The sequence below is a fragment of the Vanacampus margaritifer genome, chromosome 6 (assembly GCF_051991255.1).
Source record: "Vanacampus margaritifer isolate UIUO_Vmar chromosome 6, RoL_Vmar_1.0, whole genome shotgun sequence".
In the NCBI taxonomy this organism is placed as follows: domain Eukaryota; kingdom Metazoa; phylum Chordata; class Actinopteri; order Syngnathiformes; family Syngnathidae; genus Vanacampus; species Vanacampus margaritifer.
Window position 1 is genome coordinate 19,317,286 of NC_135437.1, and position 68,071 is coordinate 19,385,356.

The following is a 68,071-nucleotide window of genomic DNA, read 5'->3' on the forward strand; positions in this document are numbered from 1 at the left end:
ACACTTTGTTTACTGTCTTGTGAGAAATGAGTGCCCAGAGCCAACTTTACAGATTACAGTTAAATTGCTGTCCCGGATAAGCAGAAGAAATGTAGGGATGCATTTCATTGTTACTTTGATTTACAATTCCGAGATGAAGTCAAAATGGCGGTCATTCGGTGAAAGCAGAACCGTATACAGAGTGAGTTTGGCCAACTCGTGCTGTGATTGGTCACGCTGTGATTGGTCAACTGCTGGTCACATGACATACGGACGCCGTCTTGTTACCCTGCTGAAATCGAGTTAGCCAAACTCTCTCTATAAGGCTCTGGGTGAAAGAAATCTCATTGAAAAGGATCGTTGTAATTTCATTTGTTATGATTATTTTGATTTTAAAATATGACGAGATGTCGTTTGACTACTATAACAATCTGTGTGGTTTGTATGCAGTGACAACTGCAAAAGCAACGCATACGCCGTTTGTTTTCACTCTGCATTGGGGATGTATCAGAAATGCCCTGATGTTCAGAATTGCCCATACTACACTATACATACTATACTTCACAATACTTGAACTAAACTCTATGTTATTATATTTTATCAATGTACAAATACTTATTGTTTCGTTTTTAAAGTGAGTTGTTCGAAGAATGCTGCCAGGACAATAAAGCGTCCCTCCAACCCCTCCTTCAGAGTGGGCCTGGAAGCAGAGTGGAAAAATCCACAGCATTTAGGTAAAGCCGCATGTCATAAAGGCAACACTAATGAGCCAGAGGTTTTAAGAGGGGAGGGGGTGCAAATGGTTCACATATGGATTTGAAAGAGCACAGGCATCACAGCTATGTTGTGTATTTAATGAAGCAAAGTCATCCGGCTGCACGTTTTTTCTATTTGAATCTTCCCACAATTCTTGTTTGCTTGTCACAAGAAATTTGGAGGAGACATATATCAATTCTGACAATGAAAATCTGTCAATGCTAAGAGAGCTACAAGCACTACTATTAAGAGTAGTATATATATATATATTATATAATTATATATAAATCTATATTGGGTCTCTTTCTGGCCCTAAATTCTGCCGATCGTGCAAGCATTGGCCACACAATGCATAATAGATATGTGATGCAACAAGCTTGATTGCTTTCTTTTCCTTTCCTGGAGCCACATTAAATCCTCTGCTAAGCCACATTAAACTCCATTTCCTATACATCCTTAAGATGATAAGATGCAAGTCTTAACAAGCGACAGTAGGGTGATAAAACATAAGTGTGTTATGGATCCAACTGCATCATAAAATGTTGAAAACATGCATTGAAATAAATATGATCAAACACAAGACATTGCGTACCTTGTTGGGGGTCGCGTTCTTTCTTTTTGTATTTCTTTGTCGTTCTAGAAAAAAGTGTAATTGCACATCCACTACAGTAGGTGGCAGTGGTGCTCTCATTGTGAGAAAATGAGCAATGAGTATTAGCCCCTCTGCAGAGGTGTACTTACAAGATTTTTATAAACAAATAATACTATTTATTGTCATGGCGGAGAGGTGTGGGGGGGTCACAAAATATTAGTTTTTTTTCCCTGAGGCGGGCGTGGCAAAAATAATGGAGAAGAATTGATTTACAGTGAAACAGGCACAGCTCCAGGATTTATTTACTCCTTTAGGGCTAGAGAGGGGTTTGAAACATAGTGGGAGTGAGAAAATAATTTATGAATATATTTTAAAATATCAAATAAAATGCTGGAGAGGCTTCACTGGGGCTACACAGGTTTCTGATGGGGCTGTAGCCAGTGAAAACCTCTAAAGATGAAAAACACAATCCATTCTGTTATGCTCACTGAATTCCAAATTCTCGTATAGGTAAATAAATAAATAAGAAATCATCTCAATTGAATCACTGTAATTTGTCCCATGCTCGAATTATCATCATTGCAAAACTTTATTTAACTGTAAATGCATATTTGAAGTAAAATTTTACATTCTTAGCTGTTGTAAAAGTATAAAAGAAATCAAATAATATTATATGATGAGCATCCTGCTTATCCTCACAATGGTCACAGGCAGGAAATTACATAATACAAAAATAATGTAAAACAGACAGACACAAAGGAAGATGTTTAGTGTAGCACTTATAACAGTTTAATCTATAAATATACCACAAACAATGATCCCAAAATAAGTTAATATCATCTTAAAATAACTTTTTCAGCTAACCACCCATGCTAAATTTTGACAGGACATTGGCGACATCTCGTGGCATTTTGGGATATTTCAGAAAGTCCAAAAAAAAAGCCAATGGCTACGTTTTTCCATTACTAGGTCGAGACAGGTTCCACAGGTTGAAAAAATGCAAATAGATTGAACCACGATTAGGTGGGAGGATTATTGTAAAGGGGCCGGATGGATGGTTCGCTTACAACACAGTTTGTTTAAATGAACGACTAAGATTTAGCCAAAGTTGCATGTCCTACTTCAGTAAACTGCAAAATCTGACTAAAGAAAACAATTACACTACTGAAATTCCACTTTTTTTTCATAATCGATTTTACGTCATTCTTCAACAAAGGAGCAAAATACATTTAATTTACATGAGGATAAAGTACAAGAAACATACATGTTTACAGTTGCTACAATACAAACACTAATGAGAAGCCATTATCAGGGAACGGCATAAAAAAGAGAAAGGCCAATAAGCGCCTCCAGTGCCTGAAGCTCTCTGAAATAAGCAAGTTTTAATGTTCAAGAGCAAGGCTTAATTATCCATACATGGCTATTCACAAGCATATTGCCAAAGGGCTGCAACTATCACAACCTAATGGAAGCCGGCGTTACAACGTGCATTCAGAATTATTCACTGCATTACCCACCATTCATAGCACGTATTAGCGCAGGCAATTTCATGCATATGGATACAGTGGCTCTTAGCGGGGGAGCTTTCTGATTGCTCAGAAACTAATTTCACAATCATTAGTTTTGGAGGTGGAGTGTGATCGAGCGTGTGCGGCAGATTGCAGAAGATGACAACTTCTCTATGAGTTTTAGTGAAGGGTGTTAAAGAGGTAAAAATGTATTTGGGGAAAGTAGGAGTAGGTATATAGGGATGAAGATACTTAATAAATGCTGTGAACATGCCATTTGTGAACAGTCTTTTGAATGTACAGGCCAAACATGAAGCCATTTAGCCCGAGGGAGGAGTTAATGAATCATGGCCAAGTGCTGCATCCCATCCATATGTGAGATGGGCAGATATTTTTGCAAATCCTTTGATTCAACTTAATTCTGTTATGGACCATTGTACTCAATAAACATGTAAATTGAGTTTATGGAAGAAACTATAAATCTGACGACTTGATTTATTGATGAAATCAAAATGAGTGTTAACCAAAGGCAGAAAGAAGGGGGTAAAAACATGACATTAATTTATTGCACTATATTTTAAAAAAAAACACACGCACACACAAATTGTGACTGCAGAGTGGTCATTGTGACTTAAGTGCCAAAATAGGAGACAACAATGGAAATGTGATGTGAATTAATTCAAACAAGGCATGACAACAGAAAACTGAGAGCGTGTGTGTAAATGCAAATACTATATTTGCAAACACACGATTGCTCACATTTGCTTGTGCTTTTTTTTTTAACATCTATAAGTAAACACAAATAGTAAAACTACACAAAGGCCACTAGATGGCGATAATGCAAAAGAAATGTATGTAGCCTACTACTAGTGTGTATGGGTCGCTAAGTGTGCCCATGTTTGTTTTTTTGTTTGTTTTTACTGCAACAAAAATAAGAGACTAAACTACAGTAAGAAATTTAGGTGCAGGTCTCTCAACCCCCCCCCCCCCCCAACTGTAAAAACAAAAAACAGGCCTACCAATGGAGAAACGTCATGACTGACTGTTATCAGCGACATTCTAATGCACAGCAGGGGTAACAGGGATCAGAGAGACATTGTGATTTTCGAGGAATGTTGTAGATGTGAATATTTGAAAATGTAAACACTTCAAGAAGTAGCTCTGAGTTTCAAAATATTCGATTATACCTGCTGTACAGCAAATAAATGATGCTATGCTAAAATAAAAATGCTTACTTTATTTGCTCAAAAAGTAGCCAGGAGTGCTTCTTTACTCAACTGCGTGTGCCCTGTGTTTATTTAAAGGAGTCATCGACATGCTGATGTCTGCTGAGAATTTACCCTGCAAGCAGTAATCAACCCATGAGGTATATTTGAGGGGCAGTATAAGGATTACACTGATAAAGGTGTGAGCTATACAGTACAATATTTGAGGATACAATATCTGGTGCCAGAAGTTAGCGGGGGACATGACCATGTGAAAGGATTTACAGTATAATAAATACATAATTAAAATGACGCAAATAGCAATTGGTTTCATTGGCTTGACTAAGGAAACACCATTGTTTCCTAACATAACAAACCTCAGGGACATTTAAAGATCACCTGCAGCAGTCGGAGTCAGAGGAAAGAGATTTGGATGGGCTGGAAGTGGGGGAATGTGTCCCAGATTTGCAGGTGCCACCATCTGGAAAGCAAATGATGGCTTTAAGCAACAGATAACACTTTACGTATGAAACTGCTGGGTTGAAAGCATCCAAAATTGGGTGAAATGCCGAACCCAACACTAAGACACAAAGACTATATTTCCTCTGAATTGCTGGTAGATCTTTGACAAAAATATTGTTGTGACAGTGGCCAGGCTGATCACATGCTCCTTGTTTCCCACGTTGCCCTTGAATGCTCCATTACAATGCCATTGTTACACATATGATTGTGTGCTCTCATTACTTATTCACACAGCCGCCTGGCCTTTTGTCCCAAATCATTCCTCACTCGCTCCGTAAGACCTTTCCTGGGCCTGCTGTGGCCCATCTGCCCCCCAATCTCACACAACCCCCCTAAAATCCACTCACAAGGACACACGCAACATCTCTCCACACCAGCTGTCCCCCCTCCCTGTTTTAGCAACAAGGTGCAGGACATGGATTATGGCATCCATTAGAGTACCAGTACCAATATCCTCAATTAATTTGTGCTTGTATGTAACATTTTAACATGTTGTGAATTCCTGATTTTAAATAAACCCAAGGTTAATTGGCAAGGTGGTCACAAGTTCGAGACACAACCAGTGTGTCACGTGAAGTTATCTAATTTCACAGAAATGGTCCAAAAAATATTAAACAAAAAAAAAAAGAAAAAAGTAAAATGTTTAAATTAAAAAAAAGGGAGAATTATTGCTCAATGTATGGGTATACTGTACTGATAATTACATATTAATAAATATTATTTACGTGAAGTTAATGCAGTACACAATCTTTTGGTTTAGTCAAATGTATTATACATTTATTTTTACAATAGTAGCAGTAAAAAAAATAGTTGCTGTAATAGGCAAAGCGGTATTTATTCATCTAACGTATAATTAAAACTGTTATCCGTGTGTTTATGTGTTCGCTGGTGGGTGCAGGTGGAGGGATGAGCAGCTGATGGAGGAGGAGGGGCAGGCAGACAGGCAGGCGTATGTTCTGCTCTTCTCTGCCCGACACTCAGTCAACTTGAGCGGCCAGAGACGCGAGCGTGAGCCCCTCCCCGGCTACCGGCCATCCGTACGCCTGGGAAAGTCCAGTCTAGCGGACGATTTAGCTGACTGGCCCACCGGACGAAAAAGAAGCTGGCAGTGATTCGTTTAACCCTGGATCGAAGACTTGAAATTAAATCCGTGTTTATTAATTTCGCCATTTAAAATGTCCATATTACCGTTTACGCCTCCCATAGTGAAGAGGCTTCTTGGCTGGAAGAAGGGGGAGCAGAACGGCCAAGAGGAGAAATGGTGCGAAAAGGCTGTGAAAAGTCTGGTGAAGAAGTTGAAAAAGACCGGACAGTTGGACGAGTTGGAAAAAGCCATCACGACACAGAACGTCAACACCAAATGCTTAACTATCCCAAGGTAACGAAACCGTGCGCTAGCTTAGCTGAGCTAGCGCTAATGACAGATAGTGCCTGTCCAGTAGCTAGCTTGTTAGCTTTAGCATTGCTAATATCACAACATAGGAAAAATGTTACCAGGTTGAATTTACTCGCGTATATGGACTTGACTGGATGGGGGTGGGGCGGGGGTGATTCGTTTCACCATGGGAAGACGTTTTAGAATTTGAGATTATTTTGACCATAAAAAATGCTCAGATTAACCTACTTAATGTATTTCTCATCGTTGGTCCAATTGGCTGTGCTAATTGGCTGTTTCTTATTTTATAAATGCATGCAAGGTAAATTACTCGAATTGAGTGCTATGTAAGTGTGAATTATAAATGTGTTTGTTGTGCACCAGTAATGAGCATGTAACCCCAAAAGTATGAAGAAACATGAATCCAAGTTTTGATTGGTAACATTGTAAATTGTTGCGTTGTACGAAAGGTGAGCAAAAGTATGGTTCAGGGGATGTTTACAGTGGACTTCAAATGGACAGTGAAAAATGGAACCACACCAATAGTGACGTGTGAGTACTAGATTGAGTGCCTAGTGAGAATAAGTGATATAGATATAGAGATGGATAGTAATGAAAATCTTTCACAATATTTTAGGGTTGTCCAAAAGTCAATTGTTTGACTAATTGTGACAGTTTTTTATGTCTGCTCTTTGATTGATGGACTACAAACTGGGAATCCCCCTCTGTTGTACACCTCCCTCAGAATGTGGGTGGTAGCTGACATTAAAATAGTTTTTTTTTGTGTGGTTGGAATGCTCTCCAGGCTGTGGGAGGGTGTGGGCCACTGTTTGGATTGTGGGTCAGATGCTGCAGGTTTAGAGAATAACAGCTGTCTGCTGCAGACATGACAAACGTTTAGTATTCCTTTCCCTCTAATGTGGACGGAAAAAAAGGGCTTGTCAGCGCATGAAGCAGCTAAAGTGAGGCTTAAGATGCTGTCGCATGTCATGTTTAAGGGTTTTTCATCTTGTTTGTGAAATTCTTAGTTTTCCCAGGTGTGTTGTTTAGTACTAGAACGGTTTATTTCATGTCATGTGGACTGTTGGTTCTTGAATGTCAACTCGTACCATGTACAATGGAACCTCTAATTAACGATGCAAATAAATTACCACTGTCAATCTCATCAATCTGTGGTGATAATTGCTGGACTTGTGTGTGGAAGTGGAGAGGGATCTTTCCTGCTTGGATGGCAAATCACCGTGCATAAAGTCTATAGATTTCACTTTTTGACATTCTCAGCTGAGATTGCACAAGTTAAAAAGCTGCTAAGTGCGTTCAATGATATTGTAATGGATATTATTCAAAAGCTTTTGGGTTATTTTAGTGTTATAAAGAAGCCTTAACCCTGAAACATTGAAGACGCTCGATTAGGGATTCAGTGGGATGATAAGGAAATTCCACAAATGCGACTGAAGCTGATATGGTGAAGTTCAGCCAATAATTCACGCGGAAATCCCAAATATTGAAATGTACCGTAACACTCTTTTTGTTGTTGGCACGTTTCAGATCATTAGACGGTCGACTGCAGGTCTCGCACAAAAAAGGTCTCCCTCACGTGATCTACTGCCGCCTGTGGCGCTGGCCCGACCTGCAGTCGCATCACGAGCTGCGGGCTGTCGACCAGTGTGAATACGCCTTCCACACAAAGAAAGAAGAAGTGTGCGTGAACCCCTATCACTACCAGAGGGTGGAGACGCCAAGTGAGTGCGGTTCAACTAACTATTCATAAAGCAAAAGCGACACCTGATGAAAATACCCGCGTTTCTCCAGTTTTGCCGCCTGTTCTAGTTCCACGACATACAGACATCCCAGCAGAGTTCCCACCACTGGATGACTATAGTCCCTCCGTCCCTGAGAACACAAACTTCCCCGCTGGCATCGAACCACAGAGTAACTACATACCTGGTGAGAAGCAAGTTTATTCATTGTCCACCAGGAATGAAAGCATGTAAGCTTTGAATGTACAGTCTCCTCCAAAATATTGAAATGGCAAGGTCAGATCATAAGATTAATTATGAGACAGAAGTTCAGGATTCCATATTTTGTTTCATCAATTTCCCCTCTTCTTCTTCTTCTTTTTTTTTTTAAATGGTTTAAAGGGTAAGTCAACCTTTCTTGACCATAATGTGTTGTTATATGTGACCTCACTAGTCTAAACTTGACATTCTGATTAATATTACATTTGTGGAATATGAGTTATGCAGCAAAATCCATCAATTTTTATCCTTATCAGGGGGGAGCCATTTTGCCACTTGCTGTCGACTGAAAATGACATCACAGTTGCTCAGGCAACGACCAATCACAGCTCCCCTGTTTTTTGAAGCTGAGCTGTGATTGGTTGTTACCTTAGACCTGTTCAACTGTGATGTCATTTTCCCTCGAGAGCAAGTGGCAAAATGGCTGTCTTCTGATGTTGACAAAACTGCTGGATTTGACTGCTTAACTCATATTCTACTAACACATTATTAACCAGAATGCTGTATTTAGACTAGTGGGACTGCAAAGAACATATTATTGCCAAGAGTCCCGCCCCCCCTTTAACTCATTCACTGCCATTGACGGCTATAGACGTCAAAAATTCATTTGAACTATTTCTATTAGTTTAACATTTTTCCCCACTTTTGTTAACAAGAGTAAGAAAACCTAGGGGGAAAAAATTGGACATTTAGAACAGATATCAAATTTGTGATTAATCGTGAGTTAACTAGTGAAGTAATGCGATTAATTATGATTTTAAAATGTCAGATGCCCCTAATTTTTAGTAAACTTTTCTTTTTTTAAAAAAAAAGAAAAAGAAAATATTATTAAAAACAATTAAAATTACTAGGCAAGTCATGTGATTAATTACGAAAAAAAATTTAATCACCTGACGCCCCTAATCTTTAATAATATATATATTTTTTTTTAAATAAGTAATTTTAATTGTTTTTAATAATATTTTCTTTTTCTTTTTTTTTTTTTTAAAAAAAGAAAAGTTTATTAAAAATTAGGGGCATCTGACATTTTAAAATCATAATTAATCGCATTACTTCACTAGTTAACTCACAATTAATCACAAATTTGATATCTGTTCTAAATGTACAATATTTTTCCCCTTAGGTTTTCATACTCTTGTTAACTAAAGTGGGAAAAATGTTAAACAAATAGAAATAGTTCAAATGAATTTTTGACGTGCATAGCCGTCAATGGCAGTGAATGAGTTAATAAAATGTTTCACCATAAGTAAAATGTGCAAAATGTGTCACGTGAGTGTGAAATATGTCATAATAATACTTATAACTTAACATTTTATTTTTGGGTTACTATTTTCAGAAACCCCCCCACCAGGGTACTTAAGTGAGGATGGCGAGACAAGCGATCACCAACTTAACCACAGCATGGACACAGGTGAGTCCACTGCATACACAACTTCCCGCCCCAAACTTTAAATTCTGCAGTCTGTCTATATATGGACTCAGTTTGTTGTTGTGTATTTTAGGTTCACCCAGCCTATCGCCCAATCCTGTGTCACCCACAAACAATAATCTTGGTAAGCATCCACAAATATCTGCTTTACAACTGGATCACACAAATACCGGTAAATAAATGCTGTCTTTTCTAATTTTCGCTAATGACCTTTACTATGGCCGCATTTCCACCATACAGTACGGTTGAGTTCTCATAGGCATGGTTTGGTTTGGTAGACTACACACTGATTTCTACAGCTTGGGATTGCCAGTGTAAATAGTGTGACATCATAGCAGCAGAACAGTCAATTGAAAGGAGAAGAAACACAAATGTCTCTTAAGTCGCATACAAAGCCAGAGGTCTTGCTGAAAATAACTTTATTCTTTAAACAAGCCAACCCATGAGACTCTCAAACAGATCCTCCATTCAAATAAACACCTGGGATTTGAATAAAGAAACGCCCACGCTCACTATTGAGGAAAGGGTGTTTGACAAGATATCAAAAGAAGGTGTCATCCCAGGGTGAAACATTGTGTACAAAAAAAAATCCATTTTAATGTAACATTTTGAATTGTAATAGTAGAGCTTTGGCAATTTTTGCTATGAAAAGTGTTATTTGTGAGGCTAAGGCAAGCTGTGGTATGAATGGGGTCATTGTCTGCAAGGGAGGTCAGGTACAGACAGCCCCAGGTAATGTAATAATGGTAATTTCCGGTTGCCAGGTTATTCAATCTATGTGCAAAGCCACAAGAAGGTCAACGTAAAAAAAAAAGAGAAGAAAAAGTGACGTCATGTCTCGGCCTTCCCGGCTGGAGTCGTGGGAAAGAACCGAATGAGACAAATCAAAGGCAACCATTATCTCTGGTGTGCATCTTCACAATTAACTCATTCACTGCCATTGACGGCTATAAACGTCAAAAGTTCATTTGAACTATTTCTATTCGTTTTCTATTATTTTTCCCACTTTTGTTAACAAGAGTATGAAAACCTAGATTTATTTTATTGTACAATTAGAACAGATATAAAATGTGTCATGTCATGCGATTAATTACAATTACAAATTTTAATCGCCGATTAATTTTTTAAATCGTAATTAATCGCATGGCTTCAATAGTTAACTCACGATTAATCACAAATTTTATAATCTGTTCTAAATGTACAATAAAACAATTCTAGGTTATCATACTCTTGTTAACAAAAATAGAAAAAAAATGTTAAACTAAAAGAAATAGTTCAAATGATTTTTTGACGTTTATAACCGTCAATGGCAGTGAATGAGTTAAATCTTCATTCGTCTTCCTTTGGTCATGTAGACATCTAACCACTTGGCTTTCATTCACAACAGACCTACAGCCTGTGACGTACTGCGAGTCGGCCTTCTGGTGTTCCATCTCCTACTACGAGCTCAACCAGCGTGTCGGCGAGACCTTCCACGCTTCTCAGCCCTCCCTCACGGTCGACGGCTTCACTGACCCCTCCAACTCCGAGCGCTTCTGTCTGGGCCTGTTGTCCAACGTAAACCGCAATTCCGCTGTAGAGCTCACGCGCAGACATATAGGTAATTGTTTTTGATTGATGTTTGAAGTCGAGTTAACATTGATTAGTTGACCGTGACGGTATTTTCAGCAAGAGATTAAATTAGGGCCCGACCAATATGGGTTTTTCGAGGCCAATTCCAATATTTGGAAGACTAAAATACAATAGTAAATTTAAAAAAAGTTAAAAAATAATATTCACTTTTGAGAGGTATTCATTCACCAAGTTATTTTTTTTGTATTTGTGGTGATATAAACATTCTCTCTATTACCTTTTCAGGACGGGGTGTTAGGTTGTACTACATTGGAGGGGAAGTGTTTGCCGAGTGTCTCAGTGACAGCGCCATCTTTGTCCAGAGCCCAAATTGCAACCAGCGCTACGAATGGCATCCCGCTACTGTCTGCAAGATCCCTCCAGGTGCGCACACACAGGAGGATATAAACAAACGTTCATGATGACATTTCTAACGTAACGGCACGACAAAAATGTCTCAAAAAGGATACAATACCGAAATCATGATTTGTCTCAATTTGTTCGTAAATGTACTTACCTGGCTTGAAATCGTGGCCAGTTACATTTTTATTCTGTTGTACGAATGGCAACAGGCAGATTCTACCTTCTGTCATCTTGTAGAAGAGCATTTAATTGCTCTGCCTGTCAATACATGTCGCTGGCATAGATACTGTTGATGACCAAAGACATTATTTACAGTAAATAAATAATTGTTCAACCAATCAAATGAGATGACTTCTTTTTTTCTGTGGCCCACCTGATCACTGGCTGAGAACGACTGTTCACATAAATCCTCTCTTTGTCAGGTTGCAACTTGAAGATTTTCAACAACCAGGAGTTTGCCGCTCTTCTTGCCCAGTCGGTCAACCAGGGCTTCGAGGCGGTTTACCAACTCACCAGGATGTGCACCATTCGCATGAGTTTTGTCAAAGGATGGGGGGCCGAGTACAGGTAAATTGACAAGTCGTTAAGTTGGCCCTCCTCACATCGTCTTTTAAGGTGGAATCACACTGCACTTGTATGTGGCGGTCTTTGTTGTCCCGGCTTCGTTTTCCTTGGAGTGTGCTTCGTTGCACTTTTGGTCAACTTTCTTGGCTGAGTAAGAAAAAGGTGCCCTGATGTTGCTCTGGGATCATGAGCACACTGAGGAAGGAAGCTGTGCGGGGGGGTGGGGGGGTTCTGCTAAGAGCAAGCATGAGCCGGTTGAGTAACGGTGAAGGAATGTGGCAGGCATGCAGTGGGAGGTGAACGTGTATCGGAGACACTCGCGAGGGGGATTCCCAAAAGGCCAGAGTCCTGCTTGTGTTTCTGGCACCCCGGATGACTTCAGAATAGGGCTGAACAATTTGTTCATCAAATCGTTCACCGCAGCGTAGTAGAATGCAATTTGGAACTAGGCTTTATTTTATGTAATTCGTGTAGTTTGCCCTATAGGCACTGTGATGTCATTTTCATTTGACAGCAAATGGCAAAATGGCCGCCCCTGAGAAGGAGAAAAAACGGGTTGATTTTGTTGCTTAATTCATATTCCACAAATAACAATAAAATAATAATAATAAAAAAATTAAAATACACAGCTTGAAAAGCAACAAAATCGTCATGTAAATTGTCTAACCTCCTTTCTTCTGTTTGTCAGACGTCAGACGGTGACCAGCACCCCCTGCTGGATAGAGCTGCATCTGAACGGTCCTTTGCAGTGGCTGGACAAGGTTCTCATCCAGATGGGTTCTCCCAGCATCCACTGCTCCAGCGTGTCTTAGAGGCAAACCACGAGACTACTCCGGTTTGTCGTTTCTCTCAGTGCAGATGAGGAAAGAGACGGTTTTTCATCGGATCGGCCTCCCTTGCTGTCAACGTTTAACCTCACACACGTGCTGCACTTTGCTTTGCACTGTTTAAGTGAACCCATGTGATGGTCCTTTGTTCTGCGTGTTCCACGTGCGGCCACTGGATATTCTCTGTATTTTTCAGACACGCGCCAGTTTTCATTGAGATATTAAGTAACACGGCACACAACAGTCTTGTGTTCATAGTGATGTCATTGTCATTCCACCAACTAAGGCATGACGGGACTTTCTTTTATGACACTTGGTGGCGGATGGAGGCGATTTACGTTCAGCTTTTGCTTCCATCTTCATTGATTTTTCTCAGGAAATACAACAGAAACCTTAATGCAAAATTAGCCAATTTCTAAATGTCCCCCTCCTCCCTCCCAAATCTCGACTTAACCAGGTTGGCGTGACAACAGAGTTTATCAGAATTTAAAACATTGATTCTATGAATTAATTAAATGAATTACTGGTCATTGTGTTCCAGTACAACTCTTTAAAATGAATTTGATTAATGTAATAAAATTAATGTCACATTTTAAGTACAAGGTACTCCCCCCCCCCCCCACAATAATTCATCATATTAATGAGAATTAGATGATTACTTAATTGGTGTTTTATCTATTTTAAACAAGATCAGCACCATTACTTCTTGATTTAAAAAAAAATATTTTGCTCAGTGAAAAAAACAAAAACACATTTTCTAAGTTATTTTTGCATACTGTCCTGCATGGAAATATATTTTTCATTATTGCCTCAGTATGATTGTACATAACTATTTATAGCTTGTGATTTCTTGTAGTTATGCATCGATAAAAATGGGACTGCACACAACTGACAGTGAGGCACAGGCAGGTGTATACTTAATTGACTCTGCCTGATTTTATGCTGACTTTTCTCAGCTCTGATCAACTTATTAATACATTAAGTTTAGTGCACATAACACTGACCGATTAAACATGGTTTTGCACAATTGTTGAGGCATGTTTGGATTAAAACAAAGGTCTTATCGCATCGTACCAACCAGTGGCCAATATGTTCGATGAGTGACTGATGATGCACTTTTACTGTTGATTGGTGTACCGCTGCAGTTCTAGTGATTCATGATTTATTGTGCGTGTGTGCGTGTCTAAATGTATGTTCAATGCTACATTGTAAGGCATGTGTAATTAGCCTGCTGTCCTTGGTCATAGTCTTTGAAGTTACCATGTCAATGAATATCCATGTTCTTACAGTTCACACAACCTAATCTATTAAATCAGTCATGCAGTATTGGGTAGATGAGAGAGCTTTGTCTGCTATTGTGGTCTTCGTTCTCTCTTGCACATGCATTTTGTTCAGTCACCGAGTGAAATGTGTTCTCATACAACCTTTTAGTTTCTTATGCAAAACGTCTAATAAGAGTAAAATAAAAAACGTAAAGTATTTGCTTCCAATGCCATATAGTGATAGAATACAACATTTTTCAAGATGGCTTTTTTTTTTTTTTACAGCGTGCAGTGGATTGTTTTGTATGGATGTGCTTTTTGTCCCAGGTAAGAATCCCATCCACCTTGCCATGGCATGGATTATTAAAATTATTGATTTATTTGATAACCAAGTAATCATTGCACAGCTGATTGGTCCAAAAATGATTACAAATAATGAATCTTTGTTCACCTATGCAAGAAGAAAAATTTAAATGACCACAAGCAAAAAGAGAGTGCCCATATAAATCGGATGCATTAATATTAATTTTAGCATATTTGCATTCTGTGACTTTTTTTGGGTGGTGCGCCTTGACAGTTTTAAAATGTAAAATAAGTGCCTTGGCTCAATACAGGCTGGGAAACACTGCATTACTGTATTGTATTTACATGTGACAATGAACAGTTACCCACAGCGCGACAGCCAGAAGAAATGAAAAGAGCCATTCACATGCGACAAAGACAAAAAGTCTTTATATTGACATTACAGAACATTCATTATTTTTGTTTGACAGTCCATCCTTTGTGACTTGACGGAATATTCATTATTTGTTTGTATGACAGTTAATCTTAAAACAAGGCACATTATGCCACTTTAGGAACATTTGTGACAATTGTACCCCGAGGATAAACACATGAATGTAATGTTCTGCCTTGATCATTTAATTCACGGAGGAAGACCCTTTTATTGCCTCGCTTGTCCGCTAAATCAGTAAATGCCACTTTGAAGGCGCCAAACCTGCCTACCGTACATCCACGAGCACTTCCATAGCCCATTGGAGGGAGGCGCTGGACCTCGCGCGAGAGCCAGGAAAAGGTAGGAAAGAGCGATGTTGCCGGGGAGTCACAGCTCACTCCCGTTAGCTTTCCTCACCCGACGATAAGCCGTCTATCTCATCATCATCACCGCCAATGGCCATCCAAAAAGCTTTTGCTACCTGGAATGCAGAAATATGCCAGTTTGGATGTATTCTTGTTGCTAATCAGGACTCTTTAAGTGTACTCCAAGCAGTTGTTTACCTTCTCTGCATGAACCTTTCTCTGCTCGTGAGGTAATGATGAAGCTTTGTCTGCGAGTTGGCAGGGGGAAAAACATCTTATTTGACGCATTACATAGATTAGAAAAAAAAGAAAAATAAAGTGTGTTTCGACTCATTTACCTTTCATCTCTTTTAATTTAGTGAAGAGGCGTTCAAAGTTATCCACGTCCGCATCGCCAGCTGTGAGATTTGCAAGCTCCTGAATGTCCAAATTTGTCATTGCATCTGAAATGAGCAACAGTTGATTTTAAAAACACAATAATACAGGACAATTCATTCAAATGTAATTTGCAATACGTCCATTTCCTCACCAACAACTGTGTTCTCTGGTGAGCTGTCTGCCTCCATTTGAGTCACATCATCAGCAAGTGTGGCCTCTGCTGGTAGACTTGCAGACTGCAACAGAATTATAAACCAAATCATTTCAAATTAACATTAAGAATCGTGTATATAAGCTAAGGTGCCACCAACTTGATCTTGACAGCTGCGAGGATTGTTGTGTCTTGCAGCCACCAAACTGCTCATTAGTCCAAAGCTCTGACTGTTCCCTGTTAGGTGACAGAAGAAAAATTAACATAGTATAATGCAATAGAAAACATCTTAGCACAATGAATTGCGTCGGACCATCTTTCATCTCCACGCTGGTCCACACATTTGCATTGAGTGCCTGGACAATTCTCTTCACTCCTGTGGATTCTGGGAAGTCATCTGCACACAAAAAATTGAAAAGTTAGGGATACCTGTATAAATGAATGAGAGTCAATACAGGAGTTTCAACGTTTCATTAGAAAGACAATTAACAGTTTATGGAGAGTCATAAAATATAGTAAGATGGAAATTACTATTAAGAACCTTGAAAAAACGCTATAAAAAAAAGTTATGACAGTATAAATATGTCTACAATGTTACTACATAAGACATGTATAGTAACTTTTTGGCGGCTGTTTTAAATCTCATTTGTATTGGTGTAAATGTAGAAATAACAATATAGTGGTGGGGGGGGGGGGTTTACAGTTCAAAGGTCAGTATTGTACCACATGACTGAATCTTAGCATTCATGGGTACAAGCTAGGCAACACAACTGCGATGAAATGACTAAATAATTTACGGAAAACGTGTTATTTTGAAAGTGTGGATCAAATTGGTAGCCCTTCGCAAGATTCCCTATCCAAGAAGTACTTTTCAGTTTGAAAAGGGTTGGTGACCTCTGGTCTGGACTGTATTTTTGGTTACTGCTATCTTCCTAATTTTTATTTTTATTTTAAGTGTGTTACTTTACAAAAAACAGCAACTTCCAAATGACCACAAACTTTTTAATTGTAGTTAAGAATCACTACACACAAACAAATATAACTTCTTCTTTTTTATGTTATTTCACAGCTAAGGCAAATTATATAGAAATTAGTATGCATGAGTAATTAATCTTTGTAATAGGAATTTTACTTGTAAAATTAACTACAGAAATAAATTGGCTTTTCTACAATATTCTTATTTAGACTCTCCTGTACATACACTATATGGACATTTAGCATATGAATGGGTATGTTTTATTGTGATTTATTTTTTTTTTTTAAATAAAAGCTCTTTACAGCATGTATTTGCATTCATTAAAATGAGGTCGTGCATGAAGAAAATTAATGTCTGAAGTGTCCCTCACCATCTTCATCAGGCAACTCCTGAGGATTGAGCTCCACCAGCTCAAAGCTGTGCGACAAACACCACTGTTGTGCTTCATGTCTGGTAACGCCTTGAAAAACAAATACAGTTTTAGCGAAACATACAAATACCACACAGAATTGTACGAACAACTTCACACTGCAGCCATGTGGAGGAAACATACCATCTTCACAAACTCTGTCACACACTAGAATCAGCACCTCTGGAGCAATGTCCTCCACCACTGATATCCATGGATGAAGCTTTTCCAAACCATCCTTCTGCAAAATGTACATTACAATCAGTTTTAACACATCAATCTGTTCGCATTTGCAATATATTATAATCACAAAGTCTCATACCTTTGTACTATCAAAATAAGCAACGAAAGCCTGCATGGACTGTGCAATCTCTGACGACATTTGAAAAGTGCTGGGGACGACACACAGTCTGACATCTGCTGTATAATACTTGTTGTTGATGGTCCATGGATACCACACTACTGTTTGCTCTCGTTTGCTCGCCTCTGGCAACGTCTTCGAACCGAGAATTTCTGTGACAGAAACACACACACAAATAACTGTCTAATTGGTCACACGTGCAGCAAACTTGAGTGTATTATTTGGCTAAGGAGCTTCCACGTTTGCACGGTTAGCTCCAAAATTGCACCACTTTAACACGTTAACGACCCTATTTATCAGCTCATTTAATTTCGTGCAACGTGTAATATTTTAGCGAATGTCCGAGCAACCGAAGGTAAACATGTTCGCTAGCATTAGCATGTTTGACATCATTCAATTCCTAAATATAACAGTCTCTTTACAACACTTACGTTTTATAATTTCTTCTTCTTTAAAAGTGGCGTCGCTGCTAGTGACAACCACACAGGGAAGAGGCAAAGTAGCGTCCTCCGAGTCTGACATTTTCAGTAAAAATGCTGCAGCGACAGCTAAGCTTCGGTAGCTGCTAGCGTCACGTGACTTTGGGCTGTGAAAAAAAAAAAAAAAAACTTCGATGAACTTTCAACTCAAAGTCTTCCGGTTCAATGTCAGCCTAATGAAAATAGTTTTAGTAACGTTTTAATTTGCTTCGTCTGTGCTTTAGAAACATTGTCAACATATTATTCTACATATTTCCTTTAGTTTTTTTGTTCATAATTTGGTTAGTTAAAAAAATGTTTAAATTATTATTATTGATTCTTTCATGTCACTAAATAATTGGTTGATTGGTTTAGTGTAAACAATACCATTAAAAACATATGTAAAATGAATAATTTTACTGAATATCTAATATTTTCAAATAATTGGTCAATTGAATCTAATTATGTTTTAATTATGTTAACTAAAATATTGACAACTTACAGTGATAATATATGTAAAAGGATGTACAGTATATCAATATTTCTTACCCATTATTGTTATATTATAGCAGCCAGCTCCCATTAATGTATGAATGTGCGCATGAATGGGTGAAATGAGCCTTTGTAAAGTACTGTACTTTGACTACCATGTGGTGTAGATAAAAGCACTATCTACTGTATTTAAATGCACTCCACTCCACTTACTATTTCACGATTACTTTAATTTTTATGTAGGGTTATACGGAAGGGGTAGGAGTAAAGACGTTTTAACGTGAAACTTAGCACACTAAAACATGAAACTATCACGTTAGAATGTCTGTTGTGTTTATCACATGATATTATTTTAGTCCCCCCCCCCCCTTTCTTTTATTGTGACATCAATTCCATACCTGGCCCAGCTGTCCATTTTAATAATCAAATGTGGCCTACACGTTGCCTACCTCCTATTTAAATGTTTGTATTTTTTTAATGCTATCAGTGATTCTTGAAATGTGGTACAAGCTGTGAGTGTTACTGTTTCATTTTCACAGCTCTTTGGGTCAACACAAGTCCATGTTTACAATGTGCTTTCTTTCTAAGTTCATATGCTCAATATGTGTGGATCAGGATCCTTTTAGATGTGTGCAGCAAAAGAGCAAGAGAAGTAAGAACTATAAATGTAGGTTAATGTAAGATGGATGTAGGTTAGTGCATCCATAGAGGCTACGCCCACTATCAGTTCTGTGCATCTTATTATATTAATAGTATACATTAAACAGTGGATGTTGGTATTGTAAATTTAAAATACGACTGAGTAAAACAAAACAAACAAACAAAAAAAAAAATATATATATATAAAAGAAAAATATTGCTATATAATATTGCCAATTGTTCTATACTGTATTTTGTGTCCTTACCACAGTGAAGAACGTGACTTCATTATTTTGATGTTGATGAACGATTGTGCTCTTCTGTTATGAGTCATAATTTCTCATTATTCACTCCTTTTGTTGGGAAACAGACACTAATCAATATGAAAGTATGATCATCTTAGCAGCACATTTGACCACAGTTGAAAGATTCTGGGTTTTAATCTCAGATAGGACTTCCTGTGTGGAGTTTGCATGTTCTGGCGCTTCAGTTTACTCCCACATTCCAGAAACATGCATGCATGCTAGATGAATTAAAGAAATTAAAAATATCCATAGGTGTGAATGATTGTTTGTCTGTATGTGACCTGTATGACCCAAAATTACCTGTGATACGTTCCAGCTCACTTGTGACCCTAATGAGGACAAACAGTATAGAAAAGGATGGATGGTTAATGGAACGTCATATTTTTCAGTTATTCACTTTGAAAAGGTTTACATTGATTCCCTTTGTCCAGAATGTTTTTGATGTTAATTGCACACGAAGCCCATGAACTAAGATGAATTGTCTATCATTGTTCCTTTCGCTCATATTTACTCCTTCAGTCTGCGGGATCGACTCTTCATGCTGGAGTGAAGAGTGATGGTATAGCCCTCTGCATTTTATAGACGCTTAAAGGTCTCACGCACAGAGCAACGGTGACATAAAGGTCACCGGGGCTGAGTGCCGACAGCCTGCCCCTGTCACAACAAACACATCCATCTTGGCAAAGGTCGCTATTCCTTTTAGATATAGTTTACACACTTTCTACAGTTATGTTTTGGCCACTACGGTGCCTGACGTGACGTGACAAGGAAGAGGCCGAGACTGTCACTGTGATATCGTACAGATGGAAGAGTTGGCTGCAGAAAGCAGCAGATTGCAAGCACATCAGCATTCTTCGAAAGAAACAGGCGCTTGATTGCCGCGCTGTGGGCTAGTGCGCTACAGCTGTCTCAGGACAGACGCGCGTACCTGCTCTAGCATGTCAATAAGACAGCCGTAGCTTCCCCAACTGCTAATCACTGGCTATCTGCCGACTCCTCCTTCTGAGAGTCGCACTAGCTTTACAATACGCCGCACCTGAGCCAGGGAGTGGGCTTCTCTGCTTTAGCGACACCAAAAAAAAAAAAAAACTGTGCCACATTTTCACAGCCCGGTAGGAGACAGATGTGTGCCTTTGAGCGCAGCATCTCACAGCACCTGGCCTCTTCCTGTGGTCTGTCAAAGAGCTCAGTGGTCTGCGGAGAACAATGATGGGGGGGACGGGGGGGGGGGGGGGGTTCTGGAGGATCTGCTCAAACTTATGTTTTATGAGTGATGACACATTTGAATCAAGGCAAGAATAACAATTAGAAGGCGCCTGAAGTTTTCAATTGAGTCTTTTCGAGTTACCTATACAGGGTGCACGACATCCAAAACTACTGGGTCAGTTTTTATTTTTATTTATTTATTTTTTTATTCAACTGTTGGTTTGACCCTGGTGGATCAGAGTTTGGTAATAAATAAATAAAGTTCTGAAGTTCTGCTCTATTTTGCAAAAAAATAAGCTTAAAAAAAACCCGAAACATGTTCTGGGGCTGCTTTTCTACATCCAGCACAGGTGTCTTAAACTAGTGTAGGCTACCATGAAATAAATCAAAGCACAGTTGAAGACTGGACGATTTTGAAACTCACAGGGTGTGTGTCATTGTCTAATTCAGGGATAGGCAACTGGTGGCCCGTGGGCCGCATGTGGCCTGCACCCACACTGTGACTGGCCCCTTAATTAATTGAAAAATTAATTAAAAATTACAAAACATTTTTAGTTTTTACTAGCACGGATTTACCCGTTTGCAGATTTTTTTTTTCAATATTTTAAAAAGTTTTTTTGTGTGTGTGCGTGTTTTTTTTTTTCAACCCCCATTTTTTTGGGGGGAGGGGGGGGGCATATTGGAGGTTTATCATGATTTTTGGAAGAATTTTAGGGGTTTACAAAAATATGTTTATTTAAAGTACCACTGTTGTCACACCCACATATGTGGGACGAAATTCTTTCTTCGCATTTGACCCATCTTCTGAGGGAGCGGTGAGCAGCAGCAGGGACCATGCTCAGGAATCATTTGGTGATCTAACCCCCCAATTCCAACCCTTTATGCTGAGTGTCAAGCAGGGTAGCAACGGATCACAATTTTATAGTGTGTGGTATGACCCGGGATTGAACCCACAACCTCCCAGTCTCAGTGCGGACACTCTACCACTAGCTCACTGAGCTGGTCAAACTTATGTTTTATGAGTGATGACATAATAATGACACTCATAAAACACTCGCTCTAGTTATTGCCTAATATGAGAATATTTGCAATTGGCGGGCCAGCACGTATTTTGCCAATATTATAAAATGGCATTTTTGACATACATTTTGCTAGGACTGCCCCCAAGTAGTGCGGATGAAAAATTGTGCCCCCCTCCATTATTTAAATTGCACAGCCCCTTCAAGTCAAATTTGGATAGTAAAGGTTATAGGACTATTCGTGTTTTCTTACTTGGTCCTCTGTCAGCCATCTTAACTCAAAACGATAAACATTCCAGAGGAACTCCGAACCCTTTGAAGAGCACCAGACGTTTTAGATGACCTCAGGAAGTGATCTCTGAGTGGTTTGTTTTACAGGAGGAGCCAAAGTTCACGTTTTATCTCACTTAAAAGGACTGCGTTTGCTTCGTTTGACGTATTGACCGGCATCATAGTCTTCAATTGATGTCTTTTGGGTATCACTTTGACACTTAGTATTCATGCTTATTTTTCGAGCAGTCATTTTTGCTGCTACATTTTTGCGGCTATATTGTCTAAAATCCATACCTTTGAATGTGTGGGCTGTCTGTATACAATTGTGCATAACATAAAAGTGGAACCTTTCATTGTCTCGGAATACAAATCTTTACATCTTTTTTTCACGGCTAAATAATGCAGTTGCATGTTTTCCCTTATCAGCAAAGATCTCAGCGCACTCATCAAGGTCGGACATATTTAAGAGCACTGACACTTCATTAATTAGCACCTCCAAGTTCATTTAGTTTTAGCACCACTCCGCGTGTGTGTATACACGCGCAAAATGTATGTTCGCTCTCTTTAAACATTCAACGCCTGTTAATTAAACCTGCTTATCTTCCACTGGCAGTGGCATCGTGTACCTCACTGATTGGGTTAATTGTGAGAAGATGTTTTTAAAGTAAACGCCTAAATTAATGAAGGTATTTTTTATGCTTGGTTTGCTTCTGTTTTCCCAGAGAGAGATTGCTTTGATGTGTTTGAGCAATGCAGCGATGTGATGATTTGTGCGTGTGATCACTTCCTCTCTCCATCCTCAGCATCTGGCAGCCAACTGGAAACACAGCCAGTCTTCCGAGCCAGCCATTATCCACCTCACTTCATTAGGGAGCGTCCGCTTCTGTTCACACACCTTCAGTCTCCCCACTCCGAGGCCACGGGAGGAACTCATTCAAACGATTCTGTGCAGGAAGATGACTGTCCTCATGCCGGGGAACGGAACAATTTTGTCTCAATTGCCTTTTAATTTGCAGATTAGGCAAATGAAAAGCCATTACGTTAAATATTTGCAATTGGCGCAAAGGTGTTGTTTTCCCGCTGTGATGAAATCTAATAAAGTGAAGACAAAATTGTCTTTGCATCCAAGGCAGCACAAACTATGATCCCGGTTCCGATTGAACCGCCACGCTCACATTTAGACTGTAATCAGGCATGCGCATTGTAAATCATTTTTGCTCGCGTCTAAAATTATTGGGCCTAATTACTAGCAGATGGAATGCTTTATGTGCACTCAGGGCGGCTACAGAGGGTGCTGTGTGAACAAGGATAATTAGAAAGTTGAACCCCATTGTTGTTAATTAGCATGAATCCAATCATTTAATTACCTTGATTCAGTTGAGGATTGTGGCTCAGGCAGAAATCCAGAGTGCACTCCTGGAGGTGTTGCTGAATGGAGCCCAGCGGTGGCCGGACATGATGCAACAGGTCCTCCCTTGCTGAAATATTATCCCAAATTAATCATCAGACTACACCTCTGTATGATTAGACTTAACGACCCCCACCCCCAAGGTCTATTAGCAAACTCAACAGGGGGTACAGTTGAATCGAGATACAGATTTGGAGTAAAGGCAATTAGAGAAGATAGGAAACAGTGGTGTTGACATATTTTGTGGCCTTGTTCAGACAGGATACCCTCGAGAGCCGTGTGGTTGAGCTCCAGGCAATTTGCCGTCCTGCGGAACATCCACATTGGCATTAAAAGAAAAAGGAAGGTAGGGGGGTGTCATAGCCTAATACCTTTGCACAAACCTAATCTTCTTCGTGTCATATTTTTCAATGGGAAATTAGTTCCTTAGCATCCAGAGGACATCTTGTACTATTTATCCAGCCAGGAATTTAATTTTACATTTTTTTCCTCCCCAGCTTTAACTATTTGATTTCTACACCCTCAAACTATTTCCTTATATAATTTGTTTTAATTGCCTGCTAAGAGGAAATGTGATCTGTAGGCCTACTGAGCTGTCCATAGAGCAGTGATACTAAACCACTGTGCAGGCCTAAGGCACATTAGTGTGCCGTGAGAGATCGTCAGGTGTGTCTGTGTGACACAATCCAATTTCATATTTTTCCATTCCATTGTCACAATAATGATTATTTATTTACAACAAATGGTGTTTCTTTTTTCATCATAGTGACGGGCAAAACAATTAAATGCTCTACCACTAGATGGCAGAAGGTACAATTAACCTGTGTACACCTGCCTACATATGTACATATGTTGCAATTCATCAGTGGCAGGGCTCCAGACGAACTTTTGTTAATTTTTATTTTATTTTAATAATAATTATAATAATAATTCTAATAATAATAATAATAAAGAACACTTTTTGTTATACTAGTTAAAATTGTCCGTCTATCTAACAATAGCACATTAAAAAAAAATCTGTGGTTGGGGGGGGGATGGGGGGATAAATCAGCCCTTTCTTGCCACATCTTGTACGTCTAATATGATTACCACCGTGGTAAAAAAACAAACAAAAAAAAACAATTAGAGACAGAGGGCGTGGCTGGGAAGGAGTCAGCGATTTGCCGTTCAATCATGGGCACGCGCCTCCTGCAGACCTGTTATCTTCTGGAACCACAGGCACATTTTTGAAAGTGCTGAAGCACCCCTAAAATAAATCCAAGCACCCTCAAAATTTGAGAGATCTTAAGATTTTATTTACTGTACAGTATGTTCTAATTTTAACAAGATATTGGACAAAAGGAGAAATCATAACTGAACTGATGAACCATTTGGTGTTTGTAGATTTGCATGGCTCGATCTTTAAGAGGTTCTGATAGGATGAACCAGACAGCTGGCCCTTTGCGGTGAATTTGACATTTGATCACTTAAAGAAACAGTCCCATTGCGAATATAGTTTTAGCCAGTGATCTTGATTCTGAAGCTGGTCGACAGATTAGATTGGCATGGCAGCACATTGAAGCTGAACTTTGATTGGACCAAAAAATAATAATAATAATTCCACATCCATGTACTGGAAAGAGTGCAGCTGAAAGAAATAGACAGTTGGAAATCAATCAATATAATTCTATGGAGCGAACATTTGAATTTAGGTTGTAAATAGTTCAGTCCTTCAACAGAAAATAACTGCCACTCGTACAACAAAATAAAAGTGTTCTGTTCAACTAAACAGGCCAAGATTTTGAGTAAATTGTTTGGTGGTGTGCCATGAGATGTTTCTAATGTAAATACGTGCCTTGGCTCAATAACGTTTGGGAAATGCTGCAAGTGTGTGCAGTTTGTAAATTATCCTGTAGGGGGTGGTAGAGGAGATGGCAACCAAATATTGTACTGTTTTCAGTGGAGCCACACTTTTGAAATTGAACATCTGTTTTGTTTTGGGGTAAACACATCAGAGGGATATAGTTTGATTTAATTATTATACGTTTAATAGTTTATATCCCGCTTTCTTTGTTTTGATTAACTCCATTTAACGGCTACATTTTTAGAGTTTGCGCATTGTTGTTTTTTATGGCCTCAATCTGATAAAATTGCTGCATTAGCATTTAACATCCTGTCTGTCTCTGCATTTATTACACCCTTTTGCATTACCGCGGAGTGGTATTCTTCATTTATTTCTATTGATCTTCCCCACTGTTTTGTTGTTACACTGCACCAGGCGTGTTGCTGAGATGAATCACTGCTACCTATGGCTGCCAGCGCATTCTGCCAGTGACAGAAGGGATAATTCCTTGCGGATCAAATAAATACAGATGTGGAGTAATTAGTTGTATTCCCAAGGAGCTCATTGCTAGCACACATTAAAGACGTGAAGGATAGGATGGGCCTCTCATCGGCAGCTTTTATCAATTCAACCTGCTGGAAAACAGGAGAGGTCAAACGCCTGCCGGCTATTACAATAATAGATCTGTTGTGTGTACACAGTGATAAATCAGGTCAAGAACAACCGTTGGAAAGTAACTTTGTAGCAGCAGTAATCTTTCTGCCCTACTCTCCCGCAGACTTGTAATGAGCGTGTGTCTTAGCACAATCCTGAAATACACTCCTCGCACCCTGAGGAGAATCAACACCAAGATTATAAAAATTTGAACGAAATGTAAATCAATGTATTATTATTGTTAAAATAAATATGATTATTATTAAATATCTATGCCTCTCTGGCAGTCTCAATCAAAACTGATCCTAGTTATCTTGTCAAACGGCAAATTTTTTGATAAATCTCTCGTGTTTGATCTCGCACAAACTGCTGCTTTGCCAAATTGCGGCCATGCAGTGTAACTGTATATTGACTCTCATCTGAATGGCTTCATTTCAGATCCATGCAGTTGTGCCTGAATTAATGATTTTAAGTATCACACTTTGTTTTTTATGGCTCCCTCCAAAGAGCATGTTTTAGAAAAGCTGCACAAATTACAGTTTATTGCCATTATATTTTTTTTACCCCCACGCCAATGAATGAGCCACTTAAAGTTAACATCTTAGCAACTAGATAAACAGCAGATGACATTACAGTAACAGCTGGATATTGAAATGAAGATTGTGCCCATTGTTGAGATGAGGCAGTTAAAAAATAGACTGGATTCGCTTCTGCTGGTAAACGCACCAGAAAAGGTCGCGATGAGGTCCGAAGGGCATTGTTATTCTTATGCTTGTGTTCTAAAACAACATTGGGTTTGCCATTGGTAGTTGACAGAATTGACATTCCCAAAGTAAATAATGCGACCAAAAACTTAGTAAGACCGCCCATTTTGATTTGTGACACAAGCTCGCAATTGTCCATAACAACTGATTGACGTCAACAAGCAAAAACAATACAGTTACTGATCCCTGTACATTTACAGTAAACAAATGTCATTTTTTAAACTATAAAAAAAGAGTAAAAATTAGAGCTGTCAAACGATTACATTTTTTAATCAGATTAATCACATTTTAGAATTTTGATTAATCACGATTAATCGCTTAATTAAAAAGGCTTTTTTTTTAATCAACATTTTCATTTGAAGAGCACCTTTTATGTTATGAGGAAGTCTTCAAAAAAAAAATTATCCACTGCACACGCTCATCCTCCTCTTCTTCTAATCAGTTATCTACGTGCATAATTTAAAATTGAAAAAAATTACCCCAATTAGTTTAACATGAAGAAATATTATTAATGTCATACGCAAAAATGTATTAAATGCTTTACTTCAATGCATGTAGTTATGTTTATTGCTCAAACACAAACTGTGCTACCTTTAACGTAACCATCCACTGTCAGCTAAAGGATCATCTGCGGTCAAAATTAATAGTGTGATTAATCTGCGTTAATGCATGATTATTAATGTGTATTTTTGTGATTAATTAGTTAAAGCCTTATTTTTGACAGCACAAGTACATCAATAATCATGCCCAAAGATGTAAATTATAAACCTACATATGTCGCTTTCTCTAGTCTTAAAAAGATTAGAGCAAACACCAATAATTTCTATGAAAAAAATAAAATTGTCTATGCTGAAATATACTTCCAGTAGCGTTCTTCTTCTTTCAAATTGGCACTGTATCAAACTGAATGTGTGCTGCCATCTGTGGTCGAAAGTGGAATTACAACACACCCAATTCTTCATACAGGAAAGTTGGAGCAAAATTAGTTTTTAAAAATCCAAATAGTAGGACCGCAAACCCTGAACTTTCTGCCACTTTTTACAAATAAAACTTCCAAATGAGCACATGGAGAACTAAAACTGTGACACTGTTATGATTCTAAAAAATAGCAGCATTTGTTCTCCAAAGCAGTTCAAACCCAAACCGAGCCCAAACAAATAAAATGTGTTTAATGATTGCTAAACTATTCATTCACTACAGTTGTAATCTGTGCACAAGCCCCTGGCTCTTGTGTCTCACATGCTTACAAATAGCTTTTGATTTTCTGTCATGTGTTAATTACCGCATTTTTGCCATTTAATGGGGAGCTTTGTGTAAACTATTTACAGCCTAATGACTGTGAGCTCGCAGCACAACCATTTTACTTTTTTATTCCTTTTGAAAGGAGGATAATTCACCTCCAACTTCTTCTCTGATTTTGCTCTCATTAGCTCATCCCTTCATTCATGGCGTATGTGCAGAGCCGAGCTGTAATTGTTGTGGCATCGGGGCCGTTAATTACGGTAGAGAGAGGCTGAGCCGCCGCCAAGGTCCATAATGGCGGCCGAGGCAGCACAGAAGCGTAAATGGGGTTTGTTTCACCAGCTGGGGTCCCATGGAGAGGGAAGAGTGCCGAGGCCCCCAAGTGTAGGCCCACAGCCTCGGGGCCTTGGGGGCCATATGGACACAACACTTTAACTGGCCTTTATTCTAAACCTCGCTCTTTTAATCAAAGCAAAGCCCACATCCTGTGTTCCGCATTGCCTGAATCTTTTTTATCATCATGACATTGTTTTGCCATAAAATACATTAAGCGCTTTAATGCTTTACGACGGCCTTCTGCTCTTCTGCCAGTTAATATTCAAGATAGCAATTTGGGATGTGTCGAAAGATTATAAAGGTTCAAACAAACAAGCATGAATATTTGATCCGTTCACAGCAGAAACTGTAGATGGATGTTTTTGCCGTTTATTTTGAGATACAACTCTCATTAGGCGGGCGCTCAGCCGAAATAACACGCAGATTCCAAATAGATTCATTATTTGGGGAGGACAGTTATTAGTTTCTCCTAAAATAATACTGATGAATATTTCATGAAAAACTAATTATTATTGCCAATTAATATTTAAAATCCAAAAACTATGACTTTTTTTCCTCCCCCCCAAAATAATTGTTCACTAAAAAGTGACAATTAAATTCCATATTAAACAAATAAGTTTCTGTGGAAAGCCAAATTTCTTTAGTGCTTAATATAATTTTCATTAGCTAACATAGACACATTTGTTTAATTATGACTTGTTGAGGCTCAGCGTGAGGAAGCTGACTCTTGATAATACAATGTAAGCTTTTAGAATAAACCAACCATCATAATCCCCTCTGGCTGTGTACAACAACGGCGAAAAAAGGAAGAAGAGGAGGATGAAGAGGTACGGCAGGAGGGGGTCCCCCCCCCACAGCCTCGGGCACCATGTTTGAGCCTCCCGAAAAAGCCCCGGGGCCCGTTTGAGCTCTTACACACACAAAGAGGTTAAAGACATGTAGATCTGCAGCCATGCAACGCCTGAAGGGGGCCATACACTCTTAAGCACTCTCACAGCTTGCATATGGATCATTAAGCACAAGAGGGTAAAAATTACACCTAATAGCGTCAACAGATGGAGGCCTTTTTTTTTTTGTGTGTCACAAACAAATCTTGAACAAAACCTTATTTAGGTTAGACTTGTCGTTTAATAAGCAGCCCCACAAAAGAAGTGACAAGGAAGTGCGAACAATTGTAATTATTTACAAGGAAAGTTTGTGTGGCCCTTTCATTTTTGCCACACATCCAAATAATGTGGATATAAAATAGGGTGGATCTAAAAAGTCTACACACCCCTGTTTTGTGGTTTTGAGACCATGCATCCTTGAAACGTCTTGGTTAAAACAAACTCAATATTGGTTCAAATGACATATTTTGAAACCAGTAGTTTTTTTTATTTATTATTTTTTTTCTGGAGAGCTCAGTATTGTTCATTCGGTAATTTTACCGATTTGACATGTCATCATCATTGCTCTTTTTTTTTTGGGGTATGTGGGTGAGTATTTGTATGTGCGTGTGTGCGTGCGTGCAAGTGTGTGTGTGTGTGTATTCATTAGTTCACCTAAAACCTATTAAAAAAAATCCCATACCGTTCACCTAAACCGAACACTTCCAGCCAGAGTCGTGAGGCCGTCAGGAGACCAGAGGAAGGACCAAAGAAAAGAAAGGAAAGTGAACCTAGTAGTTTTAAGGGTGTGGTTGAACATTTTGGTTGGAATTTCTAAAAGGTATATTTGGCACAAGCACACCACTGCTCATCACCAAAAGAACACCGCACCGATAGTGAATAAAACTTTGATGAAGGTCTTTGAACATTTTAAAATCATGTTTTTTTTCCTCCTTTTAATTATCTTGAAAAACCTCTTTACTCTAAATGTTTTTAAAATTTGCCGTGTAATATTCGAACATAGTCAATGTACGTTCTTTTAGTAAATTTTATAATCAACTTTCGTTTGTTGATGCTTATAGAGATTGTCTTTCCTTGTGTAAAGCACATTGAGATGCCTTGTGTATGCAATGTGCTATAAAAATAAAAGATTTATTTTCTTTTTTCCAATTGACCTGCACATGTAAAACGTCCTATTGGCGGCAGAATTAGTTTTGATATAATTTAACATGGTCCTTTTTTTCCCTTAAAAATCACTTTAATAAAATGGTATTCAAACAGGGGTGTGTAGACTTTTCATATCAACTATTTTGTGACTAGCCAGTGAATTAGTCACTTTTGTGAGTTTTTCACTTTTAGTTTATCAGAAAATGAAAGAAAAAACAACTTCAGCACCCCCCCCCCCCCACACACACACACACTTTAAACATTGGTGCATGTTTTGACATTTTTCCCAATTGTAATGAATAATACATGATCCCCAGCTTCTCTTTAGGAGATGTGTAACTATGAAGGTGTACAATTGATATTGATTACATTTATGATTAGAAATTGTGCTCTCTGTAAATCTCTGTCCGCTGTAATGGTGTAGGCCTGCGTCTTTAAAATTTGGGCAGGCAGTTGCAAAAAACATGAGCTTGCACTTGACATTCTTCATGTCACAGGAGAGCGTTACAGTAAATTAACATTTAGACAACAGACCGAACCTCCCAACACTCACGAGACTTGCGCTCGTTCCCCGCCGCTGTTGTTTCACGGTGTGATGATGGAGAAACCAAGTGGCAATCAAGGAGGAAGGGAAACATCTGTTTTATTTATGGGCAGATTGCAGGGCTCTATGTGGATAGCAAGCAAAGTCGGAATCCCATCACAGGCTACTGTACGCAGTTTAAGTCCGTAGAATTTATTGCAAAAGCTTCTCCCTCACTGTCTCCTGTCTTTGTGGCCTGCTGTTTGGGCGAAGTGCATAGGCAAAGTCCCGGGGTGAGCTTGCTCTACCGTAGCAAATGACAACAGTTGCCTTACACTTTTTGCCGCACCATTGTGTGCTTTATGGTTTGTACGGGGGGAATCACTGTGCAGCATTTGACCTCTCCTCTTACAGTACTTGAATATGATGATGGCTCTTACATGACTGGAATATCAACGGCGTAATCTCTAGTGAAGCCACACACAACCCACTCAAAGCACAAATAACACTTCGGGACGATCAATGAAAGAACAAATAGGATGTTCTTTCATTTCGGAATGTGATGTTTCTCATGACGGGTTGAAAAAGGTGCGTGTTTATATTGTGTATGGCCAAATATAGTGACACACCTTCCTGCCGTCTGTTTTTATCTTTTGATTAAATACTCTTTGGAGAGCACTCAAACCTCATCCAAATCAATACAACACAAAAATGATCCTGTAGATGACAATTGTACCTCTTATATAAGATGTCACATTTATGTACTTTCAACCAGGGATGCTCGATATCACTCAACTCCTGAGTAGTCATCGATTCCGATACCAAGTACCGATACCACCAGTACTTTTGATTCATAAAATGTCCCCCCCAAAAAACATTGACAGATAATTTTAAAGAAAGACCTTCATTATATAAGATAATATAATAATATAATAGTTTTTTTATGTCATTATTATTATTAATTTTAATAATAGTTTCTATTTTTTTTTTAAATTCACTTAATTCAATTTTAGAGCAATTTTGTTAGTATTTATTAGTTTTTATTTTTCCGAAAATAATTTGTTTTAATTTAGTTTTTATTATTTTTAGTGTTAGTTTTATTTTTTTTAATGGAGCATTTGTCAAGTGCAAGACACTCGACCTCCCTACTTTCAATTACAACACTTTGAGATTGGTTGCAAGGTTATAGTAGTTTTTATTTCATTATTATTATTTTTAATAATAGTTTTTATTTAGTTTTTTTAAATTCACTTGGTTTTAATTAGATTTTAGAGCAATTTTGTTAGTATTTATTAGTTTTTATTTTTCCGAAAATAATTAGTTTTAATTTAGTTTTTATTATTTTTAGTGTTGGTTTTAGTTTTTTTAATGGAGCATTTGTCAAGTGCAAGACAAAAATAGTTTGCAAATAAAGTATTGTGCACTAAAGTAAACTGTAAATTGCCAAATGACTGACCTTCCATCTTCCATATGGCCGGACAACAAGACAGAAATAAATATATTTAAAATAAAACACAAAGGTTCACGTCAAGTCCATTTTTTCTCTAATCATTGTTCGTTAGTTTTATCAACTTAAACATAGTTTTCATTTTTATTGTACATTGACGATTTACCGTTTCTAATTAACTGAAAATTATGGCTTACCGACAAAGGTTTGGTGGCTAGTTCACACATTGTCAAAGCAAAGCATACACTTGTGCTCTCAAACAGTTTAAGAGACACCTAAAACAAAAGTTAGAAATTGACAGCGTAATTAAGTGGCGAAACCATTATGGCACCTCCTAGTTACAGAAACAAGAGTGCTATCGATCGCAGTCATGGTCCTGATTGATCCCCAGATAGATGGGCTTAGCTTCAGTATTCATCAGCCGCCCAGTGGAGAGAGCGTTTGTTATTGAGGGCAGGTGCTGTCTCTGTGCTTGTGACTTTAAAGCCATTAGACTCCGGAGGCCTTCTGATAATAGGCTGTCACTCACGGATTGACCCCTCCCACTTGGTCCATCAGGCTCCGGCTCAGAAATTGAAGCAGCCACCTCAGGTCTCAAGGATAACAAGAAGTTACTGGAGTCATCCGGATAACTCAAGGGCATTTGCAGCAACACTTGGAGAGCGATGATGAAATGGAACTTAGCTAGGACTTAGCTTAGTTATACAGTTGTCGTGTTACCCATCCCGCTTACAACACTATTTGTCACGCATATCTGATCGGGATTTCAACCCGGATTTCATTGTCCTGGTACCTCACCCATCTCCTGGGATTCTGCTGGGCAAGATGACCTCATTGCTACCTATTCCACTACAGAAAGACCATTTGTTGTAGAGGAAGATTTGAATCTAGATTTGACTTGATGGGTCTATTCAAAATCGAACCTGTGTGCTCTGCCATAGGTTCAATGGCGGTGCAGCTATTTTAACTGGATCTGCTCCTTGAAGACCTTGCCAAAACGTGACATTCCTTTTCTGGCTAACTTGAAAATCATTGAGAATATCTACTGACTTTGTTATTAGTATTCAAAAACAAGTTTAACCCTCTGGCCTAGATTTTTGTAAACTGGTGCCCTTGCGCCTGACATAAAAATGGGCGCATCGACATTTTTGTGCCAGGGCAAATCTAGTCTACCATGTTTAGGGACCACGTTGAACCTCATTGGGCGGGGCAGCCACGTCCCTGGCACATCTGGCAATTTGTGGGGAAAAGGAGACAACATTTGAGACTTGGTAAAACCAGGTCTATCTTGTGGCGCAGGAGGCGTGATAGAATTTTGGTTGATTTGATCAAGGCATAGGCAGACAGATTGTGTGGATGTCATCACATTTCATTTATTAATATGACAACAGAGTTGGACAATCCTTCTGAGTCATTGTAGAAATAAATTTATTGAATGAATTATTATTATTATTATTTTTTAATAATGCCTATTTTCTTGTGCTATTTGGAAATAAGTAAAATTTTAACTCATTTACTGCCATCGATGGCTAAAGATGTCAAAAATTCATTTGAACTATTTCTATTAGTTTCACATTTTTTGCCACTTTTGTTAACAAGAGTATGAAAACCTGGAAAAAAATGTATTGTACATTTGGAACAGATATAAAATTTGTGATTAATCGTGAGTTAACTATTGAAGTCATGTGATTAATTACAATTAAAAAAATATATATCGTCTGACGCCTGTAATTCCTTTTAATAATATTTTCTTTTTTGTTTAATTACTTAATTATTTAAACCCAAGATTAATCTTACATTTTATATCTGTTCTAAATGTACAATACATTTTTTCCAGGTTTTCACACTCTTGTTCACAAAAGTGGAAAAAAATGAAAACTAATAGAAACAACTCAAATGAATTTTTGACGTCGATAGCCGTCAATGGCAGTGAATGAGTTAATTGGATATAATTAAAACTTAAATTGTGTTTGTTTTTCTGTAAATTGCCAAAGACATTAGGCGAAACATTGTAACTATGAACTGAGGAAGTTCACCTTGCCAGCAAGCTGAATTCTCCGGTTCACGTATCCTATGAGAAATACATCTTGTACCGCACCCGCTGATACGTTTGAAACCAACCTTTTTTTTAGGTCAAGCCGTTGTTTAGTGCGGGACGAAACCAAGAAGCGCCGACGGCCCAATTACTCACCGTTTCCTTGTTGACTGTTAAACAACGAGAGGTATTTTTTTCCCCTAAGACGAGACCGAAGATGACATTTCCATCCGTTGCCGTGATTGGTCAAAACAAACGTGCACAAAATGCCGCATCATCCAATCAGCTTGAAGTGTTGTACAGAAAGTCCCTCCTTTCCCGAACGGATCTGCCGAGTGAAGTTCCACATTGATAATGTGAAGAACTCCCTTGCAGTTATCAATCTGGCTTGGGAGGTTATGAGGAAGTAACTTTGTATAACTTTTGTTGTAATCTTTTTGTTTATTAACTTGATGTTACTCAAATGAATGAAAAACAAACAAATATGGCGGTTCTGGGGTACGCACGATCAGTCTCCATTTACCCACGTGTGAAGCTTCAACCGCTCTGATTTTAATAAGAATGAGGGGAGAGACACTTTGATTGGCCAGAAGTTGACTGCATTCCATCCTGCAATGGCGCACAAAACGGCCTATTCTATCTCTACCAGTCAAGCAAAATACCACCAAAAAAAAAAAGCGCTCCACTTGCGCTGGGCACGAAAATAGGGTTCCTCTGTGTTGGATGCCATTGCAGGTGTCCATCCATCATTGTTTTGTTTCATTTACCTGCCTGTGCTTTATCATAGGAGTGGACAAGCATACATAGAAAGGGTCAGAAGGTGAGAGCGTGTTAGGAGGACGCTGTGATGGATGCCGTTTAGAGCGTCGCAACATGTGGTGTCAAATTGCTCCATTTCACTATATTGTGGAAGCAGATCAATGTTTAGGCAAGATCAGGAGGCATTTGAGCAGATAGGGGCCTCTCTTACAGCCCCCCTGGGATGCGGAGAGAGGCAAGTCAAACACTTGGCGCAGGGAGCAAATGTGTCACATGACCCTCTAATAAACTGTCAGGTTTTATTGTGTCGATACACTGATTCCACCATTTAAGGCGTGACCTTTAACCTTACAATGCCGAGACATTCAGAACCCCCCGCCCCATCTTTCAGACTATAGGTCATTCCAAAGTGATCTACTCCAGAATGTCCTGTCATTGGTTAACCCCTGGCTGGTCGACTGAAAATTGTTTTGCCAGAGAAAGCCAATCCCATTTGTCAGGATTAAGTTTCGCTGAAAGCCGCTTGATTTACGACACTGGAAATGTGCTGGTTTATGATGGTTTAACCTCTGCTCCCATCAGCACGTGACTGTACTGACTGTCCGTAGATCTGCAAGCTGTAAAATGAAATGCTTTGTTTTTAGCATCTGACCAGTAAGACTCTAAAGCTCCTTCACAGAAAAGGGCAACAATTTTGGATAGTGTAACATATACTCGTTCAAAAGTAGTTGTTATGTGATAATACATTGTGGCCCAAGAGTCACCATACTTTGTTTTTTTGATATTCAGTTTGAATCCAATCTGTCTTTTGAAGGCATTTCTGTAACTCGAGTGAGTTTTACACCATCACGCTATTACATTTACTTTACAAACAATTGAGTACACATTTTTACAGTAAATTGTTCGAGTTTCTTTTCAGTGTTGAAGTGTCTTTTAGTTCTCTAAACGAAACCTTGAGAGGTTGTTGTTGTTGTTTTTTATGTCTCTCTGAAAAGCCAACCTTTTATTTATTTTTTTAAATGGTGGATCTTACTGTGAAACATTTTGTTTAGTTTCACCCACACAGTTGATGTCTCTTGATGTCTCGGTAGAAGCGAAGGGAATCCTTGCCACTAGAGGGTAGTATCTAATGGAACAGGTGTTAACACAGTGGTGAAAGAAGTGTTGAGATCATTTAAACGTTAATTTAAAAAAAAAAAAAAGTTTTTCACATTCACTTTGCTTCATGGCTTCTTCATGAAATGTTGCCTTATATATATATATATATATATTATAGATTTGTATTTAATTGATTTTTTAATTACATTTATAAAATAAACGATTATATATATATATATATATTGTATATATATATATATATATATAAAAAATGTATTTATTTATTATTTATTTTTATTTTATTTTTTCAAGAGAGAGAGCTCAGTATTTTTCGTTCGGTAATCTTACCGATTTGACATGTCATATATATATATATATATAATTTAAAAAAAATTACATACATGTATTTATTTTTTTATTTTATTTATTTTTTTACAAATAAAAGATAGTAGTCAATCAAAACTGAGCTACACAAACTAGGTCCAATACAAGTGTAGCCAGATGGGGAAAAATGCTTTTGCAGGGATATAGTAATGCTCAGTTTTTAGTTTGGTATCAATGTCGCTCTAACAATACTGATCATTAACATTTTTGTTTTTTGATACCACTCTTGCACTGGAATTAATAGTTTTTGAAATGTGCACGTGTACTAAGAGAACCATTGAGCTAACAGTATGTGGAATAGACATTGTTCACTGAAATGATGTATAATTTCATTACGTACTAAAGGAGCTATTTTACAACGAGAACACAGTTTAAATGGATATGATGACACACTTTAAAATCAAATTTCTTTTTTTTTGGGTGTTTTTCAATTTTTGAATGGCTTCCACTGACAGCATAATTAAGAGGCAGGCCATGAACAGTACATGACACAATGGAGGCAGCTGCATTAAAGACGCATCACCGTGAATTGGGCGCGGGGCCACATGGGCAAACCTGTCTGGATTTAAACATCAATTTAGATTCAAACCTGTTGCTGAAAGCTGCATACTTTATTTGATGGGAAGAAGTGGGTCACATATGTTTGCCCTTGCACAGTCGTGCCTCACATTGTGGAGCGGCGCGGGCCTCAGCTGCAGCATCGGGCTTTTTAATGAAAATCCAAGGCAATAGAACGCAGGTACAACCCAGACTTACATTTCCCACGGCTTTGTGAGGAGCAACAATGGGACATCAGAAGTAGATTTTTTTTTAGTGAGTGGTGAGGCCATGCTCTGTAGAGTTTGGCGGTCTCCCAGGTATCCTAGTAACGGTTTGCTGTAGTGGTGTCTTGCCGTCACTTATAGGATTCATACCCACTTATGTTCTGTACGTTCATTCATCCATTTTCTATAACCCTTTCGTATGTAATTGGAACTGTCTGCAGGCAAGAGGTGAAGTACACCCTCAACTGGTTAAGTCAATCACACATATTGACAAAAACACATTCACACTTATGGTCAATTTAAAGCAGGGGGTGGCAAACATATGGCCCGTGGGCCAGAACCGGCCCATCGGGGCTTACAATCTGGCCCGTGAGGACAGAAGGCAAGCTTCAAATTTTCACTAAAATGAATTGTTGTTGCTGATTTTGTCCGCTGGGTGGTACATTGATGACTGTTTAAATGACATTCTGAAATTTGGCAGGAATTGATGCAAAAATTCTGCGCTCATTTTTATGAAATTTTAGATTACTCTGCAATAAGCCAATAATAAATGAGAACATTTTCAAAATGTATATGTAATTATTTTCACCCAAAAAAAAGGAAATATTTTTGACCTGTCATTATTTATAGCTTATTAGGCTACGGACATACATTTGAGATCAAATTTGCAGGAATTGATGCAAAAATTCTGCGCTCATTTTTATGAAATTTTAGATTACTCTGCAATAAGCCAATAATAAATGAGAATATTTTCAAAATGTATAGGTAATTATTTTCACCCAAAAAAAAGGAAATATTTTTGACCTGTCATTATTTATAGCTTATTAGGCTACGGACATACATTTGAGATCAAATTTGGGTAAAATCATCTCCTGAATTAAAACGAGTTTGACACCGCTGATTTAAAGCCTTCAGTTAAGTATGTTTTGACAAGAAAATCCATAACTCCCCACAAAGATGTTTCAATAGAGACACACTAAGTTGGTAGTTGTGGATTTTGGGCAAATTGGGTTACTTTTACCCAAGGTTGGGTTCATTTTTTTTGACCCAGCAGAGTGATCTGAGGATTGGATTTGCGTGGTCCGAAGAGCTGAAGCTTGTCGTCATTTTGCGGTTTTGTGTACTAAAGTTGAAGTAAACGTAGCCCCTTCAGACCCGCATTTTTCCTGCTGGGCAAATTTTTTTTCTTTCTTTTTTGCTGATTTTGACTCTTTTCCCACATAAGAACAAAATGGAAATTTTTAGGGGTGTTTCATTTTTTTAGTTATAGTGGACGCCTGGATAATATGGCCGTAACGTGTTTTAAACTTACCAATCTTATATGCAACAGTGGATGAAAATGCTAACCGTTGACATCAGGATTGGTGTTCAAATCCAGATCAGATACTGGGTTGTGTCAGGAAGGGTATCTGGTGTAAGAACTCGGTTAGCTATTTCATCCAATCTGAGCCAGCAGTTGTAAAAGTGTACCTCATTGTGTCATTTTTTTTGTTTAAAAATGATTTTGTATCATGCATTGACAAGGCTGAAATTATTTCTGCATTATTTTTTTTAATGTTTGTGATATTTCAAAGCCAAAACATTATTGGTATGAAATTGCCTTAAAAAAAAAAACAATAGGAAACTTAAATGAGAATCAGGAAGTGTAGCCTCGAGCCGATACATCCGTCATCATTTGACCACATTATACAGCATCACGATTATACCAAATAGAACCTATATGGTCGAGCCATCATATAATAGTGAAGATGAAGTGGCCAGGTCCGAGAGACTTTGGACTTCTGACAAGCAACCATTTGCATTTACTGGCAGGAGTGTTTACTTTGACAAATAGGAACAGTAAAAGGGGGCAGCTGACTGCCATTTAGTTATTAACAACTCCTTCACTGGTGATTTATTTGCCACGTTTAGAGAGAGGGCATAGCTATTAGGATATTATTGGGAAAATTAGCCCTGTTTAAGTAGGAGATGATGACCATACCTGACCCCTTAATATATTTCTAATGATGCCATTAACCGTACAGCATACATACTTATGAGAACATCACATCAGACGTGAGCCGAACAAACTGGCTCAGGGCAAACTGTGTCCACGTATGCCGTGAAGGATCTACTTGGTGATTTCACAGCGGAAAAAAACAATATGTGACGAGCCTTCTATACTGCTCGACTTGGATGGGATTGAAAAGACTAACAAAGATATGTTTGTTTGTTTTTTTTAAGAAATGACACTTGTCATGGGGGACTCAATTGAAACATGATGAGTCTGTGACTCAGAGCTGGTGCTATCTTTTCTTTGTTTTCATATGTGAGCGGTGGATTCGGACTTCAGGCAAGGGAAAGGGCAAAATCTTGATACTCTTGTGGTAAAGAGGACAAATGCACCAAAGGTCACCGAAATAGCTTGAAACTGATAAAAGTGATACATTTAGGCTACTTAAAATAAGGAAATAAAAAGCAGGTATTGATTTTGATTTGAGGTAAAACAATTATTAAAAATGTATCTACAGTGTTCATGAAACTGGCCTGGATGAAAATGATGGTACTGTACCCTTGCTTGTTATTTATTTGAGTAGTTATATATTTATTTATTTAATTAATTAATTATTTTTTTCTTTTCTTTTTCTCAGCCTTTTAGGCAATCACGTCAATCAAGTCATTTCAGTCTTTCAGACTTGTGCACCTGTTAATAGGTATTTCTGCCATTCCTCGTTAGCAAACTGCTCCAGCCGACTCAGGTGTTTTCTCTCGACTGCATAATTCAGCTCTTCCCACAGATGTTCAAATGGATTTAGATAATGACTCATATACAGAATAATGCAATATTATGTTATTAAAACAATATGAAGTGCTTTTTGCTATGTGTTTTTATTATATTATATTATATTATATTATATTATATTATATTATATTATATTATATTATATTATATTATATTATATTATGTTATATTATATTATATTATATTATGAAGAGGATTTTTTTTTAATGCTGTAAAATGTAAAAACAACAATGTACTATCTTTGTTAACAAGGGATTTCACTTCAAATAAATGCCATTAAAAAAAATACAATAAAAATAACACCAACAAAATGAAAACCAAAGTTACACCTTACTCGTTTGGACATTTGTAAAAACTTTTGAAAATTCTAATTTGCACAAACTCCGTTTCAATTTAAAAACAAACAATTTTTGTAATAACAAAAAAATAGGCTGAGACTTTGGAGCAAAGCAAACTAACAAGTACCGCAGTAATCACAAAGATAGATCAACGTTTTGCCTTTCATTTTGGTTAAATACAACTAAATACTGTAATTACGCACAGAGCTCAATTGGTGTTTAGGTGCTGACTTCATTATCATTTTGATAGATGAGTCTAAATAATCAACTCATTAATAATTCATAGCAGTTTCATTATGCATGCTTATGCATGCCTGAACACCTCATCAACCTGGTGCCAGGCCTTTAAACAATAGGCGTCTTTTATTAGCACTACGTCCGACTTTACGCTTGTTAATCCGCGACTTGTATTATTTTATCAAACATTCATTTAGTTGGCGGCCTGGTGCCTCAGACCAGCAGTTGAGCCACCAGCGTGGTTAATGGTTTTAGCGCTAGCCATCATTAGGGGCCGGCATATTACAAACACAATTAAGTCCCTGTTGGACACTTTTATTGTTGTGTGAGGCGCATGTGGTCGACGAGAGCAGAGTTATTGGCTCCCATCTTCTGTGCTCACCCGGGCTTAAGCCAACGCCTTTTGTCTCCCGAAGGTGCTTGAGTACCTGCAACGCTTTTTTATCCTCTTGAGCCTGAACTGTTTTAAGTAATCAACGTAGCCATTGTTACTTAGATCCCAACACTACAGTATTGTGCTGCAGTGCGTTGTCGACTGCGGAGGTAAAAGCGTCGCATTCGACGCCGCAACCTGAACGCCACCCTTTGCTTAACTGCTCATCGTTTCTTCGATTGCCGTCGTGCAATTAAAGCCTTCTTGTATTTGCCGCATCTTCTGAACATTAATTGTTCCTCCCAGCGGTTAATTAAGAAAGGCCCAACAATTTACCACATGGGCCCCCGACACTCATCATGTTCGCTAATCATACACCCTTTTCAAACTCAGCGGTGACCCTGAGGACATATGTGTGGGGTACAACCGCCAACCATGTCACCATTTTACCACTTAACACATCATACAACGCATGTGACACACCTGAACCTCACACAGAGTGAGGCTGTCTTTGGGAGATTAGATGGAAATTACTTTCTTTATCTCATTTTTAGAATGGCCTTGTTACAAGCTATTTGGGGAGTATGAGTTTTTTTTTCAACACACATTAAAATTGTGAGTGTTAAGATCTCAACATGTGGCATAGTTGAAGTTGTATTTTTTTTCCCCTCGTCAATTCAGTGTTATTCAAAAGCTAACAGTTTAAAACCCTGGAGAACCCACGGGGTCAAATTTGGCCCCTATAAATTCTGCTACTCAAATAACAAAGACCTTTTTTTTTGTTTTGTTTTATACAAATTTAACTTCAAAAGTCCAGAGTGCCACTTCTGACCCCTGCATGGGGCCATCTAGTGGATGAATATTGCACTTACATGAGCCAGAGTGGTGGTGACAAGATGGCTAAAATGCAACAAATAAAACAAAAAAAATGTATTGTTCAATGTAGCTGTGTATTTGACTGATTATTTTCTTCAATTCTAAATAGTTTACTGACAGTTTTTGTTATTCTGATTTTTCGAAATGATACCCCTAAATCCCAAAGGGTCAAATTTCGCCCTAATCCTAAATTAGGGAATAAATTGAAAAAAACATTGAAAAAACTTATATTTTGGTGTTCAGTGAACTTATAGCAGTCATTTAATGTATAATTCATCATTTTCCAAAGAAGAAAAGGGTTCTTGGGTTCTCCAGGGTTAAGTTTAGATGACTTAATTATTAGAACTTCTTATGTGGTACAAATACAGCATCATAAATAAGTAATTGCAGGATGCACTTACAGTATAGCGTCCACCGGGGTCATCTTCACCCAAGCAGGTCCTTGTGTTTATGCGGTAGTCAGTAGTCACTTCTTTGACTCTAATTTCTCCATGTCGTGTCATCATTTGTTCCTAATGTGCAAGATTGAATACATTTTACAAAGGTAAACCAGCCAACACCTGTGTGGAATGATGTCATATTATTTTTATGACAACAGCTACAGGTGACTGTTTAATGTCTATCTATGAAAGTGGAGTTTAAAAAAAGTCATAAAGGATCAGATGGAGAAATTTATTTTTGTGGATTAGGTCTCGTCACACATTCTTTATGGTGTTCAACCCATTTTTAAGTATTTTGTTCGTATGCCGCATATTTTTGTTCAGTCAACTGTGCACTGGATATGAAATGCCCTTCAACTTTAATTTAACCACAATCCTCAAATGAAGATGGTGAGTGTTTCTTAGCTAGCCAAGTGGGAATCATTAGTAAATCTTATTGTTTTGGCCACCGTTATTAGAACTGTCAGAGTGTCTCTGGGGAACCCTTATGACCTTTACCCGCAATCTGTCATCCGTCATTCATCAGGAATATCATTCTCTCAAAATAAATGCAGGTTTTTTTTTAAGGCAGCTTGCTAATTGCTTAAAATCCCTCTTTATCTGCACAAAGTTGCACATTATGGGAAGAAATCAGTGGGAATTACTTTGCCAAAATTGAAATGTAAAAACGAGAGTTAATTGTGAGTCAACCCCACTTTATTAGCGTTTAGAAAAAGCTGGTGTTAGGGCTTAATTATTACAAAATGTATTTCTATGATGACTGAAGATTTTGTGTGCGTGCATAATATAAAAAAAAAAAAGCTGTGACCATAAATTATTTCCTCTAGTTTAAAAAATAAAATAAAAAATACAAGTATAATAGTGATATAATAGACAGGTGCATCGGCATGTCACTAAACTAGAATAACATAGGAAAGTAATTATTTGTGTAATTAAATTTTTTATTTTATTTTTTAAGGTACATGGTCTTAAAAAAAACAGGTTCATTTTCAGAAGGGTGAATCTTAACTCATTTCAAATTAAAAATCATTTGGATTGTTTCGTATGTAATGTTAAATTTTTTTTCCCAGATGGTGAGTTTGGGGGCTCTATGATTTTATACATAACGTCATAAACCTTTCCACTTCGTGTTTAGTGGAGTGGGTCTGACATTAGTTTTCATGAAATTCTATTATTATTATTATTATTATTATTATTATTAATAATAATATTATTATTGTTATTGTTATTATTGTTATTATTTGGGGGTTTGGGGAGCACAAACTTTAGAGCCACCTTATTTGTTTCCACCCGGACGTCTGTAATAAACGTACCCGTCCACCGGTATGTAGCAGCATATCTCAGGTCAGGTCTCCATTCCAATGTTTATTATCCTTGATGGACAAACATGTATATAGAGTACATGTGTTTAAAATCTCTGTCTTTGTGCATTTACCGTTGTTTTAAGTAGCCATGTCCTCTTAGTAATCGGAGGGTTATGCGTGCTAAATGTTACATTTCGCCGACCCAGCCACTCGTCAGTTCTTAAAGAGGCAGAAGCTCATTAAAACGCGAGTACTGTACGTTCTACATATTGGCGTTCCTGAAGCTATAGCAAGATTTAAAATACCACATAAGTACAAGTTATGAGGGAGCTTTTGAAAAAAGTGCACCACGTATTGGTTAAAGTTGCGTTGTTTCCGAGCACTTTGGGCAAATCAGTGGCTCGTCCCACCGCCTCGGAGGTGCTCACCTGCCACCTTGTGCAGCGAAAGCTCCCACCGTGGACTTCTTACTGTGTCCGCTACTCTGCCGTTCACAATGACCAATTTGGACTGTCCAACTTCAACTGGAGCGTTCAGGGGTCCAACTACCACATACTGAGAACAGGCTGCTTCCCATTCATTAAGTATCACTGCACCAAAGCACCTCCACAGAACTTGGACTTTGAGGACAGGTTTTTCACCATGCTCAAAGTTGTCAATCTAGGTAAGTAGTATACAAAATTATGTAATATTATTTGATGGATACAGTTTTGCCGGTATCAAACAATACAACAGTAAGCATTGTGTGTTGCAGGTATTCCCTGTTTGGCTTACGGAATCGGTTGCTGGATGGTTGTGGGTGCTGCAGAAACGGTCCAGACGAGCGTTGGTCCTGTCCAAGTCTATTTTGCCTACAAGGAAGAAGAAGGTGCTCAATTTTGAGCCCAAAAAAAACAGACTATTTCAGTGCAAGACAATAATTAGTGTGTTATTTACATTTACAAATGAGAAGCTCCAGTGCGCATATTGACAAGATTGTCATTCTGTGTCTCAAGTTGTCTTTTCTGTTGAATTATTAAAGATTTCAAGTTACAATGGAAGAGTCGGTATGTATGTTATTATTCTGACAACACTAACAGTGTTTATTTAGAGAGCACGCTTAACATAAAAAAATTATGAAAAGTTTCATCTGGGATAGATATTAGCTTTCCTTTTATGCTTTTACTTTTAATACACAGGGTTGCTTACATGCATTAATACACGGTGTCCACATTTCTTTAATATCCATGTACAGTGAAAAATAATGTCTTCTAAATTTGACACACCACAGAAGAGTGTTGTTAGCCAATCTGCCGAATTTGAATGATTAAAAAAAAAGTATATAAAACGAGGCTTCAAAATCGTTAATAGTTAAGCCAGGCTCTTTACTTTCAAAAAACAACATTGCCTTATTTTCTCTTCAAATAATTTGACAAATTTGTTTTTGGCAATTATGCAGTTGCGTTATGTAGGAAAGAGGGCAAGGTGAGTGATTTTTGTGTGTGTGTGCACTTTAGGGGTTGAATTCAATCGATAAACAGGCCTAAAAAGTCACAAATTTGAGTCTGCAGGTGAACACTGACATTACTGTGTGGCCTATAATTTGGAATGCTAGTACAAAACGTCCTTTAGAATTGAGCTATAGTGCCTGGCATCTTTAACCCATTCACTGCCATTGACGGCTATAAACGTTAAAAATTCATTTGAACTATTTCTATTAGTTTAACATTTTTTTTTTACTTTGTTTTTAACAAGAGTATGAAAACCTAGAATTTTTTTTATTGTACATTTAGAACAGATATAACATTTGTGTTTATTCGTGAGTTTGCTAATGAAGTCAAGCGATTAATTAATATAAAAAATGTTAATCGCCTGACGCGATTTAAAAACACAAAATATTATTTATTTTGTTATTAGGGGCATCAGGCGATCAAAATTTGTAATCGTAATTAACCGCATGACTTCAGTAGCTAATCTCACGATTAATCACAAATGTTATATCTGTTCTAAATAAAAAAATCGAGGTTTTCATACACTAGTTGACAAAAGTTGGAAACAAATGTTAAACTAATAGAAATATTTTAAATGAATTTTTGACGTCTATAGCCGTCATTGGCAGGGAATGAGTTAATAACGCACGGTGGTAACCACTTCCTTTTTTTGTGGCCAATACAAAAATCTAAATAACCCCTGTTCATTTATTTTAAGGTAAATTAGTGATCAGCCTCCATGCAGCAGCTAGTCAATAGTGTTCTTGCGTCAAGACAGGTCTGATAAAATAGCTTTTAATCACCAGAGTGCAGCCTGCGTCCGGAGACACGCGCATGTCTTCCTTCAGGCCTTCCTCAGCCTTTGATTTCTGTTAATGTGCTTTGCTGACGGGGCAGCCGCTTACCTTCTGCCGCGCAGTTGTGCTCCCTGAGAGAGGCAGCGTGACAAAGTGCCATATTGATTTCCTCACCCCCTCTGCATGTCTCCCTAATAGCGTTTATCAGCGACCTCAATTTTCTGGCTTTGGCCTCTTCATTTTCAGCCACAATGAGGAAGAAGGTATAAATTTCTTGTTGTACATGTTAATCAATGTCTCCTTTTGACCCTTGCGTTGCACTTGAAAGCTACAAAATGGCTGACATGCCACTTTGAGTGAGATACTTCCTAGTCTGCTTGTCACTTAACCGGGTCATTGATTGAAATACAAAAAAAAAGTTGTGAATGATTTACTTTATTGTACTCATCTGGAGTCATTCTCGACACCAATCACATGAAAAACATGAAGTTTGGCAGTGAGTGTGCCATCGTGTACGATGCTGCTAATATTTTGTCGATAATTCATGAACATAAATACCTTTAAAATCAAATTGTTCCACTTGCTCTTGACTGAAGATGACAACACCTGTGCGGAGGAAATAGGTAACGACCAATCACGCCTCACCTGTTTTCTGGGTTTGGTCAGCAAACTGAGCCATGATTGGTCGTTACCCACTTCCTCAGCACGGGTGATGTCGTCTTCAGTCGACAGCAAGTGGTTGTTTTTAAAGGTATTAATTGTTCATGAAAAATAATGAAGCTATCACATGAATTATAGACAAAATATCTTCTTACTGTTGAAAATGGCTCAGTGAGTCAAGTATTTAAATACTCCCTAGTCATGTTTTTGCAGCATTTATGACACTTATTTTATTTAAAGGTTTTTAAACATTTAAAAATAATACAATCACATTTAAAAGATGAGAGAGAGAGAGAGAAATGGCTTGTTGGGTTACTGATTAATAATGCAAAGGCCTACCAGTTTGATGCACACTTCTAAAATCAGACATTTACTCAAAATCCCTTTAGTTATGTTATTATTAACTCATTGACTGCCATTGACGGTTATAGACGTCAAAAATTCATTTGAACTATTTCTATTAGTGTGAACATTTTTTCCCCACTTTTATTAACAGGAGTATGAAAATCTATAATTTTTTTATTGTACATTTAGAACAGATATAAAATATGTGATTAATCGTGAGTTAGTTCATGAAGTCATGCAATTAATCCCGATTTTAATTGCCCGACGCTCCTAATTTTTAATTGTAATTATTCGCACGACTTCAATAGTTAACTCACGATTAATCATAAATTTGGTATCAGTTCTAAATGTACAATAAAAAAAGTTTTCATACTCTTGTTAACAAAAGTGGAAAAAAAATGTTAAACTAATAGAAATAGTTCAAATGAATTTTTGACGTCAATGGCAGTAAATGACTTAATAATCAATGATACTCATCTATGTCAAGGCACTGATCTCAAACGATATTTTGTACAATATTCCTAGAATAGGAAATCAGAACGTCCCATCACATGATCATTCTTTTTTTAATTTAGTTTTTTTTTTCTGTAAAGAACTGGTCCGCAGGCGACTCATCATGAGGCCCTTGAACCTGCCCCCCTTCCTTGGTTTACAAGTAAGCAAATCCTTTTTTCTCTCCTTAACTTTATGATCGCGCAATATACCTTAAAAACATGCCCAAATATGTACATGTTCAAATTAGCCTGAAGCTTTCTGTAGGCAAAAAAGGCAGGATTAAAGAGGATTTCACGTTCAGGCTCAGTAATCCTCACCAAGAACTAAGGTGATCATGAAATACCGCCTGGTTATACTGTTTTTCTTTCAAATTTACACAGATCCAAATGATAGTGAAATTAGACCCAAATTAAACAGGACGCAGAACAATGTAAAAAAATAAATAAAAAATCTGCTATGCAGGAGGAATTACTGTATATTTAAATCCTTTTTTATGGTGGTCACATTTTAACACGGAAATGAATTATTTCTCATTTTAAACCGCTATACCCAGCCTGAATTAGGGTTAACCTTAGAGATTCTATATTATTTCTTGTTCTGTATTTTCCTACAAATAATCTTGTCATAAGCGACGTCGCTTTTATTGTGCTCATCAAATGTCAGAACCTCGTGCATCATTCATATGCAAAATCCCCCTAAACAATACGATGACACCACACTATCTTAATCATTCTAATTGCCTTGAACAAGAAACATTTACTGAAATGTGATCCGTGGTATCAGGCTACACTGAGACCCCCCCCCCCCCCATCCCCCCAACCCCTCCTTTCATTTGCAACCTTTCATCAGGACTCAAAAGTGTGCATGGGGAATGCTCAGGCAAGCATGTCTTAATTACTCATTGACCCTTTGACCCCTAAGCCGCATTGATACGGTCAGACGCAAACGTGTGGGGTTGCAGCCGACTGCGGCTTTGTGAGCTCTTACAAGACCATTCGGGCCTGCTGAAATCCAAACTGCGGCGCACGCCAGCGAGCTGTATTTGTTTACAGGGCTTCACCTTTTGAGGCGCTCTCAAATACGGCGCGGGGGGGCGGAGGGGCGGCGGTTTGGCGGCGCAGCACCGCAAATGAAGTATATTTGTCTACATTTGCCACAAGATGGATGCCTTTTAATAGCCGCGCTAGTCTAACGGCGTTATGAAGTGGCTGAATTACCCCAAACACGCTCGACTCAAGTGCTAATGAACAAAGAATTAAAGCCTCCATGCCAAGTTTAATTGCGTGCAGATGCCGGTAATACATTTTGTCAAGGTGAAATCTTTAAGTACTCGCGCTGTTTAGGATTTGGTTAAGTAAAGCAAAACAAGTGCTGGAATTGTGTGCTGCGGCGATGTGTTTAACAATTTAATTGCAAGGTCTAATTAGCTACGTTATGTGGTCTAAAAAAAAAAAAAATCGGCTTGAAATAGTTGTAGCTTCCTAAATGAATTATTTAACAGGGAAGGTTGCACTACTAACCCCCCCCCCCTTCCCCTTCCCTCCTCTGCCACCCATCCCAACACCTCTTGTCATATAGATGTATGGTTTGGCAGAAACAATTATTGTGCGAATAACCCCTGCAGCTAACTCTTGCATGTTTATCATTATGAAGCCTGCGGATGGACCGACGGCACCGTCGCCATGCTTGCTCCGTTAACGGCGGGAGGGGGGGTGTGTGTGGGGGGGTCATTGGCGTCACTTTAAACATCGCATTGGAATTACATGCGAATGCAGGGGTGTCATCAGGCGTTGTCACGACGTCCACAATTTTAATACCACGACTGAAACGCTAAACTCATTAGGTTTCGACGGCAAAACATCTCCGCCAGACGGACGTATTGGAGACGGCGCGAGAACAAAACATCGCAATTTGGTTTCCGTCAGTTATAATTGTTTTTGATGACTGTCTTGGTTGTTTTCCATCTTTGTGGGCAGGACTCCAGCAGAAATCAATGCTGTATTTCTTCACTTAACAGTTGGCAAGGGGTGTTGTCATTCTTTTGTTTTGATCTTCCTCCTTTTTGGCGCGCAATAAATAAATATTGTAAACGTATTGATTTAAGATGTTTATTCACTGGCACATAATATTTAGGCACGCAGTACAGTCCATGCGAGAAATGTTTTAAAAGCATAATCAATGAGCTAGGTATCAAATTATAATTTCCTCACTCAATTCCAGTTCGATTCGCAAGAGTTCAGTTCGATTCGATTTTGATTTTTTTCCCGTTCAATTCATTTCGATTCAATCTGATATTGATTCATTGTGGAATATCAATTCTTCAATATCAAGAACACGATAAAACTCCACAAACATCAAATACTAAAATAAATTTCACGCAGGCCGTAATTGGTTAAATTAATTAGTTTATTAATGAAAGTAACACTACGGAACTTTCTGTTTATGTTGATTATGGCGGCGTCATATGGACAAAAGCGGTACTGTTATGCCTGAAGGAAGACCTCATTTCCCATGAGGATAAGCGCATTGCGTTGTTTTTTTAGCTCACGCCAGCATGTGAAATCTGGGCAAAATTTGATCCTTGACTGTCCTTTCATCCGGGCTAGCTTTTGACGTATGCCATAAAGCATTCAGCACATTTGTAGTTTTTTTGTGTGGCAGTGTTCCTACCATCCTCCTCAAAGTTGCTTAGTGCCAGTAAAAATGATACCGACCCCCTCAGGCCCTGGCAATGGCACCATTCTACTAGTTTTAGGTCGATGTTTCATCAGAAGAGTTATGAAAATATTTGATTCAGGTTGAAAAGTTCCTAAGCGCGACTTTAAGGGTCACGCAATTATTAAAATTATATTAAAATATTTTCATGGTTCAAATTCAATAATTGTAAATATAAATGAAAAAGATTCTGAATTGTGTTAAAGTGTCTTTCGAAAATGTAAAAATATGCTTTTACAATGCCTTCTATTTTCTTATGAATTTGTGAGAAAAAGAGATTAAAATAATTGATTCATGATTTTATGACTCGATATCAAGCTCGAAAAGGAAAATCAATTCGATATTAATTATTCAATTTTTTAAACCACGCCGTAATTATTATGGTTGTCTTTTACAGGTGCGTAGGTCAGGTCGCAATGCGCCATCCAGAGAATTGTTTCTAATAGTTTAGCTCACCTCATGTAGCTACTAGCATTGTCCCGATCCGATCACATGATCGGAAATTGAGGCCAATCACGTGATTTTCAGCTCTTTTTTCTTAATTTTCTTAATTTCTATAATAAAAAATAAAATATGCTTACAGCCCTATAAAAAGGCTTTCGTCTTGAGAAATTCACACACACACAACGCCAGGTCGGGTGACTCGGGAAGCCAGGAACTGTCGGATGCTCAGGGCAACAAGTTGTCCTGTTACACTGAACGTACCAAACTCCGCAGGATCTCTTTGCAGATGATAAGGAAAACTCCTAGTTTGGATTTGACAAATATCTTTTTGACATCAGTCCTGGAACCTTCATGCAGCTCGTATACTTGTTTTTTTTGTTTGATTAGGTTTGTCTGTACAGACTCCTATTGTCACTATTGTTGACCTTCAGCATGTAAACATCATATTTGTATTCCTTCAAGACAAGGTTGATGATTTTGTTTTCCTTTAGTTTATGATGCATTATGTTGGCTTCAGTCACACTTAACGCTTACTCTGTTGACATCAAGAGCGTAATGAACTTTAATAGTTTTTCTACGACTTATTCCCGAGAGTTAAATGAAGTATCCGTTTTTTGTTATATATTATGCAGTATTTAAAGTTTCAGCTCATTTAAAAACAGACGCCCTCCATAACCAACCCCCCCAGGCCGTCTTTTACCCCCCGCCAGCTTGCAGTCAGGCTCCGCTTGATCTGTTTTCCTCACTTAAATTCGAAGTTGTCTTGAATATTTATTTATTTGCTTTTGCCTTTTGTTTTTAAGCAGAGAACAGCCACCAGATCAATCTTTTTTTTTCTTTCTTTTTTTTTTCTGGAGAGCTCAGTATTGTTCATTCGGTAATTTTACCGATTTGACATGTCATCGTCATTGCTCTCCTTTTTTTTTTCTTTTTTTTTGCATGTGGGTGATTATGTGTGTATTCATTAGTTCACCTAAAACCTATTTTAAAAAAAATCCCGTACCGTTCACCTAAACCGAACACTTCCAGCCAGAGTCGTGAGGCCGTCAGGAGACCCGAGGAAGGACCAAAGAAAGGAAAGGAAAGTGAAAACCAGTACCGACCAGACACCACCCACCAGGCCACCAGCTCAATCTGAAAAAAGGGGCGTTTTGTTTTTTGTTAATTCATGCCGATTATGTCTAAAATATAAAGCAATGTTTAAATTAGATCAAGAAAAGTCACATACGTTGAGTTTTGCCTCTCGCGCCATTTAAAAGCACAGCTTCTTGCGCTACAAGCAGCAAACCCTTGAAACTCAAATCTAGTCTGGGGATTTACATTAAATACACTCGTACAGATGCTGCATGCAAACATCGGAATGGAATAAATCAATTTGGTTCCCAGAAATGCTTCACATGATACAGCGTGATCTCCAATCTCTCTGCAAATGAGCCGCGCTCTCTTGTAATGGTTTTCTGCTCCTCGTGGGAGGCGGCCGTCTCAGAAAAGCTGCTGATTGAGGGAGAAATGTAATACAGGTGTAAAGCACACTTGATAGGGGTCTTACACGGGGGTTATGCATTTTAACAGTGATATACATACTGTTACATATTTGTCAATGAATATTGAATTTGCTGGCTCGACTCTTTTGGGGCCTGCAGAGATTTGCAAGTTACTGCCGGGGCGTCGTTAATTCTGGCAGCCAGGGTGGCTATTATGTTGGATTAATAGGAATTAAGGGTTTAAATTGGTTAAGTAAGCACTTCATTAATCTTGAGTGGATTGCTGTGTGAAGCGGCTTTATGGGTGGCCCCTTGATGTCCGGAATAAAGACCGACTTCTTACACATTAGACGTACTGTAGATGAAATTGCGATGCCAATCACGTGAGCTTGTATTATGGATGGATTTTCAATGACGATGTCCATTTAGTTTCTTCTACACCTCTTGTTTAGGAGATGGAACTGATTTAGGAAAAAATGGCAGACAATACTCTGGACAAGGGCTGAACAATTAATCGAATTCAAATCAACATCGCAGTGTAGTAGAATGCAATTTTCAGATTGCAGTTTGGAAGAAAGAAATCGGTTTCATTTCGGTCCGTCGATACATTTTATTATTATTATTATTATTTTATTGTTATAAGCCTGAATTTTCAGATGAATAAAGACATCAAATCTGACAGCGTACATGTACAAGTCTACTGATTTGTATTTGCTTAATTTGAGTTTTTAAAAAAATCGCAATAATCAATTTATAGATTTGTATCAGGATTAATCGGTATCGAATCGTGTCCTATGAATCGTGATACGAATCGAATCGCCAGGTACTAGGCAATTCACACCCCTAATATATATATATATATATATATATATATATACACTCTATAAAGTCGCAAATTTGCCAGTTTTTTTTTACTCAGAATATTGCCCCTATATATATATATATATATATATATATATATATATATATATATATATATATATAGGGGCAATATTCTGAGTAAAAAAAACCTGACAAATTTGCGACTTTATAAAGTGGCAGACTTGCGAGAGAGAAAAACCTTAACTTACAACCAATTTACAAGAAATACACGTAGCGTAGCTATAATCTAATCATGTGAGGATTCGTTGGTTGTTAATGGGACACTGTTTATCAAATGAAAAGGCAGGATGGACGGCGTCATTCTTAATTTAAACTTTACTCATCATACACAGCAGCTAGAGCGACAACACTTCCTGATCCCCTATCAGCTGACTAAACACTAACCAATCAGAAGCTAGCATACTTTAGGTAAATGAAAATGAATGACGGAGAGCAGCAGATTCGACAAATCAACTTAGCTAGCTAAATACCAAAATGTACTTTATAAAGTGGCAAATTTGTGACTTTATAAAGTGGCAAATTTGCACGTTTTTTTCTCTGAATGTTGCCCCCGCCCTCTCAAAAAACATTTATACAGTACGTGGCTCTAATACGTCGTCATACTGTATGTACTTGGACAACAAAATATATTACTAGGGATGTTCGATAACACTTTTTTTTTCAGATAGATATCAGTATGAGAAGTCAGTTTTTGAGTAGTTACAGATACTGATACCAATACAGACTGATACGTAACATTTCCCAGCCAAAAACAATGACAGATCATTTAAAAGAAAGACTTATCTATCCTAATCTAGCATGTCTCATTAAAATTGTATGAAATGAATGGTAATCTTCTATTCTTCTCATTTCGGCCACTGTCGTGAGTATCAATACAGACGCTCCCCACCTTACGAACGAGTTACGTTCCGGGCGATCAATCGTAAGGTGAATTTGTTCGTAAGTTGCTTCAGTGCTATATTTTGTATTATAATTTATGTTTAAAGCCTATATAAGTATATTGAAGGTTTATATAAGTATGTTTAAGGCTTGTACAAGTAACCTGCATTGGTTTGTACTGAAAAAAACTTAATAAAATGGAGAGAATACGTACAGTACTGTACTGTACTACGTATGTTAGAGAGAGAGAGCGAGACACACACACACAGTATGTACATGTACGTAATAAGATAAATAAAATGAAGTTTAACTTACCTTTGGAAGATGTACTCGATGCTTAAGGAGATGATGGAGGAGGAGGAAGAGGAGGATTTTATATCATGAGAGATTCTTCGTCGTCGCTGGAATCGGCTTCAAAAGTTATTTCCTGCTTCATGGGGACCGGCGTTTTCTTCCTCTTCCTCCTCGCCACGTTGCTCAGCCTCCAATGAGCTCTCACAGCGCCAATCGTCTGTATTAGCGGCGGAAAGAAGCACTACGCGCAATACAAAATCTAACTTACAGCATTTCTTTCCAAACATTTTTCGACATACTGTACGCGCAGAAATGTTCGTATGTACCGTTGTTCGCAACTCGAATGTTCGTAAGTAGGGGAGCGTCTGTACCTTAAAATAAGGTCGAGTATCAGCCTGATATGCAAACCAATTTTTTTATTTTTATTTATTTATTTATTTTTATTTTTATTTTTATTTTTATTTTTATTTTATTTTATTTTTATTTTTATTTTTATTTTTATTTTTATTTTTTTTAAAATTATTATTATTATTTATTTTAAAAAAAAATTTAAATGACGGACTAAGCACAGAAATCGGTTTCTCTCCGTCAGTATAATCGTCACTAACCGGGTCAAGTACCGACAAACCTCTGTCTCTCTGTCGGTCCTGAAATAGTGGTGACAAAGTGCTGACGGATGCGTGGTTAAAATAAAACGACAAACTGACGATTACAGTTTGATTCGGCTTGAGAAAAAGATGGGCTGACGATGACGGACCATCAAAACAGCCCCCCCCCCCCCCTATTTATTTTTTTAATGCACCACATACACTCAATGACTGGAAAGCAGGTGGATCGGAAAAAAAAAAAACTCTTTATAGTACAATGAGTTCTACCATATTAGCAAAGAAACGAACGATCACACTGAACGAACTATAGCGACTAAATCTCTCAATGGAATGAAAAGGTATGCTCCAAAATGTTCATTGACATTTTGCACCTGCTTCAAAAAACAGTTATCACTTTTTCCCTTCTAATTCATCTGCCCAACAAAGAAACAAAAAAAAAAACTGCGATGGAACCCTAACCCGCTCGGTCAAGGTGAATACATTTGATGATTTTGCTAACCGAATCGACCTGGTACTTAACGCAAAACAACCGCCGGTTCGTTCCTGTATTGACGGTATTGAGAGCTGAATGGCTTGTGAAGTGCGTAAGTAGAAGAAGTAGATCTTTCAAGGACCTTTCTAGCGATGAATGAAATGACTCGTTGTAAAATTGATATCATAGAACGTGTTTGCTGACTTTTTGCGTACATTCAGGAGAAGCCGCAAATTGTCAGTGATGACATCCATAATCTCACCTTTTTGCAGACAGCAAAAATGGCCGTGTGGCTCGGAGGGAAACGGCAGCCTGAGTTGCGCACTTTCCTCATCAGATGTGGACTTAATTGCAGTGTGTGTGTGTGTGTTTTTTAAAAAAAAATTTATCCCAGCCTGCTAATGATGATGAGGGTGCGGGAGAAGTGGAGTGTCCCCTTAGGCTGAAGAATAGTACGACTTCTCCAACCTTCTGTACTTATTGTCCAACAAAGGGGGAATTCACTTACTGCAGTGCTTCACAAAAGTGGATAATTGTGCTCGCAATCGATAAACTAACAGAGCGGAAAATGAACAAGTGCGCCGTGTGCAGGTATTTGGCCAAAATTGCAACAACCCCGCTTTTAGTTGATTTTTACAATCGGCGGCGGTCCGCTTGATGATTATTCGCACAATACGTGTATTTATGCCGTCTTTTGACCTGTTTTGCTCGTTTGTGTGTATATGACGGAGGCTGCTGCGGGTTTGCTGGGATGAGCCACGTTGTTGGTGCGCGGCCTGCAGTGACATCGCCGGAGGGGCAGAGAGGGATAGAACCCGAGAGGGCTGACAGTGATAAATAGCCCTTTTAATAACATCTGCCCCACTTGGCCGTCTAGTCAAAGTCAGTGTCCTTTGTGTATTTATGCCCATGTTTATTTATGCATCCGTAGCATGCAGAAAATCACCACCGCAGGGGTACGATCCTTTATTTTTGGGTGGCGGGGGAGTATATCAGTTTAACATGAGTACTATGTTAAACTCAGCATTTAAACGTGTGTATGCCAAAATGACAGTATTATCTTTGTTTGTTGTTCAAAATGTATATGAAAGGCATCCTCGACTGCGAGCTAGCTTTTTTATATATATTTTTTTTGCTTAAGAGCCCAGTATTGTTCATTCGGTAATTTAACCGATTTGACATGTCATCATCATTGCGCTCCTTTTTTTTTTTTGGTATGTGGGTCAGTATGTGTATTCATTAGTTCACCTAAAAGCTATTAAAAAATCCCATACCGTTCACTCAGTTACAGTATTATCTTTGTTTGTTGTTCAAAATGTATATAAAAGGCATCCTCGACCGACCGCAAGCTAGCTTTTTTTTTTTTTTCTGGAGAGCTCAGTATTGTTCATGCGGTAATTTTACCGATTTGACATGTCATCATCATTGCTCTCTTTTTTTTTTTCTTCTTTTTTTCTTTTTTTTAAGTTTGCTAATCTGCTGTCTATGGCCTTCGCTATGTATGAATTTAAAATGACTGGCTCGCCAACGTATGACTTTTTTTTCTTCTTTTTTTTCTGGACAGCTCAGTATTGTTCATTCGGTAATTTTACCGATTTGACATGTCATCATCATTGCGCTCCTTTTTTTTTTTTTGGTATGTGTATTCATTAGTTCACCTAAAAGCTATTAAAAAATCCCATACCGTTCACTCAGTTACAGTATTATCTTTGTTTGTTGTTCAAAATGTATATAAAAGGCATCCTCGACCGACCGCAAGCTAGCTTTTTTTTTTTTTTTTCTCTGGAGAGCTCAGTATTGTTCATTCGGTAATTTTACCGATTTGACATGTCATCATCATTGCTCTCTTTTTTTTTTTTTTTTTTTCTTTTTTTAATTTTTTAAAGCTTGCTAATCTGCTGTCTATGGCCTTCGCTATGTATGAATTTAAAATGACTGGCTCGCCAACGTATGACTTTTTTTTTTTTTTTCTGGACAGCTCAGTATTGTTCATTCGGTAATTTTACCGATTTGACATGTCATCATCATTGCTCTCCCTTTTTTTTTTTTGCATGTGGGTGATTACGTGTGTGTGCGTGCGAGAGTGTGTGTATTCATTAGTTCACCTAAAACCTATTTTAAAAAAATCCCGTACCGTTCACCTAAACCGAACACTTCCAGCCAGAGTCGTGAGGCCGTCAGGAGACCCGAGGAAGGACCAAAGAAAAGAAAGGAAAGTGACTGAACGTATGACTGAAGTCAGAGACCCTTTGTGTGTGGAAATATGACCTCAGGCCTGCATCGTTGAGTATGTAGCAGGGAGGCTGTAGATCAGAGATGTCACAGCCTCTTCCCGGAGGGCGATACCCAGCCTGTTCTCACCCCAACCGCTTCCTTCCCTTTAATTGGTTCAATTAGTTAAGTATCCATATACATTATGGTGTATGCATTTTTCATGACTCCCCTTAACGCTCTGTTGAAACAGAACAACTTCCGGCTATGATTTGCCATTTGGATGAATGTCAAGGAGGCTAAATGATTGCGCTAATTGAGTAATTAAAAGCAGATGTTGGAGCAAGAGCCAACAGCATACACTTTAAACACTTTGCCCTCCAGAAATCCTACAGTGTTTTTTGACACCCCTGTTATGTATGGTTATCCCAGAGGTGCCTCTATTATAACTACAGTTTCACCCTCGTGATTATTCAGTTGAAGTCTTTGCTATTGAACCAAAAATGCCGTTTTATGCTATTTGGACCACGGCAAATGGTCCGGAAAAGAAAAAAGCCCATCACGCTGCCTAATGGCCAGGAGTCGGAGGCAAAGCGCGTGTCTACCTATCATTCTTACCCCCCGCTGTCCTCTGGTGGGACACTCGCGGTCTCCGCAAGACTCTTTGGAGGGAGATGATGCTACGTTGAAAGTAATTAACGTTGGAATTGAGCCAGTAATGGGAATCAGTGTGCCATCAAATCACAAAGGCACAAAGTGTATTTCCATGGTTTTGACAGCCAAGGTGATTGGAGTATCGCTGGAAGGCTTTTATAAAGTGCCGATCAATAAATAACAATTTTCCCATGAAAGAAAAATGACTTGGACATTGCTATTAGATTGCGATTGCTTGTGATGCTTTGGTTGGAGAACGGTTGATGAAGAGATCATTTGAAGTGGGAAGGTTTGTGTAATTAAGTCTTTTGCTTTGATATTCTGCTTGTGAGTTACTTTTCTGCCTTTTTAACATCCGGTCTTAGAAGGGCCAAAGTCTTGTCAGGCCAGTTGAATAGCATATTAGTTGTACGCCTTTGCCGTATCATCTCAAAGCAAAAATCCCTGCTCAAGCTCAAGCTCATTTTGATCATTTTGTTTAACAGTTGTATTTTCCAGGAGAAATATTCTACTCTAGGCTCAAATAATGCTATTAGAACAGTCTTTGATTCTAAGTATACTTTCTATTTGTTGACTTTTACATTAATTCCATGATTTTACTCTTAGCTGTTACAAGCTTTGAAGAAAAAAGTAGAAGCAAAAGTAGAAAAAAAATATTAAATCGTGATTCATTTCCGATTAATCGTGATTCATTTTTTGATTAATCGTGATTCATTTTCGATTAATCGTGATTAATTGTGCAATTAATTAGTTGTTTTTTTTAATTAGCGTTTGACATCACTAGAATCACCAATCCCAAGTACCGATTAATTAGTAGTACCCTTTTTCATAATGCCATTTCATCCAAACACCATTCTGCGTTCCCTTGATTGTGTAGTGACTTAAAAAAAACATTTAAAATAATAATAATAATAATAATCAGGCTTTCTAGAACAAATTGATTTTTATTGCATTTTACCAAATTTTATTGTATATTATGCTGTTTTTTTTCTCCTCACTACTCTTATATTTATGCTGTATATACAAATATTTTACACATTTTTCTATATATACAGTATAAATATATGGGGGGTGAATGATGAGAGTTGATGACAAATCTCATTGTAATACATCTCTGGACCACTAGCGTGGCTAATGAACTTAGTAATTACTCATCAGTGGTTGGGAGGGTTTTCGCCGGGGCGATGAGAGCAGTGGCTGCTGGGAGCCACAGGAATGAAACAACAGGCAACAATCAACACAGTGTCTGCACAACAATCAATCACGCCTGTCAGGCCCTTAACACTCACAATAATTTGCTGTTGTTTTCCACAAATGACTACATCTTGTAAAATGTAGCTAACACCACATTCCTAAAGGCACCTCTTGAACTGTATCATAATTTTTTCTGAGAAAGCTCTCACACGACATCTATCTCTGTCCATCCTTAGAAAACCAATAGAAAGGGTTTTTAGTGTTCATTTGTCAGACTGATATCTCATTCACTGCCATTGACGGCTATAGACGTCAAAAATTCATTTGAACTATTTAGATTAGTTTAACATTTTTTCTACTTTTGTTAACAATATGAAAACCTATATTTTTTTTATTGTACATTTAGAACAGATATAAAATTTGTGATTAATTGTGCGTTAACTAGCGATTAATCATGATTAAAAAATTGAATCGCCTGACGCCCCAAATTTATAATAATCGTTCGCGTCAGGCGATTAAAAGTTTTAATTGTAATTAATCGCATGACTTCAATAGTTAACTCACGATTAATCAAACATTTTATATCTGTATTTCTAAAAAAAAAAATCTAGTTTTTCATACTCTTGTTAACAAAAATGGGAAAAAGAATTAAACTAATAGAAATAGTCCAAATGAATTTTTGACGTCTATAGCCGTCAATGGCAGTGAATGAGATATCTATCGGTCTGGTTACCTTGTTTTATGTTAATCCGCCCATTTGTAAAAAGCTCATAAAAGGTTCAGATGATTGACAGTGTACATGTTACTTTACTTTAAACCATGTCAGTCAATGTTTTTGTTTATACACAAATACTTATTTTGTGTGTGTATTTTAACATTTTTATTTTGCAGGCGTATGTGGCTGAACCATAGCTTTCAAGATCATTACCACCCTTTATTGATCTGTTCTTTTCCAGATATCTGCCAAGCCATCCCCCCCCAAAAAATGTAAATACTGTCTGAATCGCAGTATCTTTCTGAGCGTCCATTAAACGGCGGCGATATTTAAATACGAGTCAGAGCAGCTTGGTGAGTAACGCCGGACTATTCACAGATGCTCCTTTCCGCCGAGCTCTAAATCACGTTTCTTAATTCCCAGAGCCACATCTCAATCATTCTCCTTGCTAATTTGAGAGTCACCCTCATTTCATTTTAAACGATTCATTTTTGGCAAATTTGTAAATGGCCCCGATGTGTGTGCTACAATTTAGTCAATTACTCTTGCAGCCTGCAGGACTCCTGGGACCCGGAACATACACCGCCTGGAGGTACCATCTCAATAATTGTTTCAGAAAAGTTGGGAATGAATTGCTAACGCTCTGTTCCACTTATTGAAATGTCAATTGGAGCCAAGCCACCTTTTCTTCTTTTTTTGACCCCCCCCCTTCTGTCCTCGTGGAACGGTAAGAATGCCGCACATCTTTCTGCTTTCTAACCATTGCTAACATAATAGAAGTCACTTTAATATCCTGTGAATTCATATCCAGAATTACGTCCGTCTGATGACTATTTCTGACGCATGCAACATTTCCGTTCTAACTCCCGTTAATAGACTGAAGCAGCTCCTTTTCCGTGATATAATGTAACTTTACTGCATGACGTCATTGTACTCAACTACTAATTAGCTGTTAAAAATGAAGACATATTCATCCAAATGAAGTCTTAATGGGTACTAATTAACAGGAGAATCCTTCTTTATGGAACCAAACAGTGTGACCCGTGGACCTCAATTAATTGAGTTATTATTAGCCAGTTTGGCAGATCTGGATCTTGCTCAACTGATAGGTAAAATATGTAAAATGTGTTGAACTCGCCCCCCCCCAACCCCACACCCCCCACAAGGTCACCCACCCATGCCCTGAGCCAATTAACCTGTACGGATGAGCCTTGTGGCAAATTAATTAGAGAGAAAGGGATGCGTGTTGCTCTCAGGTAAGCAGATCTATTTTATTTATAACCTTTTAGGCATCACTTGTCTTTTCTCCACAATGAACTCAATATAGAGTAAGGTTTTTTTTTAAATGCAATATTTATTTTATTATTATTATTTTTTAATTGCATAATAAATATAATGACTTTCAAAGACGATAATGTAATAATTACATGAACTAGGCTAAGTGCAATTGCTATAGAAATTGCGTGGGAATGCTAATGGCTGAATGCTAATAGCTGAGTGCTAAGATTTAAATGCATGTAGAATGCTATGAAGTAAATTGAGAGATGAATTATGGAATTATGCCCTCCTTGTTACTGGACAATGCAATTAACCAACTGTGCCACTGAGCAGTATCAGATACCCGGTAATGATGATAAGTTATATGCGTGGAAGTGGGCGTGGAAAGTTAAATGTCTGTCCCATTGAAAATGAATGGGGAAAAGTTGATATTTAACATTAAATTGTGTGAATGAGTAATGTGGAATCAGATCATATATATATGAATTTTTGAAGCCGCTTGAGATTTGAACGGTGTAAATTGGAAGTATTATGTTGGAGCTGTTACGCGGCAAAAAAGTGTGGAGAATAAAAATCACAATCAATTCTGATAATAAATGGAAAAACCTGAAAGTACTGTTTCAGTGATTTATACTCTGGATTCATGGTATTTTATTCTTCTACTAATTGAACCTTACCTACTCACCTTCACTAAATACTTTTTAGGAATGGGAGATACCGATACCAGGTATCGGTATCAGGCCCGCCCAGCCTTATTTCAATGCATCGGTACTCGTGATGTTGTGGCTGTTTTACGATCCGGAACTAAAAATTCTAAATTAGATGTATAGAAAATTTCAATTTATTTCATGCAATTTTAAGGAAAAATGCTATATTGGGAGATCTTTCTTTAAAATTATTTGGCACTATTTTTTTAGGCAAAATCTTATGTGTCAAAAGTACCAGTAGTATCGTTACTTGGTATCGGTATCGATGAATACTCAAGAGTTGAATACTCATATTAGTACTGATCTGAAAAAATTGGTACACTCAATAACAATAGATTTAAAAAATATATATACTTTCACCCAACACTGCATAAAGTGCACATGCAAGGTTTAATGAGATCCACTAAAAGAGCTGCATCAAAAATGCGTATAGTTTCTGCTTACGTACATTGATAATAAATAACAGATTATTTTGTTTTAAAACAACAATGCCAACATAAAGCAGACTCTAATACAATCGACAATCGGGAATAAGCATGCAGCGAGTGCGAGTGCGAGTGCGTTACTTGCTGCATACGTCTTGTCTGATTACCGGACGGCTGATTCTGTAGTTCTGTGTGTAAGACCTTCAGCTGTATTCTATAATTAACTTTTGCCTGCGCCCATCAGCTCCCATTCCAGACTTGATGTGTCCGCCGTGAGTGTTCCGGGCAAGCGGCTTGCCATTCAGTATGTATTAAGCTGTCAGAGTGGGGCCTCTCTCCCAAGCTGCCCGTCTTCGCTGAACAAGCCAGCCTATTAACTCCTATTGACTGTGACACACATGTCCCTCCAAAATGAGCGGTTCCGTATTGATTTCTCGCCAGCGCTGCTCACTTCCCCCTTTCATAGCGCCGAGGGTGAGATCTTTATCCTGACTGATTGTGTATGTTCGTCGTATCAGAGTAGCGCCGCTGCGCAATTGCCATTCGGGGGGCCCGTGTGCCCTCCCCTCCTTGTATGCAGCCAAGTCTCAATGAGACAATTAAAAGGCCCGCGTCCCCTGCGTCCACTGCGGTCAAATGGAGCGGCGGACCTTCAACGCGGCCCGAAGTCTGCCGCCGGTTTAATGCGGCAGCCGACATAAGACGTGACAGCCCGATTCTCTGCCTCCCCCGCCTCACGATCAATGGAGCTGAATAGAAGGGTGCCATAACCCCCTCAGTGAGATGCTCCTCCTGCGGCTCCAGCCTAAATGAACTCTGACAGCGTGTATCGATGTCATATCAAGCCCCCGCCATTGAGAGAAAAATGATTATCTGCTGGTGGAATCTGTTATTGACACGCTGCGGAATAGCTTCCCCCTGCCCAGGGGACTTATTGATACAGTTTATGGTGTATAAATATTTATCTAATATGTGTCTGAAATAGATTTGTCTCGTTTAGCTGTACAGCTCGTGAGTCTGGCGGCGGCCCGTGGAGGACCGTCAGCGTCTCGGCCTCTCGACCGTAACTCCGCCGCCGTGTACGCTTTTTTTTTACAGGCGGCGTGAAATTGCTTGAGATTCCGTCTTGAAGCTAATAGTCAAGCATGTTGTAATTACATTTTATTGCCTCTTTCTCAACAAAGTCAAGATGGCGTCGCGGCGGTCGTCATACTGTAAATGCATGTCGACTTGACCATCACAGGAAGGCCACTACAACCGTTTACAAGAGTTAAGTGAATGGAATATATTATGAGGATGAAGCTGCAGTGTAGCTTTAAAGAGGTAGTCAACCCCCCCCACAAAAATCTTGACCATAATATGTTCTATGCAGCCCCACTAGTCTAAATACAGTATTCTGGTTACTATTGCGTTACTGGAATATGAGTTAAGCAGCAAAATACAGCAGTTTTTATCAATATCAGAAGGCGGCCATTTTGTCACTCCCTTTCAAGTAAAAATGACATCCCAGTTGCTCAGGTCTCGGGTAACAGCCAATCATAGCTCAGCTTCAGAACCTCAGCGCCGGTAAGCGTCCATGTTTGCAAACTCCAGTTGTCCATAGCATTTCAGAGAGCCGAGACGCACTGCGCGCTCCCGACAATCCGTGGGAGCAGGCGGTTGGAGGACGCAGGGGTGGGGATGCGAGTGTTGGAACGCGGCCGGACACGGCGCTGATGTGTGAAACCCGGAAGTCCGTGGCATCTACCCCATTAAACTACAGGGAGAATAAACTAAACTAAACTAAACTAAACTAAACTAAAATAAAATAAAATAAAATAAAATAAAATAAAATAAAATAAAATAAAATAAAATAAAATAAAAGTCCTCGAGTTACGAGCGAGTTCCATTCCTTTTTTTTTTCTTTTTCTTTTTTTCTTTTCCAGGAGAGCTCAGTATTGTTCATTCGATTTGACATCATCATTACTCTCCTTTTTAAAAAAAAAAAAAAAAAAAAAAGTTCCATTCCTACGCTGGCGATGTAACCTGTATTTCTGCTTAAGTCGAATTTCACCGTAAAAGTGGACATTTACAGCAAAAAAAATTCTATAAAAAAAATAAAATACATTAAAATATCTCTAGAAGACCCAGCTTTCTTCTTTGGGGCCATGCATGGAAAATAACCATGGTTTGATATGTCCTCATGTAACCTCTTATATAAGGATATGTTGTTGTTCTGAACTGTTGTAAAGCACAAGGGCGGAATCAAGCCTGGGAACTTTTAAGTTGAATGCCATGTTTATACTGCAGTCCTCCCTGTTTCAAAAACATATTTTCGAGGCATGACACATAGAAAGGGTGCCTGGGAGAGGGCTTGGCCAGCCCGGCTTCTCACGCTCATCCCTACTTGCTAAAGAATAAAAGACGGAGCGGCACGCGGTTTGGGTAGAGTCAGCTGAGGGAAGCGTACGTTCGCCCAGCCGTTAAGCAGCCCGTTCTACCCGCTCCGGTCTAGTGTCAAGGTAAGCGTTGATTGGATTATACTGTATTATACTGCTTAGCGTTGAAGTGTCTTGATTGCTGTTTGTGGGGAATAAAGGACACAATTATTCTAGCACAGTATATCAGTATCTGTGTATTCATTGTTGCCGCCGATCACTCACGATCCTGCATAAAAATATAAAAGTGAAGTAGTGTTTTCCATAAAACAGGCCATATGTGGAAAAAAAGATGGCGAAAAAGCCAAAGTTACTCCCGGCGCGCAAACACAGACAAGCCCTAGCACTAACTAAGCAAAAACACTAGGAGGAGGGACAAAATGGCCGCCGTAAAGTCAAAACGTCGTAGGTGGATTGCGTCATAACTTAAGGACTCCCTGTAATAGCAGCAGCAGCAAATCGTACCTCAGCAGACTTTTCCTGATCACGGGCCAAACGTGACATGCGTCATTGTTGTATGATATGGATTTTTACTCAAGCGTACCACAGCGCTGACTTTTTCTCCTCCGTGATTCACGACCACCGCGCTGCAAACGCGACAGGCTGTCGCAGGTCAAATACCGCCATCTCCCATCCTCCGCCGTGTCTCTATTACAGTCAGGACGGCTCTTCGGCTGACGTATTGACCCGCTCTCATGCTCGTTACTCAACAGAGGAGTCGTTTGCTTGTGATTGATACCACGACGGCCCCAACGCCTCTTTCGGCCCGTCTCGATCGCCCTCTGCAAATCCTATCTGTGGCTGTAAAGCCATGAGTGGGTTTCATTAATGGCCTCGGCTGTTTATGACACCATAATTAGAGTTGAGGAAAGGCACCTAACTACCACAGTTCCACCATACTGAGAAAGTCAATAATGCAAGCCCAACAACTTCTCACACAATTGAGCAGCCCAGAAAATCTATAGTGCTCTGCTGCTCTATGCCTTTATGGCGCTTTTGCGGAAGAGTCTTCCTGATTTGTTCGTTTTTGCCCACCACTTTTAAGTAATCCAGTAGAATTGATTAGTAACACCGACGGTATTATTTAGCTTGGAGTCCGACGTGTGGGCTGCAGCCTCTGTGTGCGACACATTGCTCAGTAGTAGAAGGCCAAGCGTTTGTGCGCCCTATAATTTGTTTTATGCTACGCCTCATGTACATTCGGTGTCTCCTAGAGGAAAAAAACGTAGCAAGGCCGACCACAACGTCCTGGTTGTTTGTGCGCAGCAAGTCATTGGGGATATCATTTTAGATTGCTTTCCCAGAAAATAATTCTGCCAGGTGGTCTCCTGGGCTTGACTTTATGTATCGGTCAAGAACGATCATGTGCAGAAGAGAAGGGGAGTTGTTTGAATACACCTAAATACAGCTTGCTTTTAAACTCACTCATCTGTCTTTTTAATTAAAACACACAAAAAAATGCCCAGGGAGTGCTCTGTAGCCTGCACTGACCGGCCAGCCTTAGATGCACCTGCACAAGATCTGTTAAAAGAACTTGAGAAGATGAATTTGTAGTTTTAGATTTAGATTTATTATTGTGCTTGCAGTATAAAGAGGAATTTCCTTTTTTTTCTGGAGAGCTCAGTATTGTTCATTCTGTAATTTTACCGATTTGACATGTCATCATCATTGCTCTCTTTTTTTTTTTTTTTTTTGTATGTGGGTGAGTATGTGTATGTGCGTGCGTGCGAGTGTGTGTGTATTCATTAGTTCACCTAAAACCTATTAAAAAATCCCATACCGTTCACCTAAACCGAACACTTCCAGCCAGAGTCGTGAGGCCGTCAGGAGACCAGAGGAAGGATCAAAGAAAAGAAAGGAAAGTGAAAGAGGAATTTCTAATATTTTTGCCTCTAGAACAAAATTAGGTTAACAAAATATTACAAACATCTTTCAGTATGATGCACTATAATTCCCCATCACTGCACTTTAACAGCAAATCAGAATTACTCAAATACGTATTAATCACTAACACTAAATGACAGATATTTTCGGTGGATATTTCGCTGTAGCTTTAATTATGTGAACACACTTAGTTAAAAAGAACAATTAAAAGTAGAGCTGCAAGCGGCTATAAAGGGCCTTTGCAACCCTGGCCATGCACATTGGGGTACTGTCACGGAAGACAAGAACTCTTTAAAATATAAACGTTTTTGCCAGATTTTATGTATGCAAAGTTTCAAGATTACTCGCCTAGGCTTAGACACTCAAAAATAGCATCATTTTTCTTTGCAAACAGTGCATCGCTACGGCAACAGCATGCGACGAAATAAAAAGCTTTCAATAACTTTTCACCTTAAAGATCTTTATTTATTTATTTATTTTTTCATTTATTTTAATTTTATTTTTTATTTTTTCCTGGAGAGCTCAGTATTGTTCATTCGGTAATTTTACCGATTTGACATGTCATCATCATTGCTCTCTTTTTTTTTTCTTTTTTTTTTTGTATGTGGGTGAGGATGTGTATGTGCGTGCGTGCGAGTGTGTGTGTATTCATTAGTTCACCTAAAACCTATTAAAAAATCCCATACCGTTCACCTAAACCGAACACTTCCAGCCAGAGTCGTGAGGCCGTCAGGAGACCCGAGGAAGGACCAAAGAAAGGAAAGGAAAGTGAACTTTCACCTTAAACATCTTTAGATGAAACAGCCAAAGTTTGAAGACGATCTGACTCATTTTATACGCAAAGTTTATCCAAATATGACCTTGGGCAAAAATGGCGGCAAATTCAGGCTTCAGTACGGTATGGAAGAAATGGCCCTAGTGTGAGTGCGCCCTAAAATACTTTTTTGTAGGTCTTGAGTAGTTGCATGTGCCTCCCAATTTCTATAGATCTCGGTTGAAACTTTCCACCTGGAGTGCTTTGTTAAAAAAAAATTATAGGGGGCACTATTGAACCATTTTGAAGAAACTGCACAATAACCCTCTAAAGTAGAAATGTTTTTGCCAGGCTAGATGTGTGGACAAAGTTTCATGAGTTTTCGCCTAGGTGTTTATATTGTTTTCTTTGCAAACATCGCATCGTCACAGCAACAGCATGTGACAAAATAAAATAAAAAGCGTTCAATAACTTTTCATTTTAAATGATGTCTAGCACACAAAGTGATCAATTCTCTAGGAGTTGGTTAAAATATGTCCAAAAAATGGCACTCAATTCCAAACTAAATTCCAAATGGTGGACTTCTTGGTAGGTTTAGCATATAGCTAAAAAAAAAAAAAAAAGACTTTTTTTTTAATAGATCTTGGATTGTTACATATGCCTCCCAATTTTCCCAGATCGAGGTGAAAAATTCCCACAAAAACCATTTGGACCTCACAATAGTCCCTGCACGGGCCCCAATTAAGTGAAATGGGGACCCTGTTAAATTATTAGACAGATTCAACCAAAACTTTTGAAGTTACGATTATTCTCATCCGAGCATCCAAGTGTCCCGAAAAATGAAAAGCATTGCTCAACGTGTCGAGTAAGAGATGAACAAGTGCGGGTATCAAGGCAGACATCGTTAGATG

General features: G+C 38.4%; 3 protein-coding genes and 1 long non-coding RNA gene across 5 annotated transcripts; 2 read left to right on the forward strand and 2 right to left on the reverse strand.

Moving 5' to 3' along the window:
- Positions 1–2,119: 2,119 nt before the first annotated feature.
- LOC144053631 (uncharacterized) lies at positions 2,120–12,109 on the reverse strand. Its single transcript, XR_013294483.1, has 3 exons — positions 11,732–12,109; positions 11,513–11,644; positions 2,120–4,521 (listed from the first exon to the last, which is right to left on the reverse strand). It is a non-coding gene; the product is annotated as an uncharacterized LOC144053631 (long non-coding RNA).
- Positions 5,467–14,089, forward strand: smad3b (SMAD family member 3b). Its single transcript, XM_077568275.1, has 9 exons — positions 5,467–5,940; positions 7,486–7,679; positions 7,750–7,884; positions 9,292–9,366; positions 9,458–9,508; positions 10,772–10,984; positions 11,242–11,379; positions 11,781–11,925; positions 12,611–14,089. The coding sequence occupies exons 1-9, from the start codon at positions 5,738–5,740 to the stop codon at positions 12,732–12,734; spliced, it is 1,278 nt and encodes a 425-aa protein (XP_077424401.1). The 5' UTR covers positions 5,467–5,737; the 3' UTR covers positions 12,735–14,089.
- Positions 14,090–14,715: 626 nt separating this feature from the next.
- On the reverse strand, positions 14,716–17,966 carry aagab (alpha and gamma adaptin binding protein). Of its 2 annotated transcripts, none has more exons than XM_077568277.1 (10): positions 17,798–17,966; positions 17,328–17,518; positions 17,150–17,246; positions 16,967–17,056; positions 15,934–16,017; positions 15,781–15,857; positions 15,621–15,705; positions 15,430–15,534; positions 15,290–15,339; positions 14,716–15,207 (listed from the first exon to the last, which is right to left on the reverse strand). In XM_077568277.1, the coding sequence occupies exons 1-10, from the start codon at positions 17,886–17,888 to the stop codon at positions 15,130–15,132; spliced, it is 948 nt and encodes a 315-aa protein (XP_077424403.1). In that variant the 5' UTR covers positions 17,889–17,966; the 3' UTR covers positions 14,716–15,129. The 2 variants fall into 2 exon arrangements, with proteins under 2 accessions (XP_077424403.1, XP_077424402.1); XM_077568276.1 differs by having other exon boundaries at positions 17,328–17,545.
- A 25,401-nt stretch (positions 17,967–43,367) lies between these two features.
- On the forward strand, positions 43,368–44,417 carry c6h15orf61 (chromosome 6 C15orf61 homolog). The gene is made up of 2 exons (XM_077568734.1): positions 43,368–44,041; positions 44,132–44,417. The coding sequence occupies exons 1-2, from the start codon at positions 43,699–43,701 to the stop codon at positions 44,257–44,259; spliced, it is 471 nt and encodes a 156-aa protein (XP_077424860.1). The 5' UTR covers positions 43,368–43,698; the 3' UTR covers positions 44,260–44,417.
- The last annotated feature ends 23,654 nt before the right edge of the window (positions 44,418–68,071 follow it).

Coding starts and splice junctions, on each gene's coding strand:
- c6h15orf61 (XM_077568734.1), top strand. CDS start 43,699: ATGAGGGAGCTTTTGAAAAAAGTGCACCACGTATTGGTTAAAGTTGCG. Junction 44,042..44,131: donor GCTCAAAGTTGTCAATCTAG/GTAAGTAGTATA, acceptor TGTGTGTTGCAG/GTATTCCCTGTTTGGCTTAC.
- aagab (XM_077568276.1), bottom strand. CDS start 17,888: ATGTCAGACTCGGAGGACGCTACTTTGCCTCTTCCCTGTGTGGTTGTC. Junction 17,247..17,327: donor CTTATTTTGATAGTACAAAG/GTATGAGACTTT, acceptor TACATTTTGCAG/AAGGATGGTTTGGAAAAGCT. Junction 15,208..15,289: donor GAAAGGTTCATGCAGAGAAG/GTAAACAACTGC, acceptor TCTGCATTCCAG/GTAGCAAAAGCTTTTTGGAT.
- smad3b (XM_077568275.1), top strand. CDS start 5,738: ATGTCCATATTACCGTTTACGCCTCCCATAGTGAAGAGGCTTCTTGGC. Junction 5,941..7,485: donor AAATGCTTAACTATCCCAAG/GTAACGAAACCG, acceptor GGCACGTTTCAG/ATCATTAGACGGTCGACTGC. Junction 11,380..11,780: donor TGTCTGCAAGATCCCTCCAG/GTGCGCACACAC, acceptor TCTCTTTGTCAG/GTTGCAACTTGAAGATTTTC.